The sequence below is a fragment of the Prionailurus viverrinus genome, chromosome B3 (assembly GCF_022837055.1).
Source record: "Prionailurus viverrinus isolate Anna chromosome B3, UM_Priviv_1.0, whole genome shotgun sequence".
Classification (NCBI taxonomy): domain Eukaryota; kingdom Metazoa; phylum Chordata; class Mammalia; order Carnivora; family Felidae; genus Prionailurus; species Prionailurus viverrinus.
In genome coordinates, this window is record NC_062566.1 from 58270694 (window position 1) to 58342782 (window position 72089).

Consider the following 72089-nt stretch of genomic DNA (forward strand, 5'->3'; position numbering starts at 1 on the left):
TTTACACACACACACACACACACACACACACACACACACAGTTAAATTCTAGTAGCGGGATATAGAAAAAAAAATTTACACACACACACAAACACACACACACACACGCGCGCGCAGAGTTGTGATACGTGCTTTGGAGAAAACAAAGCAGGGCAAAGAGGGACAGAAAGTAGCAGCAGTGTGTGTGGGAGGATGTGTGTGTATAGAATGGCCAGGGAAGACCTCTGCGGTAAGGTGGAGATTTGAGAGGACACCTAAAGGGAAGTAAGGGAATAATCCATGTGAAGACACAGGCAGAAGAAATGGTAAGCAAAAAGGCCATAAAGAGATAAACTAGCTGGAGTGTTTAGGGAGAAGCAAGGAGGTGGACAGGCTAGAGAGGAGTGAGTGAGGAAAAGCAGAGTCAGGGAAGAGGTCAGGGAATAGTGGGCTCAAACTGGTAGGGTCTCATGGGCTGTGATACGTGTTCTGTTATAAATGGAGGTGGGTGGGGAAGCATAGAGATCAGTTATGAGACCTTGAGGTAATGCAAGTGAAAGATGATGCAAATACATGTTGCAAGTAATTTTTCCTAGTTTCAGTTTATGGGTTTTTTTTTTTTTTTTTTTTTTTTTGAGGCGAGAGATAGGTAGCCATATTAGATTTAGGTTTTTATCTACTATAGTAATAAATAGGAATCTTCTTGCTTTTATCTTAGCTTTATGCCACAAAGACAAAGGTTATAAAGCCATCTAGTATTTCATATTTACATTTTCTTACATTAACATTTTGATCTATCTAAAATAGTTTTGCAGCTAAGCAGTGAAACAGGCAGGACCACTGCATGTGGCTGTGCAACTTTTTCACTGCACAAGGGCACACGGCTGACAGGGCAAGTGCAGACTGAAATCTGGGAAAGCTACAGTGCACTGGGAGGTACAGAATCCACTAGAGGATTAGAGTTCAAACTCTAATCCATTGTTTCAACACTAGTTATTGAATACCCCACCTTTTCCCATACTGATTTGAAATGCCACCTTTATCCTATTAAATTTGGTGGAATGAAGGACCTCATTAAGGTCAAAGTTGACCATATTAAGAGAAAAAATTTTAGGGCCACCTGGGTGGCTCAGTCAGTTAAGTGTCTGGCTCTTGATTTCAGCTCAGGTTATGATCTCATGAGTTTGTGGGATCGAGCCCCACCTTGGGCTCTGTGCTGATGGCACAGAACCTGCTTGGGATTCTCTCTGTTCCTCTCTCTCTGCCCCTTCCCTGCTCGCGCTCTCTCTCTCTGTCTCTCTCTCAAAATAAATAAACTTAAAAACAATTTTTTAAAATACATCCTCCTCACTAGGGAAGTCTATTTTAGGAGCCAGACTGGAAGCAAATTTTGGCATGTTAGAAAGGGCTGGTACAGGGGTGCCTGGGAGGCTCAGTCATTTGAGCCTCTGACTCTTGATTTTGGTTCAGGTCATGATTTCATGGTTCCTTAGATCAAGCCCTGCGTCCAGCTCAGTGCTGGCAGCAGGGAGCTTGCTGGAGATTTTCCCCGCCTCTCTCTGCCCCTTTCCCACACGTGCATGTTTGTTCTCTCTCTCTCTCTCTCTCTCTCTCTCTCAAAATGAGTATATAAACTAAAAAAAATTGTAATCTCCTTAATGGGATCATCACTACTTAAGTTAATAAAGTCATCTAAAAAAAAAAAGGGCTGGTGCAGTTGGGAGGAAGAACTCCACCTTTTCCAATGCAATGGAAAAGAAGCCTTTCTTTGGAGTCTGCTTAAAAACTTTAAACACATTGACAACAGTCATTTCAAAGAGGCTTGCGTGAACCATCTGGAAGGCTTTCTTATCTACCTTGAGGTAACAGCTCAACTAACAGTCTAAAGTCCTACTGCTATAGGAAACCTTTTTATTTCCAGATTCAGGTTTGGCATCAGTTAGAGCACTTTGACTTGGGTGGAAAGTTTCTTACTCAACTGGCACTGGAAGGTGAGGGCTCTAACAGTGGTAGAAGATGAGTGGATGCACCCTTTGTGAATGGTGAGGCACTATACATTCCATGGTCTCTTTTCAAAAGTAAAAACCCTATCTTCTCAGCTATTTCCCCTACCAGGTCCATTGTTAGGCTACTTCTGCCTTAGTAAGACAAGAAATAGGAATCATTTGAAGCTTCTGCCAAAAGACAGGCTTCCTTCTCCAAAGACGAAAACAAGCATAAAACACAAGGGAAATGGAAATATGCCCACTTGGTGGTTGTATGCTCAGGCAAAGAAAAAACTAAGACATCACAGGTCCTAGGGCGCCTGGGTGGCTCTGTCAGTTAACCGTCCGACTTCAGCTCAGGTCATGATCTCACAGTCCGTTGAGTTCAAGCCCCAAGTCAGGCTCTGCGCTGATAGCTCAGAGCCTGGAGCCTGCTTCAGATTCTTTGTCTCCCTCTCTCCCTGCCCCTGCTCCACTCATGCTCTGTCTCTCTCTTTCTCAAAAATAAATAAACATTTAAAAAAAAAAAAAAAAAAGGGACATCACAGGTCCTAACTGTCTTCTTCCTTCTACAACGAAGGGTTGGGGTTGGAGGGGCTGGGGAAAGGAGGGAGAGCTGGCAAAACAGTTGCAGGTTCTCTAACAATGGAACTTCTTCAGATTCTCCTCTTTCTTCTCAGAGTGGAATTTCAAAGACAAATCTTTATCTATAGACCAGTGGTTTTTCAGGCTTTCTGTTAAAGTTCTTAAAGATTCACTAGATCGTAGCTATGCCTATGTTAAGAAAGAATCTAAATTTACTGTCCAGCTTCAGACTAATGATTTTAATGTGTCAAAGGGGTGGATTGAGAAATGAGGAGAGCAGAGGCGTAGAAGGGTCCAATTACACAGAAGATAAAGACACATAATTTTATACATCATCAGTTGTACAAAAAGCGACCATAAAAATGTTTGAAAAGTTGTATTTTGGTTAAGAGCAAAAATTTCTAAGTTGATTATCTTTCAGATTCAAGTCATATTTCAGTGCTTTAACTATATATGCTTAAATATTTTTAGTTGAGATATACTTAGAATTTTCTGCTTTCCAGCAATCTTAGAGCAGTAACAGTGACAACTAGAGTCAAAACACACACACACACACACACACACACACACACACACACACACACACAGAGAGAAATAATCAGGCACCATCATGGAGGGAGGCACATTTGAGAATTTTGATATTCAGAAATGAAGCAGATCATTTTCATTGCTCCATTCTTCCAATTTTCCTCCCTATGCCCAAGGCCAGGTATAATTCGTGCTTCTGTTTGGGGGTCCAATACTTCATCTAGAGCTACTCTCTCCCCAATTAGTACATGCTTCAAAGTTATCTTTTCATTCTGCCCTTCTATCTCTTCAAATCTTCCAAACAACAAAACTTGCTTCCATTCTTTCATTGAGCCCCAAGTCATTCTGCATGTCACAGAATGATTATTCCATTTCTAAAAGGCTGCTACACCCCGTTCAAAACCTTCTCTCTTCCTTTCTAACAGCCATAATCCTAATCAAGAGACCCAAGAGCTGCAGCACCACTGGATTATATAAAACCCACAAAAGGGTCTTGTGGATAAAAAATGAAAACATTAAAATAGAATCAAAACGAACAATTTTGCTACTTGAAATTTAAGAAATTTGGCCTTACAGAAATAATTTTATCTACTTTTAAACCTAGGCCACTTAGCGGAAGGTGAGGAGCACCCGAAGGAATGGTTGGCTATTCTGTTTTATTATGATTCTATCATAGCAGTTCCATGTCTAGGGTATATACAAATTTCCATGGTAAAACAGCTCCTGTCTGCAAAATCAAGCCATTTATTATCTTAGTTGGCAAAAAGTAGATGAGATGTTAGAAGCACAAATTCAACAAATACTATTTTATTACTTAAAAATACATAGCGACCATTAGGGTACATGTCACAAATTACACAAGAAAAATGTACAGCGAAAAGTAGACAGATGTGTTAAATGACAATAAGGTACCCATTCCTATGGAGCCCATTAAGAATAAAACAGTTCTTTGTTAGTTAGACAAGGCCAAGAATAGTGGCCTTGTAAAAAATGCGAGTTACCTAGAAATATACCTCTACTAAAAAGTAGAAATGTGTTGGTAGTGTACCTAAATGTGTTCTAAATTAAATTATAGCATACCCAGGCCCAGTGTTCCATAATACAACCATTGGTTTTAGGCAGGAATCTGTGAGAGACTTGACTGCCTATCTTGCTGAAAGAGCAAAGCCCCAGGACTGATTAACTTCCCTACCTTCCATAAAGCTTTGTTCAGGTGATTTTGGAATGCGGTGTCAAACACCCCATTCATTGCTGCTGCAAGTTCCCTCAGAACAGACACTGTGGACTCATCACTGGCATTCAGAATCCGCACAAAGAATTTATTCCACAATTCACCATCTTTTAGCCTAAAAATATATAAAACCATTTCCATCAAGATTAGGCACATAAAAGAACTCTGGATTTAAATCAGTGGTACATTTATGCACTAAATAATTTAAGGTAATAGCTACAACTCTAGGATTAGAGTGCATTCAAGTAGTCCTGTCAAAGCACAAGGTGGAACTAAAAAAAAAAAAAAAAAAAAAAAAAGACTACTCTGGTGGAGAAAGCCATAATACAATGCATGTAAAGAGAAAGTCTCTGATCTGAATCTATAAATTTCCTCTGTGCACTAAGATGCAGCACTGTTCTACAATAGAAGAAATATGAATTTTGCTTCTCTTCTCTAACTTTCCTAAAGTCTAGGTAGGTCTTACAGAGACAGCAGTTCTCCCTCTCCTCCAGCCCAGTGTTTTATTATCTTCACAATCTTCTGAGAATACTAAGCTTGACTGAAGTAACTACTGCTTAAGTCTATGATGTTTGTAACTTTTTTAAATCAGAGAAGTTTCTATTATTGTGTAAGGCAGGGTTATTAGGAAACCCCAGCTGATGCTGTTTGTATTAGACCCACCTAGGACCATAACCAACTAGAGATACCTGAATTTATCCTACAGGTCTTACATTATATTTAAAGCCAATTTTTAAAGCACGTTTAAGAGACAAGTAAGACTGGCCAAATTCTGAATTAAATAAGAAAAAAATACATAATTCAATTTGTTGGGAGCAGGGAGAATGGACAAGGGGTGTTAAATTCTCAACATTGTCTTTTTTTTTTTTTTTAAGCCAAAGAACATACCAATAAGTGATAGATTGGGAAGCTTATTCTGGGAAGTTATTAGCTATGATAAGCTAAAGTGGAACATGGGATATTTAATAAGTTTTATGAGTAGGCTTAAGGGAATACTAAGGTTCTAAGACCAAGCAGCTCTTATTAAGGGAGCATTTACTTCTCTTAAGGAGATTCAGTTCTCTGCTTTGGTTCTGACCATTCATTAAATAAATAGCCTAAAATTAGTACATAATTTAGAAATTTAATTCTCTTCAAGAAATGCTTATTAACTTTGATAACAATAGCTACTGAAAAGGAGTATAAGACTAACATCAATTGGTTAGAAAATTATTCTCATGAAATGTTTCCATTAACACTTTTAGATTGAGAGGCTTCCTTATCATAGTCACAGTCTCTATGATACATCTAGGTACAGAATGATGTCCTGAAGTCTGAATAGTTTGATTCTTATTTTTAATTAGTATTCCTTTGTCCTGCACTAGATCCTCCATTGATATTCTAATGGAAACCGGTTGAAATTAATGGAATTATGGCATTTGGAATAAGAAAACTAAGGCTGCCCAAGCAGAGGGCATCCAAGAGCAAGAGAAAATTATGTGGACAGGCAAAGACCCTGAAATCACCAATACTTACTCAGAAATATTTTGGCTAAGTTTCCAGAGGGACCCATCCCAGAAGACCTGTAGGTGTTCCTTGAACAATAGTAAATGTGCTAAATCTGCTATACCAAACAGATCTACCTGAAATCACAAAAAGCACCATCAGCTAAAATAATTCTCTGCTACGATCATGGCAACTTATTTATGTAGAAAGTTGAAAGTTATTATAATGTTTATCTTATGACATACATTTTAGTAGACTGTTCCCTACCCTTACCATAAAGGGAGAAGCTCCCCCAAAGAAGTGATCAACAGAGCTAACTCCAGGATTTAGCCTTAAGAATAAAAGATGAGAACAAAATTGTCCTGAAGAACAAAAATATCTGACTGTCCAATTCAAATTTGTAGACCTACTGAATTTGCATGGCCTCTAGCTGTGATCTAAACGTGGTTCGCATGATAGTTCAAGTTCATGCTACATATTCAATCAGCGAATGCCAAATGTTCAGAGACAAGTCAGAGGAATTTTTGTATACAATGCTAGCATATAAAACACTTTACACTTATAATACTCTTTTTATACACACTATTCCATTTAATCCTCACAACAATTTTGACATACACAGAGCAGACTGTTCTCCTTATTTCACAAAGATTACAGAAAATGTCTAATAAAAGACCACACAACAGATAAGCTATAGAAATGGCCCTGCCAGTTAGGTTACTGAGTTAGTCATGTGTCTGCACGTGTATGTGTACAGTCTTCAATGTTGTGATAGAAAAATGGTACATTTTGCTTGACTTGGTGCTATCTGAAAACTAGGTCATCTATTCCAGGCGAGACAATATCAGTAAACACTAGCTTTCATGGCTTATGTAGATAAGAAAGAGATTAAGAAACCCTTTCCATATTTGCTCAGGCTTCTTTTACACTTACCTGGTAGGGAGAAGAGCAGTTAGCCAGGATCTTTTGTCCTTCCAGGATTTGTACAGTCCGAAAGCCGCTGAGGACAAAAACATCTAGCTGCGCCCTAAGGTCGACACTGTAGGAAAAGTCCACTATCTTCAAAGCTTGATTGTTCTTATTACAATCATAAGGATCGTGGATTCTAAGCCCAGATTTAAGAGAAAGAGATAATAAAAATAGGCCATGAAAGAAGCTGCAGAGCCGGTCTTAAAAAAAAAAAAAAAAAAAAAAAAGGAAAAGAAAAAAAATAGGTACTGCAGGTGACTCTTAGCTATGCCAACAGCTCCCTCCAGTGGTTAGCTATGAAAATGCACCTGTAAGAGCAGCCAATGTGTCCACCTTAAGTGGGGAATGTTGAGATTAGTCCAGTGACAAAAGTACATCTAAACCATAATGTATACCCACCACAGAACATTTATCATACTATGTTTATTACATAACATAAATACTGAAAGTAGAGTGCAATCCTCTGTCTTACTAGACACAGTAATACATACAAGAGCAATGTTTTACACACTGATGAGAATTATGATGGAAGAAATAAGCTTTTATAGATGTCATAGGCCTTCTTGTTCATTATACAGATTAGGTTTTCCAAGTGTTATTCAGATTCCTCCTTCTCAGAATTTAACTGAAACAACAATATAAGGCAGTTTTTTTTTTGTAAAATGCCACCTCTACTGTAAACTATCCTGTTTTTATTAAACGAACACCATATTCTCTCTTACTCTTACCTGTAATTCCAACTGTTATTTACTTTAAAAAAAAAAAAACAAAAAAGAAATAAAAAAAGACAATTTTAAACACTAAGTTCACTATTAATTATGTTTTCCTTGTTAGCTATTCCATGCAATAAAGCTACTCTCCGAATAAACAGAAGAACTATACATGTGACAGAGAAGAATGAATTATTTTCATGTGTTCCTTTTGTCTCTGCTTTTCTCAGTTCCTTCAAATCCCTGATTACTATCAGTGATAGGTGCTATATTCTTAAATATAGGGTTTGACTAATCCCATCACAGAATGATAGATTTTACTTTAAAATTTACATTTGCTCCCAATTTTCCTTGGTTCAAGATACAACATTTTTTGGCCATCATAAAACTATATATTTCTTGCTCTGTGCTCACCCCTTGAACGTGATGTCTAAACTTGGTTTTAATTTGAACACCAAGCCCTTTTCCTTGGCATAGTTTGCATTTGCACTCTGGTTTTACCCACTTCTCTTGACAATTACCTCAGTCTGGCTTGACTTAATTAAGCTTTGGTTTTGAAACCAAGAAGTGCCTCAGTTTTGCTAAAATCTTCACTAGATCTGCACTGGCCCCACTCAAATAAAGACTATACAATCTACTTCACGTTCCTGCAAGTATTCATATTTTATATCTCTTCTAGACAGTAATCATCACAATACTGAGAGGTTAATTCTTTTTTATGAATTAATATGTTTCCTCAATGTATTTTTTTCTTTGAATTCTTTTAAAGTATTCCAAATGATTATTGACTTTTAGATAGCAAATAACTCTCTTAACATACTGTGTTCCTCCGTATGGCATTTATCAAAAGGCAAAAGGAATTGGAAACTAGCCATATATTTTTTTTAAACATTTATTTATGAGAGAGAGACAGAGAAAATGTGCGGATGTACGTGGGGGTGGGGCTAGGGAGGGGCAGAGAGACGGGGGGACGGAGGATTTGAAGTGGGCTCTGCACTGACAGCAGAGAGCCTGATGCAGGGCTGGAACTCACAAATCATGAGATCATGACTCTAGCCAAAGTTGGCCGCTTAATCAACTGAGCCACCCAGGCGCCCCAGAAACTATCCATATTTAAGAGAAAGTTGACAGAATTATAAGGGAATGAAAAGGACCAACCTGTTTCTAAGAATCAGACTCCTTGGACTCAAGTCACCATGGACTATTTCTGCTCTGTGTAGTTTCTCCACTATTGTCAAAAGGTTATAAATAACCAACACTATTATTTCATGGGTAATAAGTTCACTGTGTTGAAGAAGATCCTGGAAACAAAAGGACAGAAAATTCACATACTTCTTAAGTTGGGATGATTGTACTTAAACTTAATACCTTGCTACCTGCTGCTTTGTACTCTTCCTTGTCGTTCTCTACTAGAATTTGGGCTCCTTTGTAGTTGGGTCTTTGTCCCAGTGTTAACAACATTGCTCTCCTGTGAGGTTGTAAGGGTTTGATGAATAATGGACGAACATCAAGGATTAGCCGGGCCCATAATAGGTGCTCTATAAATGGTAGTTTCATTCCAACCATTTTAGAAAATTCATATTACCATCAAAATATGCAACAAAACCTTCTTAAGAACATCCCAAAGAATAGAATGATATATTGTATTTGGGTTCTAAAAATAATCTAGTGGGGGATAGCACAGACAAAACAAGAGTAGCAAAAATAGACCATTCCTTATGTAAGGAGTTTGGAAGTTGCCACTCTGTCCTAACAAGTAAAAAGCTTAACAGACTGAAAAACCAACTCTTCTAGGATCTATAAGCATGGGAGGGGGTGGGGAAGGTCCCTCACACTTCTGTGAGTTTTATGTCTAGGAACTAGATCCGGTTCTCACACTAAATATTGGAGAAAAATTCTCTGTGCTTCTAGAGGGGGAGTGGAAAAGGAACCATTTTGAAACAGGCCAGAGCACTCTGTTCTTAAAAAGCTCTGTCTCAGGAGAAACTAGTTGACCAGAGCCTAAGCTGCTAGAGTATTCTCAGAGCCTACTTGACCTGTGGAAGGGAAACACCCAACTGCAGCCCACTCTAGCCATCCTGTCCCACCTAAGGGAGGAGAAACACTTGTGAAGTACACAGTCCAGAGGCAAAGGCTCACTATAAAAGAACATAAATCATAGAACTATACAATGCTTTCCTTCCCCTCACACCTTATCACCGCATTATTAAAGGCCTATTTATAGCAGTTCTTTTTACCCAGTACATCATGTCTGGCTATCAAGAAAAATTATAGACATACTAAAAGGCAAAAAACACAATTTAAAGAGACAAAGGAAGTATCAAAACCAGATAGAATATTGGAATTATCACACCAGGAATTTAAAATAAGAGTGGTCATGAGCTGATGATGATCATAGTTAGATGACTAGGTCGTTGCACAATGCTATTTTTGTCTATGTTTGAAAATTGACATAATGAAAAGTTAAAAAAATACCAAAGAAGTTCCTGGTCAAGAGAACTTGGGAAAGGAAAATGATCAATGCTTTTAATTTATAATTTTGTTGTTGTTGTTGTTATTCTGAGAGAGAGACAGAGCAGACACAAGCAGGGGTGGGGCAGAGAGAGAGGGGGGCAGAGAGAATCCTAAGCAGGCTTCACAGCCAGAATGAGCCCGACACAGGGCTCCATCTCAGGACTGTGGGCCCATGACCCGAGCTGAAATTAAAGAGTCCAAAGCTTAACCAACTGAGGCACCCAGGCACTCTTTAATTTATAATTTAACTGATCTATTTCTAGAAGATTAACAGGAATCTTGCACTAAATTCATATGCTAAATGGAACACAAATATGCTTATATATTATTCAAACCTGAAGAGTGAAGCAGTTTATATATTGGTGCCAAACAATACAACCATCTTGGTATTGGTAACAGCTGCACAAATGATCATACTCCTCATTCAAACGTTCCTTTAACTTGAGGTTGATATAAAAGTCCCATGGGACAGGTTGAGAGGACACCTGTAAGAAATTTTAAAAATAAGAGCTATCAGAATCTATGGTTATGGTTGGCAGATTGAAAACATTCCCTCCAGCCCTTATGATACTACAACAGAAATAACAATAAAAGAATGTTTTAAAAGTCATAAATCTATAATAAAAAAACACAGCAGCAACAAATTCTGGAAGCTGGAAGGAGAACAGTACGAGGCAATCCACTTAGCAGACCCAAGGAAAGCTGATTCTAGCAGTGGAGAAAGCTGAGAGCAACCAAATTTATGCTACAAGACCATCTCCCCACAGTATAAAACTGATGGCACCCAATTACCTACAGAAGTAAGGGTGGAGGTGAAGCCAATACAGGAGTGGATGAACTCCATTAATGTGGAAGTTAGGAGTAACTTAACGTGGAAGTTAGAAGTACAGGAGTAACTCCTGTAGCCCAGACTCTCCTCCATTCTAGAAGACCAAAAGTTAACCCCTAAAGAGTATAAAACAGAAGGGCTCTGGACTAGAGGACACCAGGCATTGTTAAGAGTTGGGGGGAAGAGGAAAAAGTTTATATATCAAATGTTAAGATGCACCTTTCCACCCCTCCACTCTCCAGACTAATTTTCCCACTTCGTTTTCAGGAAGCTAGCAGCCAGGATTATATGATCAAGGCAGGATATTAGAAGTTTTCTCTGAAGGGTCTGATCAGCTTAAAAGAAAAGACCTCAAGGATTGAGGCATTTATTGAATGGCCATGTGAAACTCTTCTTACAGTGAGGTCCAACAGTGTCAAGGTTCTATATCAAAGAGCTTTAAATTAGCTTTTAGAGTCCCATGCTTATATATGAATAGAAAGTCAAAGTCTTGAAGAAAGCTTCTAATATGAAAGACTGAATTCAAAACAGACAAAAGGAAACAGATGATGCAGGGAGAAAAAAAATTTAAAGCATCATAAATATACTCAGAGAGAAAAGGAATGTTCCACCTTTGAAATGAAGAATGTTACAAAGAAGAAAAACTTGAGAATAAAAAAGAGCTCTTACAAATCAAATGCATGACAAAAGAAATGAAAAATCCAATAAAAGTTCTGAAAATAAAGTTGACAAAACATTCCAGAAAGAAAAAAAAAAAGAGAAAAAGAGAAAAAAGATAAGATTTTTAAAGGATCTCTAAGCGACTCCATGTCCTAATAAAAAGAATTCTAGAATGAGAGAACAGAGAAGACTTAAAAGAAGAAATAATTTATTCTTTGAAGAAAAATTTATCAAAACTGAAGGAGTTTCGGGATTAAAATGGCCATCCAGGGGCGCCTGGGTGGCGCAGTCGGTTAAGCGTCCGACTTCAGCCAGGTCACGATCTCGCAGTCCGTGGGTTCGAGCCCCGCGTCAGGCTCTGGGCTGATGGCTCAGAGCCTGGAGCCTGTTTCTGATTCTGTGTCTTCCTCTCTCTCTGCCCCTCCCCCGTTCATGCTCTGTCTCTCTCTCTGTCCCAAAAATAAATAAAATAAACGTTGAAAAAAAAAATTTTTTTTAATAAATAAATAAAAAATAATAAAAAATAAAATGGCCATCCAGTGTCTAGTGTACGGGAGATAATAGGTTTTTAACAAAACATAATATACTTGTGGAATTTCAGGACACTGGGGACAAACATAAGATCCTACAAGGATTCCCAGAGAGGGAAAAACAGTCTCACACAAAGAATGGCAAAAGACTTTAGAAAGCAAGGCCCCAAGCCAAAAGATAATAAAGCCTATCTTCAAAATTCTAAGGAAAAAAAGTTTTGAACCTAGAATTGTAATATCCAGTCAAACTACCAATCAAGTAAAGATGTGGAGTAAAGAATTTTCTGACATGAAAGATTTCAAAAAAATGTATAGCATATGCATCCTTTCTCAGGAAGCTACTAAAATATGAGGCCTTAAACCAAGAAAGAAAGAAAAATGGGAGCCAGTATTACTGGGCATCCAATGTAAGAAAGAGGTAACATGAATCCCTAGGATAATGGTGAATGGAAATGTCAAGGTAATACTGTGTGAGTGTGAGTGAGTGAGTGAGTGAGTGAGTGTGTGTGTGTGTGTGTGTGTGTGAAGCACAGAATGTAACTTATCCAGATTGGAGCAGGCCAGAAAATTTCGGGATATTTCCTAAAAAAGATAACATTGATAGAATACTTAGTATGTTTACACATATTAAGAGATTTACACAATAGCCTCTCATTTTTGATATCTCATCCTGACATATAATGGTGAGTGATTTCTTGGTGTCTCACTGACTTTTCTATCCGGAAGCTGATAGACTATTCAAAGGATTTGATGGTACCATGGGGCCACAATCACTGCCTCAACCCACATTGTTTTGTTTTTTTTTTTTACAAGATAATTGAAATGACAAAGAACCAGTCCCACCTTTATTATGGTTAACTCTGCAGAGTTTCTTGGTGTCACCCAGAATAATTTATAATCTTCACATATTAGGTATTCTTGTTTAATGCAATAATCCTCATGACCTGTTGAGAAGGTATGATTCCATTTAAAAATCGTGAATGTATATAGCTCCTTAACTTTTACTTCCTGGTTTAAGGGCTAAAGGCACTTTGTATTTGCCAGTAAGCAGCATCGAGAATACTTTTCAAAATCATTTGTTAAAAGTTGAAAGAGGGGAAGACAGAATCTCTATTGTTACTGGGACATGAATTTATCAGTGTGTCAACTCTATAATGCTGTTTCATTTTGCTACAATGCTGTTTGTTTTTTTAAAGGAGTAATTTTTTTTAATTAAGTAAACTCTACCCCCAATGTGGGGCTTGAACTCATTACCTGAGATCAAGAGTCACACGCTCTCCTGACTGAGCAGGCCAGGAGCCCCTATAATGCTGTTTCTTATAATCCAAAAATATTTATTGTGCTCAAACATCAAGCTCAAGTACAAATAATCACTTACTTGTATACTATCATACAAAAAAACCCACTTACCAATGATACTTACCTAATTCAATTTCCTTTCCTATTTCCAACCTGGGCATTGGTCTATCTTCTACAAAAAATTCTGCTGAGGCCCTCAGCTCTGATAGAGACTTTAGTAGTTGTCTGCGATACCGTGGACACCAGGGTGACTGAGTAGGGTTGTCTGGGAGAAAAAAAAGTTGACAAAGGGATCACCCCAAAACCTCAATGTGTATTATAAACAGAGGCGGGGGGGGGGGGAGGACCCAAAACCAAGATTGCACAGTCAACACTGCTAACCTAACAGCACTCATATCAGGTCTTTATGCTGTTCAGGTGGTACTGATTCATTCTAGAAGTTTCATAATCTATGGTAACTTTTCTAGAGAACAAAACATAAAGATCAGTTTGCTGAGATAAATAAGTATTCACTAGACATGAATGCAGATGTATGTTTGTTTACTAGTGGTACATATGAAGCTACCTGCAGTCTCATTAGTAAGCTCCAGTTTCTCAGGAATTTGAAGACATTTGATGGAGGAGGAACTTGTAACTGAGGCAGAAGACCCAGAGTACCCAGAGGAGTGTGTTGCTTCTCGGCTGTCTTCGATAATTGGGCTGAAAGAAACACAAATGAGTCAGTCCTCACAGGGATAATATATATTAACTCATCTTTGTTATTTTATTTAATATTCATTTTAAATCAATGTAATTTTCAAAGTCCATTATTTTCCTGAAACAGATATAGATTCATAATCAGAATCTAGGTGACTTTATCTACCTTGGCTGACAAGCAACACTCAGCATTAGATTTTCTAAATTTATGCTTTATTCACCTAATCCATACTAAATGCCTACTCTACATCTATTCTAAACTACTGGGAAACATTGACTAAGATACCAACTTTCTTCTTGGTTATCCTGTCTGTGGACTTTTTACTCTTCAATAAGAAAAGGTCAAGAAAGAGAAAGTGAAACCCAAATCACCCATGATAATGCTAGCAAATGTGATAAAAAGTTTGTTAGGAAAAAAAATCTGAAAATGCAGTTTTAAAAGCATAAATTGGCAAATTAAAGAATATTCCTAAAACTAAAATTTGTTTACATTTGCCAAGTTTTAAATATAGTCAGCCCACGGCTCTTTATGCCATTCCCTCAATACCATTCTTTATTCACTGCCACCTCTCCATTAAAAGATACTTTAAAAAAGTACATTTCTACTTGCTTATCTGAAATCAGTGTATCCAGCTATTCCACTACTATTTTTTTTAAATTTTTAAATGTTTATTAATTTTTTTGAGACACAGAGCATGAGTGGGGGAGGGGCAGAGAGAGAGGGAGACACACAATCTGAAGCAGGCTCCAGGCTCTGAGCTGTCAGCACAGAGCCTGGCTTGGGGCTTGAACTCGTGAAACAGGAGAGATCATGACCTGAGCCAAAGACGGCTGCTTAACCGACTGAGCCACCCAGGTGTACCATATTCTACCATTATTTAAAACTTGATTTTAAAGGCAAAACAAAATCTCTCCCCAACAGGTACACTTTGCCAAGTTCCCTCAAAGACACCATAATCCTCCCGGGCCTCTCAGTCTCATAACCATCACAATTTACTTCTTCTGACCCTCATATTCAAATCAGTTATTAAATCCCATGGACACTTTCTCATGGGGAGTCCTACTGTTGTGTAAAGCAAGCACTCAGCACAGTACCTGGCAGGTAGTAAGAGTTTGATAAATGATCACTATCACTGACAAACACACACAGAATAAAAGATCACTCAAACAATCTCGTTTGTGCAACCTACTATCACCTGAGCTTCTTGATGCTGAGACTTGGATTATAGATGATGCCACAAGCGGTCTGCTGGTCCTCAGAGATCTTCACATCTAGATCCTCCTCCTGCAGCAGTCTCTCAGGATCAGAAGGGAGATCTTTCAAGGACATTATCTCATGAAAAGGAGTAGACACAAATCGAGCTGCTCTGGCAAAGTCGCAAGTGTCTTCTGGGTTAGGGCATATAGTTACATTCCTAAAACCCGTGATAATAGCATCCTCACTCAAGGGCTCAATTCCTGTAAATTCATCCTGAAATAAAAACCACATAAAGTTTAGCTGAAATATTTCAATCAGCATATGGAGCAATCATTGTTTTTACTTAGCGAGATACACATTAGATAAGTGATTTTCAACATAGGGTACAGAAGTAGCATATCACAATCTCTAGGAAAGACGATTTTAAAAACCACATCATAACATCTGAGGAAAAAGGTTTTGTATCATGAAAACAGCAAACTACACATTACCAAAAAAATACACTGAAGATTCTCCACACAAAACAAAAATATTGGACAATGTTTTTTCCCCAACCAATTTCACCTAAGAACTAGAGGAATAATACTTTTCTCCTGACTTTGGCTTAGAAAATGTTCTGATAATCCACTATCCTCCTACCTTTTAAGTCTTCTATGCCAAATGTTGAATTTTAATTTATTTCCTCAGGATAATTCATGGTCATAGTAGAAAATATGGAAAACAAAGCATAAAGTATAAAAAATGAAAATATTTAAAATATTCCTTTGCCTTTAAAAGTAATACATGTAGTGGCACCTGGATGACTCAGTCAGTTAAGCCTCCGACTCTTGGTTTGGGTTCAGGTCATGATCTTACAGTTCGTGAGGTCAAGCCCTGAGTCAGGCTTTGCGCTGTCACTGCAGAGCCTACTTGGGATTCTCTCTCTCTCTCTCTCTCCCTCTGCCCCTCCCCCACTTGCTCACTCTCAAAATAAATAAACTTTATGAATAAAAGTAATACATGTATATGGTTTAAAAAATCAACTAGTTTAAAAGGATATATAGTGAAAAGGTCACCCTCCCTCACTTGACCCCCACACCTCCACTCCAATTACTACTCCCCAGATGCAACTGTTGTTACCATATACATCTGGTAGGTTACGTGCATAAGCATATTCTATACATTTAAAAAAGGAGTTTTACATAAGAGATTCTCAAATACAGAGAACAAACTGAGGGCTGATGGGGACAGGGGTGTGGGGGGGCAGGGAAAATGGGTGACAGGGATCGAGGAGGGCACTTGTTGGGATGAGCACCGGGTGTTGTATGTAAGTGATGTTTAACGGGACTCTATTCCCAAAGCCAAAAGCACACTGTATACACTGTATGTTAGCTAACTTGACAATAAATTATATAAAACAAACAAACAAACAAACATAAATAAATAAATAAGGGGTTTTAGGGGCACCTGGCTGGCTCAGTTCATGGAGCATGAAACTCCTGGTCTCAGGGTCATGAGTTTGAACCCCACGTTGGGCATGGAGCCTACTTAAATAAATTAAAAAGGGGTTCCATAGCAAGTGAAATTATAGCATATATGTTAGTATGTACTATTCTTTCTCATTATACTTTTAGCCTATTTTCTGTGCTATTAAAAAGTCTTTAAAAACATGAGAGTCACACTGTGGGTCTATCAGAAGTTAACTAACTTTTTTAGGTTATTCCCATTTTTTACTATTATAAAAAAAACTACTTTAAATATCCCTGTACATTTAAATCTTTAGGAATATCTTAGTTTTCTGGGGAATAATTCCTAAAAGTAGAATTATCAGGTCAAAAAGGCTGTAAGTAGTAAGATTCTTTACACATATTGCCAAGCTGCCTTCAGGGACACTGTATCACTTTATATAACATTTACCTGCAGTATATAAGAGTGCCTATTTCATTTAACTATGAATACTAGATATTAATTTTCTAGATCGTTATGAATTTGACATACACTTTGAATTTCTTTTTTTTTTTTTTTTCAACGTTTATTCATTTTTGGGACAGAGAGAGACAGAGCATGAACGGGGGAGGGGCAGAGAGAGAGGGAGACACAGAATCGGAAACAGGCTCCAGGCTCTGAGCCATCAGCCCAGAGCCCGACGCGGGGCTCGAACTCCCGGACCGCGAGATCGTGACCTGGCTGAAGTCGGACGCTTAACCGACTGCGCCACCCAGGCGCCCCGCACACTTTGAATTTCTGACTCAATGTTAGTAACAGAGGTGAGAGGTATATCTAGACGAAACAATAAATGCAGCTAAAATATTTTAAGATCAAAGCAAGATAGAGGTCTATGGTCTAGGAATATATTTTATGCAAATACTACTTATATGCCCTATTAGTTTAGACATTTTAAATAGAAGTGTTTTCTTAGGGGAGAAATTCTGGTAGGCATCTTTTTTTTTGTTTTTTTTTTTAATTTAAATTCAAGTTAGTGAACATACAGTGTAGTCTAGTCTTGTTTTCAGCAGAACCCAATGATTCATCTCTTATATACGACACCCAGTGCTCATCCCCAAAAGCGCCCTCCTTAATGCCCATCTCCCCTTTAGCCCATCCCCCCCACCCACCTCCTGTTGGTAGGCACCTATTAACAAAATTCAAGGAAAAGGCTTAAGACAAAAAAATACTAAAACTGACTCCTTTAATAATTCAGTCCATCCCTGAGCACCTGAACCTAGAACCATGGTCTCCAAATCCAGCCGACCTATTCACTGTGTTGTCTGGTGTGTTTCCAGGACACAGTACGTGATGCATCGATCTCCTACATCATTTTCTTTTCATTGCAGTCAGCGGACTAACAGAACTGTTTGGGAAAGTATTTAAAATAAACAAAAATCCCTGCTTGGGCTTTATCCCCGGAAACTCCAATTCAGTACAGATGGAAAGGGGTCTCACCACCTTTAGCCATAAGCAACTGCCTAGACTTTTCTGGGTTGCTGGACATGTTCTGTATCTTAATCCGGGTAGAGACTGCATGGATGTTCACACATGTAAAAATTCATCTAGCTGTATAATTGATATTTGTGCAGTTTATTGGATATAAAATATACCTCAATAAGTAAGTAAATAAAAAGAAAAACATGTTTAAAAAAGAAAAACATGTTTACCCTGAGGGATTCATTCTTTAGGATATAGAGAACAAATGCTTTAAATCAGAGCTACTGATCACATCTCCCCTTAAAAGTCTTCAGAGAAAACAATCAGTTCTCTTCAACCTCAAGACAAGTTTCCAGATGCTGATTTGAAGAGAGGGATGATTTGCTTCCCTAGAACTTTAATGAAAATGTCAATGACAAAGGTTCTTTGACTTGAATTCTAAGCAGGGTCTTTGTACCCTAAGGATTATCATGTCACTAGTCCATAGTACTTAAAATAAAACATTACTAAAGAAAAATGGTCCACATAACTTCAAATGTCACAAAAAGCATCTTATATAAAAAGAACAAAGATCCTTTGCTATGTTGGTTTAAAAAAATGCTAAAGGCTTTTCTTTTTTTTTTTTTTTTTTTTTTAGAGTTTCCTTGATTACTTTTTCTTTTTTATTTATTTATTTATTTATTTATTTATTTGGATATTGTACTTTTTTTTTTTTTTTTTTTATGAAATTTATTGACAAATTGGTTTCCATACAACACCCAGTGCTCATCCCAAAAGGTGCCCTCCTCAATACCCATCACCCACCCTCCCCTCCCTCCCACCCTCCATCAACCCTCAGTTCTCGGTTTTTAACAGTCTCTTATGCTTTGGCTGTCTCCCACTCTAACCTCTTTTTTTTTTTTTTTTTTCCTTCCCCTCCCCCATGGGTTCCTGGTAAGTTTCTCAGGATCCACATAAGAGTGAAACCATATGGTATCTGTCTTTCTCTGTATGGCTTATTTCACTTAGCATCACACTCTCCAGTTCCACCCACGTTGCTACAAAAGGCCATATTTCATTTTTTCTCATTGCCACGTAATATTCCATTGTGTATATAAACCACAATTTCTTTATCCATTCATCAGTTGATGGACATAAAGGCTTTTCAAAGACAGTGATTTTTCTCCCCACTTGAAAAAAGTGAGATATAATTTACATACCAAAAAATTCATACCCTTTAAAGTATGTATTCCATGGTATTTAATATGTTCACAAGGTTGTGCAACCATCACCACTATCTAACTCCAGAACATTTTCAGCACCCCAAAGAGAAGCCCCGTACCCACTGGCAGTCACTCTCCAGCCCCCTCTTTCTAACTCTCTGGAAATCCCTAACCTATTTTCTGTCTTTATGGATTTGCCCATTCTGGACATTTCATACAAATGGAATCATACAATATGTGGTCTTTGTGTTTGACTTCATTCACTGAGCAAAGTGCTTTCTTCCCTTTTTTTTTTTAAGTTTATTTATTTTGAGAGAGAGAGTGTGTGTGCAGGCACAGATGTGAGCAGGGAAGGGGCAGAGAGGGAAGGAGAGACAGAGAATCCCAAGCAGATTGCACACTGTCAGCCCAACTTGGGGCTTATTCCTATGAACTGTGAGATCATGACCCACAAACCATGAAGTCAAGAGTCAGACACTTAACCAACTGAGCCATCCAGGTGACCCAGCAAAGTGTTTTCAAGGTTCATCTGTATCATAAGATTTATCCGTATGGCATTTCTTTTTATGGTTGAATAGTACTCCATTGTATGGGTGTACATTTTGTTTATGCATTAGTTGATGGACACTGCACTGTTTGTACTTTTTGGCTACTATAAATAATGTTGCTATGAACATTCATGTACAAGTTTTTTTAATGTAAATATGTTTTTAATTCTCTTGGATATATACCTAGGAGAGAATTGCTGGGTCATACATATGGTAACTGTTTAACATTTTAAGGAACTGCCAAGCTGTTTTCCAAAGTGGGTGTACCATTTTATATTCCTACCAGCATTGTATGAGGGTTCTCATTCCTCCACATCCTCACCAACACTTATTATTTTCTGTCTTTGATTAGAGCCTTCATTGCTATAGATCACAGCATGTGATATAGTATCTCACTGTGGTTTTGATTTGCATTCTCCAATGACTAATGATGTTAAGTGTCTGTTCATATGCTTAAATTTTAAGCCAGTGATTTTAATTTTAACCCTAACTTTGTGAGAATTGAATGAAACAATTCACTAGTCTGTTTATATTAACTTAGGAATATTGTTCCTTACACAAACATCTGGAGGCACATCTTCGTTCGAGTTGATGCTTTCTGAAGTTTTGAGAATTGCAAGGGGTCTTCGCTGGGCTAAAACCCGTGGGGGATCTGCAGGAGGACTAGAAAAAGACATTTAACAATTTAATTTACCCCATTTAACAATTAATTTTTCTGCTAAATAGGTAAGAATAACCCCCTAATTCATTCTCATTTATAATAACAGAAGACTTTTAAGTGTCAAACAAAAAGCTTCAAACCTGTTATTTTTTTTTTCTGAAAGAAGAAACTCATCAAAAATGGAGAAAGGTAGACTGGGACCTAAAGAGAAAGAGAATAGATTTATACTCTTAAGAGTAAACACCTATTGTTTAAGACAACTAGGTCAATTAATATTTCGTGCTATTTGGAAGCAGAAAGGTAATCTTTTTTTTTTTTTTAATTTTTTTTTTCAACGTTTTTTTTATTTATTTTTGGGACAGGGAGAGACAGAGCATGAACGGGGGAGGGGCAGAGAGAGAGGGAGACACAGAATCGGAAACAGGCTCCAGGCTCCGAGCCATCTGCCCAGAGCCTGACACGGGGCTCGAACTCACGGACCGCGAGATCGTGACCTGGCTGAAGTCGGACGCTTAACCGACTGCGCCACCCAGGCGCCCCAGGTAATCTTTTATAATGAACAATTTCAAACATATAAAAGTTGAGATCATTTAAAAACAATTATCTAAACATGGCTGATTGTGTTTCAACTTTATTCACTACCACTACCTCCTAAACCCAACCTCACTCTGGATTATTTTATTTTATTAAAAAAAAAAAATTTTAATTTTTGTTCATTTTTGAGAGAGAGAGAGAGAGAGAGAGAGAGAGAGAGAGAGAGAACAAGCATAAGCAGGGGAGGGGCAGAGAGAGAGAGGGAGACAAAGAGAATCTGAAGCAGCTCCAGGCTCCAAGATGTCAGCACAGAGCCCAACGTGGAGCTTGAACCCATGGACCGTGAGATCATGACCTGAGATGAAGCTGGCCGCTCAACCGACTGAGTCACCCAGGTGCCCCTGCTCTGGATTATTTTATTTTATTTATTATTATTATTTTTTTAAACACTAGGGCTAATTTATTTATTTTTTAAAATTTTCTTAATGTTTATTTTTGAGAGAGTATGAGTGTCAGGGTGGGGGGGCAGAGAGCAAGGGAGACAGAGGATCCGAAGTGGGATTTGCGCTGACAGCAGAAAGCCCGATGTGGGGCTTGAACCCACGAACTGAGATCATGACCTGAGCTGAAGTCGGACACTTAACCGACTGAGCCACCAAGGCGCCCCTGCTCTGTATTATTTTAAAGCAAATCCAAGATATCACATCATTTCATCTGTAAATATTTCAATATATATTTCTAAAAGAGAGAGGATCTTTCAAAAGGGAATAATCTCAAAATATACCTATAGGATTAAATATTTCTGAGTGTCATATATCCAGTCAGAAGATTCACATTTTAACAAAATTGTTTAGAAAGTTGGGACTGGGAATGCAAAGTGAGATTTATATACTATGGTTGAAATGCCTGTTTTAAAATTTTTTATTTTATTTTAGAGAGAGAGGGAGAGTACTCATGAGTGGGGAGAGGGGCAAAGGGGGAGAGAGAGAATCCCAAGCAAGCAGGCTCTGCACTGTCAGTGTGGAACCCAAGGCGGGGCTCAAACTCATCAACTTTGAGATCATGACCTGAGCTGAAATCGAGTTGGATGCTTAAGGAACCGAGCCACCCAGGCACCCCTTAAATGCCTCTTAAAACACTTTGATTCTATAGGGTTTGTTGGTTGTTTTAGTAATTTTTTGTTCAACTACAATGTTTGCTCTATAATGCTGGATATTTCGTCAATTACATCCCCTTAAGTTGTTTAACATGTTCCTCCAGGTTTTGTATTTCCTACAAACTGGTGGTTAAAATTAGGGGTTCAATCTGATTCTTTTTTTTTTAAACTACTTATAGGTGGATATTTACCTTTCACAACTTTTAAAGTATTTTTAAGTGAAAAGAGAACAAATGTGAATATAAAATAGCTTTAGTTTTAAACTTTTTTTTCCTTTCTTCCAAAAAACTACTTTCTTGGCTGCTGGATCCTACTGATAGCTCAGTATACACTAGCTAAGGTGGAAGATTATTTGGTAGTTAATATAAATTTAAATTTACATTTAAACATTTCAAAGCATTGAGGAATCTTACAAAAACAAAAAACACTCTCTTAAATGTCTATCCTATCCTAAATCATATGCTTATAACTGAATTCCATGGTTCCCTCTGTTTTCTTACAATTCCCTTTACCATAATTAAGAAAAATATATACTACATATTACATAATGTGTTTGTTATCACCAAGTTTTTCATGAGGTTATCAAATACAACTCACCTTTAGAATGAGGTTGCTCTGGCCAAATGTTTTCTGCAAGTGAAGTCTCCCTGGAAAGAAACTTGTTTTAAAACATGTGCTAAGTACCCACAGAAAGAATTATCTTAAAAGTCCAAGAGAGGTTTTCATCAAATATAATCCTCACTCTACGATAAAGGTAATATTCTGGCACTGTCTATCCAAATTCTTTAAGAAGATAAAATCTTCAGTCATTAAAAATGTTATACAAGTATATTTGACAATGGATATCATAACATTAACAGTGTAAGTCGATTACAAAATGGTAAACTCTCATTTTCATCAAACAAAACAAAAACAGAACACAGAAGGATATACTTATGTTAATAGCAGTAATCTCTTAGTGGTAGAAATGGGTGGTTTTATCTTTTAAAAATTATATTTTATTGTTTAAGAAACATACTATTTTTTTAATGGAAAAAAGTCTGTACTCTGTTTTCCTTCATCAGCATCAGAGCTTGTGTTGTGACAAAGACTTGCAAAAGTTACGTCTTGATAGTATAAAAGACTTCAAGTCACTAGAGTCAAAGATTGGTTCTAAATGGCCTCCTATAAGCATTATCCAATCCGCCAATGCGGTCCTACCTGGTACAAGAGTTTACTGGACAAACAGAATTGGATAGAGCCATTCCTGGTATTTCCTGAGACTCTGATGCAATTTGCAGTTCAGCTGTTTCCTTCGTAGGCATCTTTTCTTCTTGCTATTTGCATTAAACACACAAAATCAATGTGTCTCTCCTACCTACAAAATTCTACCTATTTTCAAGCGTTAGCTCCGAAATTAGGTTTACCATACTCTTCCCCTAGATATCCACTAACCATATACAATATCTATGCTATAAAACTTCTTTCCAATAATTTACGTTCCTAGTATAAACTGGTTCTGTTTTACTCAACTGGGCAGCGCCAAGATTTACTAAATTTCTTTGGGTAACCCCATTCAGGGGAACATGACTAGAACAAAAAGCTAAAGGTCAGAAACTACAAAATAATAGTTTAGAGTGTAACTAAGAAGTCAATAAATTGTCACTTCTAGTGACACAATTTCCATTTGCAGTCTTCATCTGTTATATTACTTTCCTGATGGACTTAATTGCTACTAATAGCTATGAAACTACCAGAAACTGAATGGATTTGGGAGGACTTTTACCTTCTATGCTTTTATATTGTTTAAATTTGTTTCAATAAGCATAGTTTTCTATATTAAAAAAAAAAGAGAAATGACCTGATCACCCGTTCTTTCTTGCTGAGTAGTTTGAATTTCTTTTAGCTTCTTTTCCATCTCTTCAATCTGTTTCTGCATTTCTGCTCTCTTCTCTGCACTGGTCAGTAGCTCAGCTAGAAAGGGTAAGGTTGGCTGATGCATTATTCCTCATAGCAATTTATTGTCAAAAACTGTCTTCGGAGCTCATGGCCTCAACAAACATACTAATATTACAGATAATAATAATATAGATGGAACAAAGTCCTCTAATTGAGGTCTAGGTCTCTGTTCATTCATTTACTTAGTCAATAAAAACCAGAATATTTGTGATGTGCCAAACACAACTCTGAGCATTTATATTTCAGTGGTGCATAATACAAAGTCCTTGGTCATGTGACACTAACATCCAACCTGAGGGGACACACACACACACACACACACACACACACACACACAAATTAACAAGAAAATCAGTGTTAAAAATAAAATGAAATAGGTGATGTGAGAATGTGTGACTGAGTAGGGGGATGGAAGTCAGGAGCTACTTAAGACCGGTAAGCAGGGAAGGGACACCTGGGTGGTTCAGTCAGTTAAGCATCAGACTTTGGCTCAGGTCCTGATCTCGCAGTTCACTAGTTCAAGCTCCATGTAGGGCTCTGTGTGGACAGCTCAGAGCCTAGAGCCTGCTTCGGATTTTGTGTCTCCCCCTCTCTCTGCTCCTCCCCGGCTTGTGCTCTCTCTTTCTCTCTCTCAAAAATAAATAAACATTAGAAAAAAAAAACAAAACAGTAAGCAGGGAAGATCATTTTAATATTATAAAATGCTCATCTGCTATGAGCAAAATGGACTATAGTAAGGCCAGAATGAGCGCAGAAAGTCTAGTTGCAGTAGTCTACCCAAAAGATGGTGGTTTGGGGATGCCTGGGTGGCGCAGTCGGTTAAGCGCCGACTTCAGCCAGGTCACGATCTCGCAGTGCGTGAGTTCGAGCCCCGCGTCAGGCTCTGGGCTGATGGCTCAGAGCCTGGAGCCTGTTTCCGATTCTGTGTCTCCCTCTCTCTCTGCCCCTCCCCCGTTCATGCTCTGTCTCTCTCTGTCCCAAAAATAAATAAACGTTGAAAATAAAAAAAAATTAAAAAAAAAAAAAAAGATGGTGGTTTGGATTAATAATGAGAATGGTAAAAAAATAAAAATAAAAAAATAATGAGAATGGTGATAAAGAAAAGATGTGGGAATATTTTGGTGGTAAAGTTGATAGGCTTACCCATTAGATGTCGGGGAATGGTACGGAAAGAGGGATCAGAGATGACTTCTGGTTTTTTTTGGCCTCAACCATCTGGGTGCATGGTGTTGCCTTTTACTAAAATGGGGATGCCTATGGTATGTGTATACACATACTGTGTGTACACATGCTGGGGTGTAGTTTGTGGCAGAAATCAGTAATTCTGTTCTATGTTGAGATTAAAATGTCTATTAGAATAGCCAATGGATACAAGCAACTAAATAGGAGTCTAGAGTTCAGGTGAAATGTCAGGGATGGAGATATAAATTTGAGAGTCCATGGCTTATAAACAGTATTTAATACATTACTTAGTGATACCTGTAGAAAGAAAGGATAACTGGAATATTCAAAGACTCTATCCTGGGCCTCAAGAAGAGGTCTCTGATGAGAAGAATAGCAGTAAAGGAAACTGAGAGGGAATACACACCAAGGAAAAAGCCAAGAGAAGCATTTCATAAAGAAGAAGTTCATCAACTGTGTCAAATGAAGGCAAAAGGTCAATAAATAAAGATCAAGACTGAGAAATGGCCACTGGACTTAGCAAAAAAAAAAAAAAAAGGTTTCTGGTTATCATGATCAGAGCTGCTTCACTCGAATAGAGGGAATGCTTGAGAAAATAATGGGCAGTTAAGAAGAAATTCTTCTGTGAACTACATTAATACACATACCTTCCCTTCGCTCTTTTAATTTCTTCCGGAAAACTTCAGCACGGATCTCTTCAAAGGAGAACTCCCCTACTCCTGCATAAATCTTCTCCTTACAATACATCATCTTCTCTTTCTTCTCCTGAGACTCTTGCTGATGGCTTTGAACTCTTTGCAGAAGATCTCCTTCTTCCTTTCCAGGTTTTCTTGTGCTTAGAATGTGGTTTATACTGGGTTCAATTTTACATGGTGTCCTAAGGAAGCAAAATAATTATTATTCACCATACAGATCAAATGAATTATTTCTTTTATGTCTTGACAGAACATAGAAACGATGTCAATGGCACTATGTATAATTGATTTCAAAAAATAAAAACAAAGAAGATTGAGGAAAAAGGCTAAAAAATAATTCACAAAGGTCATCAACAATTATGTTCTGAGTACTACAATGTTATGATGAGGCAGGAAATTAACCATAAGGGTAATCAAATAGGTTATATACCTTATAGGTGAAAATAAATGTGAATATCATATCTTAATCAAACCCAATGAATGAGGGATATCTGGGTGGCTCAGTCAGTTGAGCGTCTAACTCTTGATTTCAGTTCAGGTCATGATCTCATGGTTCATGGGGTTGAGCCCTGCATCTGGCTCTGTGCACTGTGAGTGCAGAGTCTGCTTGGGATTCTTTCTCCCCCTCTCTCTCTGCCCCTTTGCTGCTAGCAGGCATGCACTCTCTCTCTCACAAAATAACTTAAAAAAAAAACAAAAAACAAAACTTAAAACAAAATAAACTTAAAAAAAAACCCAAATGAAAGAAAGTTAACCTCTACATTACAGCCCATTTTCTACTGTTTCACACCAAAAACAGTTAGTTAGGAATACAGCATTTAGGGAATTAATAATGTGAAGTTCAAGGTTCTCAGCTGAGGGGGAGAAAATGAGCGTACTAATATAGGTTTGAAAAGAATGAAGCATAAAGTACTTCACACAAAATGGGGCAGACGTTCTCAATTCTGGCTATGGATCAGAATCACTTATATACCTTTTATTTCCTTATATGCCTTTTTACAACTAAAGATATCTGGTCCCTACACCAGATCCACTAAATCAGAACCTTTAATGCTAGGGTCCAGGCATCTACATACTTAAAACGCTTCCTCAACTTGTTCAATCTGATAAAGGACATCTACAAAAACCCCACACAAACATCATACTTAATAATGAAAGACTGAATGCTTCTCCCTTAAGATCAGGAACAAGATAAGAAGGTCCATTCTTGCCACTTCTATTCAAAACTGTACTGGAAGTTCTAGCCAGGGCAATTAGGTAAAAAAAAAAAAAGAAAGAAAGAAAGCAGAGAGAAAGAAAGAGAGAAAGAAAGAAAGAAAGAAAGAAAGAAAGAAAAAAAAGGAAAGAAAGAAGGCATCCAAATGGGATAAGAAGTAAAATGGTCTCTACTTACAGATAACATGATCTTACATATAGAAAATCCTAAGAATCTATCATAAAAATTATTAAAGCTAATAATGAGTTCACCAAAGAAGCAGGATATAAAATTAATATATAAAAATCAATTGTATTTTATACAATGAACAATCTGAAAGTGAAATTAAGAGAACATTTGTATTTACAATAGCACCAAAAGAATGAAATATTTCAGAATAATTTTTAAAAAAGAAATGTGACTAGACACCAAAGAAAATACACAGATGGCAAGCAAGCACATAAAAGATGCTCAATCATATATTATCAGGGAATTACAAATTAAAACAATAATGAGATACCACAACATATCTATTAGAATGGTTAAAATCTAAAATACTGACAACACCGAATGCTGACAAGGATGTGGAGGATTAGGAACTATCATACCATTGCTGGTATGAATGAATGCAAAATGGTACAGCCACTTTGGAAGATAGTTTGGCACTTTCTTACAAAGATAAACTTAGTCTTAAAATCGAATCCAGCTATATGAGTTGAAAATTTATGTCTATATAAAACTCTGCACTAAGGTATTTATAGTAACTTTATTCATAATTGCCAAAATTGGAAGCAAGCAAGATGTCCTCCCATAAATGGATAAATATCCATACAATGGAATATCATTCAGCACTAAAAATAAATGAGCTATTATGCCACAAAAAGACATGAAGAAACCTTAAATTCATATTACTGAGAAAAGCCAGTCTGGAAAGCTTACATACTGTTTTTTTTTTTCCAACTATAAGACTTCTGGGAAAAGGCAGAACTATAAAGACAATTTATTTTTTTAATTTTTTTAAATTTAATTTAATTTAATTTTTTTATAACTTAAAAAAAAAAAATTTTTTTTTAACGTTTATTTATTTTTGAGACAGAGAGAGACAGAGCATGAACAGGGGAGGGGCAGAGAGAGAGGGAGACACAGAATCTGAAACAGGCTCCAGGCTCTGAGCTGTCAGCACAGAGCCCGACGTGGGGCTCGAACTCACGGACCGTGAGATCATGACCTGAGCCGAAGTCAGACGCTTAACCGACCAAGCCACCCAGGCGCCCCTAATTTTATTTTTTTAACGTTTATTTATTTTTGAGACAGAGAGAGACAGAGCATGAACGGGGGAGGGGCAGAGAGAGAGGGAGACACAGAATCAGAAGCAGGCTCCAGGCTCTGAGCCATCAGCCCAGAGCCTGACGAGGGTTTAGAACTCACGGACCTCGAGATCGTGACCTGAGTTGAAGTCGGACGCTTAACCGACTGAGCCACCCAGGCGCCCCTATAAAGACTATTTAAAGATCAGTGATTGCCAGGGAGTTGAGGGAGGGATAAATGAACTACTGGAATGCAGGGAAGTTTTAGGGCAGTGAAACTACTTATGTGACACTGTAATGATGGACACATGAAAAACTCATAGAACTGTAGAACACACTGGAGTACTAATAAACTATAAACTTTAGTTAATAATATATCAATATTGGTGCGTCAATTACAACAAATGAATCACACTGATGCAAGATGTTAATAGGCAGAATTGTGTGCAGGGTTGAGGAGGAAGTACATGGGAATGCTGTACAATTTTTCTATAAATCTAAGCTTAAAAAATAACATCTACTCATTTTTTTAAAAAGTGTAAAACTTCGGGGCACCTGGGTGGTTCAGTCAGTTGAGAGTCCAATTTCAGCTCAGGTCATGATCTCGCAGTTTGTGAGTTCAAGCCCCACAATTGGGCTTGCTGCTGTCAGCACAGAGCCCACTTTGGATCCTCTGTCCCCTCTCTCTGCCCCTCTCCCATGTGTGCTGTCTCAAAAATAAATAAACATTTAAAAAATTTAAAAAAATAATTTAAAAAAGGGTAAAATTTTATTCTGAAAACTATGAAACACTGTTGAAAGAAATGAAAGAAGATATAAATAAGAGATATACCATGTCCATGGATCTGAAGATTTAATATTATTAAGATGGCAATATTCATTAAATTGATCTACAGATTCAGAACACAATCTATATCACAATCCCAGCTGGCTATTTTGCAGAAATTACCAAGATGATCCTAAAATTCAAATGGAATTGCAAAGGGACCAGAATGGTCAAAACAATCTTTAAAAATAAATAAATAAATAAGGGGGAGCCTGGGTGGCTCGCTCAGTCGGTTAAGTGCTGGACTTCGGGTCAGGTCATGATCTCACAGTTCGTGGGTTTTGAGCCCCACGTCGGGCTCTGGGATGCCAGCTCAGAGCCTGGAGACTGTTTTGGATTCTGTATCTCCCTCTCTCTCTGTCCCTCCCCCGCTTGCTCTCTTCTCTCTCTCTCTCTCTCTCTCTCTCTCTCTCTCTCTCTCTCTCAAAAATAAATAAATAAACATTAAAAAAAAAAAGAAGAAAGAAAACAAAATGTGTCTGGTTACTTTCATCTCCACAAAGAAGGAAATCCCCTTGGGAACCAAGATAGGTGTCCCTGCTCACTGTTAATAATTTCCACCTCAAAATGTCTGGAAATCAAACTCACATAACTGGCTGTTGTGCAGTTTCTTCAACATATGGAGTAAAACTGGGAAGCAGAGAAGGTACTGCTGTCACAGAAGCCGTACTGCCACGAGTCTGGCGATGCAGAAGAAAATGAAAATTACCATAGTGTTCCATTCTAACACAATATATGCAGACCATGCCTAATTATTCAAGAGGAATTAAAAGAGATGCTGAAACTACTTCTCTACTCAAAATGTGAAGTCTGTGTTATGTGTGCAAATACACTGGATCCAAAAGTCCTTACCCTGTATTCCAAAGGCCTGCCTGTGTTCCATGGGCCTGCTTGCAGCTCGTTCTCCTTGGCCCTGGACACAGGGCGTGCTATCCACGGCTGAGCTGTAGGCTTAGACAACTCTGCTCTAGAGGCTTCATCAGCATTTTCATCAAAAATAGTAACTCTGGAATTACTTTGCATCTGTTGAGGAACTGGATTTTGGAGTCCTCTGTTCTGGTTTGGAGCTAGGAGAAAAACATTAAAACTTTAAGTAAAATCTTTAATTATCAATCTAGATGCCAGATAAAGCATACCCAATCATTCCTCAAATCAAGGAGATTACTTCTACTACCATAGAAACAAAGAGATTTTTTTAAATAATAATATTTTAAAACCTTAAATGAATCGAATTACTAACTTTTGAATCCATTCTGTTTGTTACTTATTCTGTCCCTCCTTTCCCTCACTTCCAATCTTTTATTTATAGATATTTTAAAAAATTCTACCTCTTCCTTCAGTCACCATTCTAACATTGTCTAGTTTTCTCAGAGATTAACCTAACCTAAATTGTCATTTTTCAATTTAAAATTTTTCTCTCAATGCAAATAAGCTGCAATGTGCTGAATCTAGAGAAGACAAATTAGCCCATTTATTAGTGGTGCTCTCTGTTATGGGTTTCTTTATTACAACCAAGCTTCAGTATGATCTGGATGAAATATTCTTTAGGTCTATATACTCCCTATACACTAATTCTAGGATACATTTTGAATAATGGTAAGTTAATACCAGGAAAGGAGCTAGAGATTTTTCAAAATTCTGGTCTATAGGTCTAACTGCTATAAATGTAGTAAAAGCTTATTGCTCTCTATACTTTCTGCCCAATTTTGCTGTAAATCTAAAACTTCCCTAAACGTAGTGAATTAAAAAAAAAAAAAAAAAAAAAAAAAAAAAAAAAAAAAAGCCCATGGTTAATCATCTTTACGTGCACAAAGCAGAGTCTAATTTCTGGCCCCCAAAAAGCTTGAAGACCATATTAACACATTCTCTGAGGCTTTGGTTTTATGTAAGTTTAATTTGACAATACTAGCTATATTATTGAATATCTTCTTTCAACTAACAACTCAAGTTCAGAAACTCTTGATGCTTCCTATATATTAGGTTTTTCTTAATTAAGACACAAAATTGCTGACATGTTTTGGTTTTACTGCATACTGTAATCTCAGCTCTCTGAAGACTTCCTTCTTTTTGCTACCTAGTATTCAGAAAACTAGGACAGTATCCACATATATATTTATACGTTATCTCTTTACATAATTAGCCCACCACCCGAGACTAAGAGCTTCCCATAATAACACTTAACAAACTTACCCTTGAGAGCACCTCCTACACGGCTGATTGGAGCTCTAGCTGTCTTTTTCCCTTTGCTTTTTAGTTCAGCCAGTGTGCTTCGTTGTGGTACAGAAGATCCAAATACTTCCTCTTCCTCTTCTTTCTCAAGTGCCAACACAGTTTGCCGAGACACTCGAGCTTGAAATTGTCTAAAGTAAGAGAATGGACAATTAACTCTTGGGGACATGAACACTACTCACAGAATCAAACATCTAACTTGTTAAAACAAGGGAGAAGAAATATAGAGGAATAGCCCACAGAAAATGTTTATTATGTCAGAAATAAAGAAAGCTACCTTGAAATCAGAGAGAAGGTTTGGAATAAAATGGTTTAGCCTCCCCTTTAAATGTCCAAGTTTGACCAATTAGCATACTCTGAAGCGCACCATTAGGTTGATCTGAGGATCAGAGCAGGGTGACTAGGAGTAAAGAATTTATTAAAATCAGAGTTCCCCATCAACATTTTATTACAAAGCTTACACTTACAAATTATTGCAAGTGTAAATGAACACCCATATACTCCTCACTCACCTAGATTCACCAACTGTTAACATCTTGCCACATCTATTTTGTCACTGTCTATGTCTCTTTCTCTCTCTATGCACACTCTCCCCTCTATACCATTTTTTCCTAAACCATATCAAATGAAGATGTATCCCACATGACATTTTACTTTAGCAAAGCTGGCAGAAGTTTGAAGATTAAACTTCCTGTCCTGCTGCCAAAGCCTTAAGTATTATCAAAAGAGTTTAAAAAGAAAAAATAAAAAAACAAAAAATATAGAATAAACTGAGAGTACTGGCCAAAATGGAGTAAGGCCATGGTAGCCTCTCTCTCACTGGGTAGAATTTAAAACGCTAAACAAACTACAAAAAAAGCAACTGAGGCTTCTGCAAAGTAAACAAAAGCAAGTGGACTGTAGAGAGGAGTCAAACTTGAAGAAACAACCCACACAGGGTTGTTTCCTGTTTTTTTTTTTTTCTTCTTCTTTTTTCTCTTGTGGTTTAAAATTGTTGCCATGATGGTGTGGGAAGCTAAAACCTCATCTTTCTGGCCAGAATACTTGGAAAAGGGGACTCTGCGGGCCAATGAATGTGGGAGAGATATTAGAGAGGATGAACTCAAGAAGGGGATCTCCTAATTCTCTACATGAATTGGCACAAGCCCTGGACTCAGTTCTGAGCTATGTATGCACAGGGCAGGCCCCAAGCAGCACAGAAAAGGCTTTGAGGACTGAACTATGATATAAACCATGACCCAAGTCCTAGACTAACCCCTGAGCAGCCTACACATGGGATAGACCCAAAGGTCTTGAAAACTGAACAATGGAACCACTATCTACATAAGAAAGAACTTAGGATATCTGAAGGTTGGTTGCCTTCTAAGACAAAAGTATCAACGTTCTCCAGAGAATATCAATCAACAGAACTCAGAGTCTAATAACATAGTATCAGGATCAATGTCCAGGATATAATCCAAAATTACCTGACAGACCAAGAACCAGTAAAATGTGATCAATTCTCAAAGGAAAAGGCAAGCAACACATATCAATATCAAGATAACCTAGGTGCTGGGAATTTTCACATAGAGATTTAAAAGCAGTTATTATAACAATTCTCCATGAGATAAAGGTAAAAATATTTGAAAGGAATAAAAAAAACAGAAGTTCTCAGCAGAGACACAGAAACTATAAAAAAGAATCAAATGGAGAATTTAGACCTGAAAAACACATTATGTGAAATAAAAAAATTACTGGATGGACTCAATATCAGACTGGAGATGGCTGAGGAAAGAGTAAATGAACCTGAAGACAAATCAATAAAAACTAGCCACTCTGAAGAACAGAAAGAAAAAAGGTTAAAAAATTAAAAACTAAAACAACAAAAAAGACAGCTTTAGGGACCTATGGAACAATATCAAAAGGTCTAATATATGTGTGATTGAAGTCCCAGAAAAAGAGATATAGTAAGTACAGAAAAAACATTTTTAAAGAAGGGCTAAAAGTTTTTAAAATTTTGTAAAAGGCATACATTTATAAATTCAAAAAGCTCAGTAAACCCCAAATGGATTAAATGCAAGGGTAATCACACCTAGACACACCATAATCAAATTTCTGAATAATAATGTTAAAAGCAAAAATCTTAAATGCACCCAGAGAAAATCAACACAACACATATAGAGAAGGAACCAATCAAATGACCACAGATTTCTCATCAGAAATCATGCAGTCCAGAAGACAGTGCAACAACATCTTTAAAATACCAAAAGAAAAGAACTGTTGACCCAGAATTCTACATCCATTGAAAATATCCTTTAGGAATTAAAATGAAATGAAGACATTCTTAGATGAAGAAAAACTAAGGGAATTTATTGGCCATAGGCTCACTCTAAATGAATGGCCAAACATCTTTGGGCTAAAGAGAAATTATACTAGAGGAGAACTTGGGGCTTCAGGAACGAAGAAAGAGAAATGATACATACAAAAGACCATTTTCCTCCTAAGTTCTTTAAAATATGTAAGGCTGTTGAAAGCAAAAATTATAACATTGTCTAGTGGGGTTTTCAGTGTATTTAGATGTAATAATACATATGACAAGCATATCAAAAAAGTAGGGAAGATAAAGGGACCTATATGGTTATAAAGCTTCTATATTTTACTTGAAGTGGTAATATATTACCTCTGAGCAGACTATTAGAGGTTACGCATGTTTATAATATACCCTGGAGCCACCACTAAAAAATAGTAACAGACAAAAAAGCCAATAAAATAAATTAAAATGAAATATTAAAAAATATTCAGACAATCCAAAAGAAGGCAGGAAATGGGCAATAGAGGAAGGAATAAAAGAGAACAAATTGGAAACAAATAATAAAATAATAGATCTAAATCCAACAAAATTAATAATTAAAGTAAATGTTCTAAACACACCATTTAAAAACAGACACTGTGACAGCTGAGAAACAAGACTCAACTATTTGCTGTGTATAAGAAACCCACTTTAAATAAAAAGACATAGGTAAGATAAAAATTAAAGAAAATCCATACAAAAGCCTGTATCATGAATGTTTGCAGGAGTATTTCACAAAAGCCAAAAAATGGAAACTATCTAAATGCTCATTAATGAATGAATGGATAAACAAAGTCTGGTCTATCCACAGAATGACATATTACTGAGCAATAAAAAGGAATAAAATATTAATATAGAATACAACTATGTTCATCAATGATGAATATACTGGGATGAACCTTCAAAAGATTAGGCTAAGTGAAAGAAGCCAGTCACAAAAGACTACATAATGCAGGATTCCATTTATGTGCAATGCCTAGAATAGGCAAACCTAGAGACAGAAAGCAGGTAAGTGGTTGCCTGGAAGTGGGTGAGAGGGAATAGGGAGTGACTGCAAATGAGTATGGGGTTCATGTTGGGGTGTTAAAAATGTTCTAAAATTAGATTGTGGTGATGGTCACACAACTCTAAAACTGTTAAAAAAAAAAAAAAAAAGAAAAGAAAGAGAAATGATATATAAACAAAAGAAAGCCAGAGTAGCTATATTAATATCAGACCAAGAAGACTTCAAAGTGTATATAACCAAGGATAAAGATACTGTAGTTATTATATCATGATAAAGGGATCAATTCTAAATATGTATCCTAGGGCGCCTGGGTGGCGCAGTTGGTTAAGCGTCTGACTTCAGCCAGGTCATGATCTCACGGTCTGTGAGTTCGAGCCCCGCGTTGGGCTCTGGGCTGATGGCTCAGAGCCTGGAGCCTGTTTCCGATTCTGTGTCTCCCTCTCTCTCTGCCCCTCCCCCATTCATGCTCTGTCTCTCTCTGTCCCAAAAATAAATAAAAAACGTTGAAAAAAAAATAAAAAAAAAAAAAATATGTATCCTTCAGAACTTCAAAATATATAAAGCAAAAAAATGGGACTTAAAGAAGAGACAAATTCACAATAAAAGGGAATTCAAAATTCTTCTCCGAGTAACTGATAGAATAAGTAGAAAATCAGCAAGGAAACAGAAGACCACAACAGACCTAAATAACATTTAAAAAACATTACATTGCCAAACAGCACAAAACACATATTTTTCAAGTGTCCATGGAATATTCACCAATGACAGACCATATTCTGGGCCATACGACAAAACTTAATAAATTTAAAAAAAACTGAAAACATACAAATTACGTTCTCTAACCATAATGGAATTAAACTAGAAATCAGTAACAGAGAGACATCTGAAAAATCTCTGAATATTTCTTAATTAAATTTATATACTTTTAAATAACCCACAGGTCAAAGGGACAACATAAGGGAAATCAGAAATTTTTGAGCTGAGTGAAAATAAAAATATAGTATTGTATCAAAATTTGTGGGGGATAGCTAAAGCAGTGCTTGAAAAGAAATTTTTTATATTAGAAAAGAAAGATCTAGATCAGTTGATCTAACTTGTCACCTTATACTAGAAAAAGAGCAAGTTAAACTCAAAGAAAGCACAAAGAAGGAAATAATAAAGAGGAGAAATTAATAAAAATAAGAAGAGAAAGCTAATTGAGAAAAAGCAATAAAACCAAAGCTGGTTCTCTAAAAAGATCAATAAAATCGATAAACTTCTAGCCAGACTAGGAGAAAAAGGAGAAGACACAATTACCAATATCAGGAATGAAAGAGGGGAGGTCACTACATAACCTACAGGCATTAAAAGGAAAATAAAGGAATACTATAAACAACGCTATGCTCATAAACTCATAGATGAAATGAATCAATTCCTCAAACACAAATACTACCATGGGGTGCCTGGGTGGCTCAGTCGGTTAAGCATGCCACTTCGTCTCAGGTCACAATCCATTTGAGAGTTTGAGCCCCCCACATCAGGCTCTGCACTGCTCTCTGCCCCTCCCCCCCCAAAACCACTTTCAAAGCTTACTCAAAGAAATCAAAGATCTAAATAAAAGGAGAACTATACCAAATTCATGCTCAATGCTAATCAAAATCCCAGAAAGCGGATTCTAAAATTTGTACAGAAAGTCAAAGGAACTCTAGTTATTTATTTATTTAAAAAAAAAATTTTTTTTTTTTTCAACGTTTATTTATTTTTGGGACAGAGAGAGACAGAGCATGAACAGGGGAGGGGCAGAGAGAGAGGGAGACACAGAATCGGAAACAGGCTCCAGGCTCTGAGCCATCAGCCCAGAGCCTGACGCGGGGCTCGAACTCACAGACCGCGAGATCGTGACCTGGCTGAAGTCGGACGCTTAACCGACTGCGCCACCCAGGCGCCCCTAAAAAAAATTTTTTTTAATGTTTATTTATTTTTGAGAGAGAGAGAGAGACAGAGCATAAGCAGGGGAGGGGCAGAGAGAGAGGGAGACACAGAATCCAAAGCAGGCTCCAGGCCCTGAGCTTTCAGCACAGAGCCCGACACAGGGCTCGAATTCACAAACCATGAGATCATGACCTGAGCCAAAGTCCTATGCTCAACAGACTGAGCCACCCAGGCGCCCCTAGGAACTCTAGTTAAAAAGAAGCTAAAAGAAGAATAAAGTTGGAGGTCTCCTGTTATTTGATTTCTAGACTTACAAATAAAGCTACAGTAATCTAGATACTGTGATATACACTAATGAATACATAGATCAAAAGAACAAAATAGAGAAATGGAAATAACTGCACAAGTATAATTTTTTAATGTCAAATATAAGTTTTTTAAATGTTTACTTATTTGAGAGAGAGCGCGCACATGCATGCACACTGGAGCACAAGCACAAGCAGGGAAGGGGCAGAGGGAAAGAGAGAATCGCAAGCAGGCTCTGCACTGCCAGCGCAGAGCGCTATGTAGGGCTCCATCCCACAAACAGTGAAATCATGACCCTAGCCAAAGTGGAACATTTAACCGGCTGAGCCACCCAGGCACCCCTCAAATATGATTACGACACAGGTGCAAAGTCAATTCAATGGAGAAAGTCTTTTCAACAAGGGGCACAAGAACAAATGGAGGCTCATATGCAAAAAAAGAATCTTGATCAATACCTTATACAAAAATTAACTCAAAATGGATCAGAGATCTATATGTAAAAAGTAAAACTATAAGAATTTCAAGATGAAAATAAACTATGGGACTACATCAAAATAAAAAGCTTTTGCACAGCAAAGGAAACCATCAAAAAACAAAAAGGCAACCTATTGAATGGGAGAAGATATTTGCAAATGACATCTCCAATAAAGGGTTAATATCCAAAATATATACAAAAATTTATAGAACTCAATACCAAAAAAACAAACATTCTGATTTTAAAATGGGCATAGGACCTGAACATTTTTCCAAAGATATATAGATGGCCAACAGACACATGGAAAGACGGTCAACATCACTCAGCATCAGAAAAAATGCAAATCAGGGGTGCCTGGGTGGCTCAGTTGGTTAAGCGTCTGACTTCGGCTGAGGGCATGATCTCACGGTTCGTGAGTTCGAGCCACGAGCCTGCTCTGTGCTGACAGCTCAGAGCCTGAAGCCTGCTTCAGACTCTGTCTATGTCTCTGTCTCTCTCTCTGCCCTTCCTCCGCTCATGCTCTCTCAAAAATAAATAGACAAAAAAAAAAAAAAAAGAAAAATGCAAATCAAAACCACAATGAGATATCACCTGACACTTGTCAGAATGGCCAAATTCAAAAAGACAAGAAATAAAAGTGTTGATGACAATGTGGAGAAAAAGGAACCCTTCCACACTGTTGGTGGGAATGTAAATAAGTATAGCCACTGTGGAAAACAGTATGGAGGTTCCTCAAAAAATTAACCACAAAAATGCCATACAGTCCCAATAATTTCACTTCTGGGTGTTTATTTACCCAAAGGAAATGAAAATATTAATTCGAAAGGATATATGCACACCTATGTTTATTGCAGCATTATTTACAATAGCCAAGATATAGAAGGCAACCTAAATGTCTATTGATAGACAAATAGATAAGGAAGGTATATATATATATATATATATATATATATATGTATATATATATAGATAAGGTAAGATATATATATATATCTTATATATATATGTATATATGTATATATAGATAGATAAGGTAAGATATATATATACCTTCCTTATCTATTTGTCTATCAATAGACATTTAGGTTGCCTTCTATATCTTGGCTATTGTAAATAATGCTGCAATATATATACATACACATATATATATATACACACACACACATATATATATATACATATATATACACATATATATGCATAATGGATTGCACAGCCATAAAAAAGCATGATGGTGCCACTGATACAACATGGATGGACCTACAGCCTATTATGCTAAGTGATCTAAGTCAGACTGAGAAAGAGAAATACCGTAGGATTCCACTCATGTGGAATCTAAAAGAAAAAAAAAAGAACAATCAAACAAATAGCAGAATCAGACCTATAAATACAGAGAACAAACTGATGGCTGCCAGAGGAGGGAGTTGGGGGAAAGGGGGAAATGGGTGAGAGGGAGACACAGGCTTCCAGTTATGTAATGAATAAGTCATGGGAATAAAAGGTACAGCATAAGAAATACAGTCAATACTATTATAATGGCTTTGTATGGAGAGCTACAGTAACTATACTTGCAGTGAGCACAGCATAAGGTATAAATTTGTCCTATGTTATACACCTGAAACTAATGTAACATTATGTATCAACTATATTCAAATAAAAAAAAATTTTTTTAAACTTCAAGATGAAAACTTAGGAGAAAATCTTTGCAACTTTTTGCTAAACAGAGCTCTCAGACATACCAAGAGCATGATCCATACAAAAAAATAATTTCTTTTCTTTTCTTTTCTTTTAAATAATTGATTTTAGAATTCTCCGAAATTAAAAACTTTTGTTCTATAAAACACCGTTAAGAAAAAACATAGTCAACAGTTAATCTGGGAGAAAAGATTTACAAGTCACATATCTAACAAAAGACTGGTATTCAGACTATACATATAAAATCCATCTTTAAAGTAGAACCAATTTAATAACTGAAATGCATTATGCTAAATGAAAGCAGACACACTCAAAACGCCACACATACTATATGATGCAATGTATATGACATCATGGAAAAGGCAAAACTACTGGGCCGGAAAACAGATCAGTGGTTACCAGGGATTGGGAGTGAGCCTAAGTGTTGAACTACAAAGGGAGAGCATAAAGAAATTCTACGGAGCAATGGAACTATTGGATATTTTGGTCAGTAATGGTTACATGTCCCTATTCAATTGTGAAAACTATACACCAAACAAATTGTACTATATGTTAAATAAAAAATATTTAAATAGATCTTTTAAAAAATTAAATAGTAACTAAGTAAACTTGCCATGGGGAGCATTTTATTCAGATGCAAAAACAACTATTTATATTTATTAGTTTTAAAGAGTAAAGACAAGCTCCAGAGAAGTTTACCGGTGCTGTGACTGCAGTCGTTCCAGTGGCTCAGCCTTCTGTTGAATCCCTTCCTGAAATATCTTATCTGCTTTCTTAAAGTTTTCTCTAGCTTCATATTCTTCAGCCCATGAGATATAGAACTGAGCAAGTGAAACACCAATCCCTTGGTTGTGTAAGTAACTGTACATATCCAGAGGCTCATTGCATAAATGCCCCTGTAACAAATTAAAAGCATTAACAGTTAACCAATTTCTATTCATTTACTGTCTATTATCTGCTAAAAAAAATCACTGGCATTACTATATGTAGTTTCTGCATTGAAAAAATATGTATTTGTTATAATATAACGTTATAAGGGCTATACTGGGAAGACCTAAAAAGTAGACAGAAAAGATTAATTTGTAAGAAAAAAGGATGAGAAGACTTCAAGAAGGTATGACATTTGAGTGTGGCCCTCAAGGAGGAATAGACTTATATCTGGTAGAAAATGGCAATGGAAAGGCATTCCAGACAGAGAAAATAGTATAAGCAAAGACAGAGAAGACTAAAAGTTTGTGGGGATCAGACAAGACAGGAGTTTGGGGAAAAAAAGGTGTGACAGGTCTTAAATGTCAAGCTAATCGATTTTAAATTTACCTGATACCCAACGCATGTGTGTTCCGGTGGGAGAACTATAAGCAAAGGAATGATATGGTCAAATCTGCATTTTACAAGCGATCTTTTAAGACCAGCTATAATGTAGACAATTCTAGTAGTAAGAAGGTGGGGGAACATGTCAATAAAAATCCTGTACCATTAACAGTTTGGCATATTTTCTTCAGTCTTTTTTTCCCTTAAGGAAAAAAAAGGAACATATATCATTTTAAATAGCATAAAAGGATTTTTATCATTTATAAAGTTTTAATCATAAGGAAATTTTCATTCCACTTAGCAGTTCAGGGTTCATTTTTCCATGCTTCTGCTTACCTTTTATCACTTTCAGATGGATGAATAATGTTCTATCTAGTAATCTTCCATCATTTAACCATTCGCCTATTTTTTGGATATACAGCTTCTACTTTACCCAGGTAGAAAATAATTCTATGACAAATATCTTTTTTTAAAATATTTTCTTTTAAGTCTATTTGAGAGACAGAGAGAGTGAGAGAGAGAGAGAAAAAGAGAGAGAGAGAGAGAGAGAGAGAGAGAGCGAGAGCATATGCAATTGGGAGAGGGGCAGAGAGAGAGAGGGAGAGAGAGAATCCCAAGCAGGCTCTGCACTGCCAGCACAGAGCCTGATGTGGGGCCTGAACCAACAAACCATGAGCCCATGACCTGAGCTGAAATTAAGAGTCAGAGGCTTAACTGACTGAGCCCCCACACCCCCCGGGTACCCCTGTAACAAATATCTTCATGCACACCACCTTTCATGTTTTATATTATTCCCTTAAGATAAATTTCTAGAAGTAGAACTATGTTAAAAAGTAACAAATTGCTTTCTAAAAGGGTTATACAAATTTAAAATGCTAGTAATTATTCCCAAAGACTAATTTCACAAAAAATACCTATTTTAAGTTTCTAATTTCATATAAAAATGGCATTTCAGTGTTCTAATTAGGAGTTCTTATACTACTAAGGAGGCTAACATTTTCTCCTGTTTATTTACTAAATATAGTTTCTCTCATCTCTCCTGATTGTCTGGCCTAGGTTAAGTCCTCATTCTATGTATTCCCTTCTACACAACTCGATAGTTCTCTCTTTCTCTTTTGTGACAATTAAATGCTTAACATCTGTCTTTCCCAATAAAGTAGGCTCCACAAAGGCACAAAACATTGCTATCCACTCTATCTCCAGTTCCTAACCAGGGTCTGGTAGAAAAAGGTTGAATAAATGAAATGCTCCACTTATATCTTTGACAAAAACAATTAATATTTTATAGTTTAGTTTTGTAGTAAGTCAGTAAATGGAGTTCTCTGCTTATCCCAATTAGTGATGTTTTCCCATATGTGATGGTGATTCAAGCAAAGTTATAATTCTGAATATGTTATCAGTATCAGATCTGGTCCTTGATATCTGTTACTACATAAATAAAGGTTAACATTGACTGCACTTGTTAATGGCTTTCTGAATAGCTCTGGTTCAGCATAAAACAGCCAATAAAGATCAGGTTATTCCAGAGTGCTATATGAGATCACTTAAGAAATAACATAAATAAAAGGACCACATGGTTAGATTAATATATCCAAAAGTTAAATAAATCTTTTTGGTAACCCCTAACAAGCCAACTAAAACAATTTTATACTTTTAACTCAAAATCCTGGATATTTTCTAAGAACAAATTTTTCCTTAGCTAGATTGTAGTCATTCCTTATAAAAATAACTCTTGGAGTGGAGAAAGTTTTCTGCAAAGCAAAAGAAAGGAGTAGAGTGAAGAACCCAACTGTTACTCCTCTTGACCATAAGGGAAAAAATAAAAACAGCAAAATAGGTTAATATGCTTGCTAACTATCTACTATGTTCCAATTATTGCTGATCATTTGAATATGAGGGGTGTCTAGACCAGTACTTCTCAGACTAGACTGCCTGTGGTAAAGGGGCCAGTTTCGGTGTGTGTGTGTTTAAAGTTTCCATTGCATTGTTGACTGGTATTTTTAAAAATTGCAATAGAAATAGAAGTCACTAGAAAAATGATGATGTGTTTGGATGTTGTGGTAATGTCAAATTTGTTAACCAAACCTCTAAATGCTTATTCGGAACTTTTATCTTGAACACTCCACGGACCATTCTTTCAGTAGCATTGGTCTAGACTATGCTGTTTATGTTATGACAATGTCATTACTCTTTAGTACCAGCACCAGGTTAGCATTTATGAACAGAAAAATTATTCCAATTGTTACTTTTAATCGTTCCAAGTAAATATAATCATAGAATCCTAGGATTAAGAGTTACTTTAGAGGTTTATCTAGTCCAAACCTTTAATAAAACACACATAAGAACATTATATAAGTTAAGAGTATTATATAGGATAGAATGAAAAACAAAATCCATCAGCATGCTACCAGGGACCATAGTCCCCATGCTAACAAATCTGTTTAGCATTCTTTGGATATCATCCTTTGTCATAAATTCCTATCACTGATATTTCTAAGATAATTTCTCCAACTTGTCAATAATGACGCCAAAATATGTCAAATGTCCTATGGAAACCAAGATAGAGTATGCCTTCAGGATTTACCTAATTTCCTTTATTAGTAATATTTGAAGGTTTTTTTTAAATTTCTTTTTAGTGTTTATTTTTGAGAGGAAGAGAGAGAGCGCAAGTGGGGAGTGGCAGAGAGGGAGAGAGGAAGACACAGAATCTGAAACAGGCTCCAGGCTCTGAGCTGTCAATGCAGGGCTTGAACTTGGGAACAGCAGGTCATGACCTGAGCTGAAGTCGGATGCTTAACCAGCTGAGACACCCAGGTGCCACTGAACATTTTTTTTTTTTAATGTTTATTTATTTTTGAGAGAGAGAGAGAGATAGAGCACGAGTGGAGGATGCTTAACCTACTGAGCCACCTAGGAGTCCCTATTTGAAGTTTAAGATAAGCTCTCAAGAGATATGTTTTAGCCAGAAATTTTATCAATTTTAAATGTCAGTGTTTTATATTATAATGCTTGTTGTAAATATTCTCTTATTTTGAATTATTTAGTGTTACAGAATTATCTATTTTTATAGATTTTTATTATTATTATTTTTTGTAGAGAGAATGCACAAGTGGGAGAGGGGAACAGAAAGAGAGAAAGAAAGAGAGAGAGAGAGAGAGAGAGACAGAGAGAGAGAGAGAATCTTAAGCAGACTTCATGCTCAGCATGAAGCCTGACGTGAGGCTTGTTCCCATGACCCTAGGATCATGACCTGAGCTGAAATCAAGAGTCAGATGCTCAACTGACTGAGCCACGCCTATTTTTTATTTTTATTTATTTAAGTTTATTTATTTATTTTGAGAGAGTCCATGTACAAGAAGAGGAGGGGCAGAGAGACAGGGAGAGAGAATCCCAAGCAGGCCCCATGCTATCAATGCAGAGCCCCATGTGGGGCTCGAACCCACAAACCACAAGATCATGACCTGAGCCAAAATCAAGAGTCAGATGCTCAACTGACTGAGCCACCCAGGTGGCCCCCTATTTTTTTATCTTTATTTATTTATTTATTTATTTATTTATTTATTTATTTATATTAATTTTTTCCCTATTTTTAATTTTTAATAATTTATTTTTATAAGTATCTAATTATCCATTATCTAGTTATCTATTATCTAACATTCTAGTCTAAATATTTATCACTTATTCTAATCTCGTTTAGGATAAAATCAATGAAGTAAATACCTAGGAAACCCACATCATTATTTTATTTGAAGATGTTTTCATAAAAAAATTTTCTAGATAAAAGAACTACATGTCAAATGAGACAGTACAAAGTGGTCAGGCAGATATTTTTGGATGTAGCAATATACTACATAAAAAACATTTACCTTTTTATGGTAATGATTCTCAAAAAGGAGACACAGGAATACCAGAATCACCTACAAAAACTTGTTCCCAATCATGCTACTGCCATGTGTTGGCTCCCACACATCCTCCGCCCCAGCACAGTTGCATGGCCCTATGATCACTTTTAAAGGGGTAAAAAACCCTTACATTAAAATCTATCTTTAAATAGAGCCAAGTTAACAAACATTGAGTATTTTACTAAATGTTTAGTATCTATTAAATGGCTCAAGTGTTGCCATTTTCTGGTGTGTACCAGACAGCTCTAGAAAAAAATCTCTTGGTTTAATATTTTATTTTTTAAAATTTCTTATAATATTTATTCATTTTTGAGAGACAGAGAGAGACAGAGTGTGAATGGGGGCGGGGCAGAGAGAGAGAGGGAGGCACAGAATCTGAAGCAGGCTCCAGGCTCTGAGCTGTCAGCACAGAGCCTGACGCGGGTCTCGAACCCACAAACTGCGGGATCATGACCTGAGCTGAAGTCGGCTGCTTAACTGACTAAGCCACCCAGGAGCCCCTCTTGGTTTAATATTTTAAACTCAGATGGCACTTGAGGAACGACTTACCAATTTGAGCCAGAGACTAAGAAATCGAGGATCATTATAGTATCGTTTTTCTCCTTGTAGTGCTTCAACAGCTCTTTCTAATAATGTTGACATATTACTCTCTTTCCCCCCCTGAGGATAGTTCTGCTCTGTCCAGTTAATATACCTGAATGGAAAGGAAAAAAATAATTTTAAAGTTTAATGTGTACTTTCGTTCTTGCACCAAGACCCATTCTTGACTTTCTTAGGCAGAAATATCTAATATATTGGAAGTATGTTTATTTAGAGGTCCTCAATGTCATGTCCTAAATCTATATCCCTCAAGCTTTACCACATATTGCTAACATATAGCTCTGGGAAATAAAGAGGATGGGGAGAAAAAGGGTGTAGCTCTCAGCTGCCTGCCACAAAGTTGAAATTTCTTCAGTCCTGAACACCTCAAGAAGAAACACTATGATTATTCTGTCTTTCCATGTCCCCAAGACACCACTTTGTACTCTGACATACTTCTGTATACCCTAATTTGAGAAGTATGGTCATAAGGACTCATTTGTTAAGTTTCTATTGCCCTTGTTAAATAAAAAAGACCCACCTATCCCAAACATCCAGAGGATCATTTCCAGTGTAAAATCGAATTTCAGATTCAAATGCCCTGAAATTTAAACAGAAAATGTTAGCACAAGCAATAGCGAGAACAGCCAAATAAATATGTCACACCTCCATTTTTATTAATTTTTTTAAGTGTTTAATATCAATTCAAATAACTGCACTGGAGTTTGAGGCTTTGTTAAATAGAAAGAAAAATAGAAATCATCAAGATTCTGCCAGATAACAAAACAGGAGGGACAAAACATGTAGAAATTAGATAAACAAATTCTAAGACAACATATCAAAAACCAGAATTACACAGCAGTAAAGCTCTGGAACAAGACTCCCCAGGTTCAAATGCAGCTCCACTCATCACTAGCCGAGTGACAATAAACAAGCTGTTTAAATTCTATTTTCAGTCTCTTCATCTGTAAAATGGGGATAATAATACAGAAACCCCCCCCTTTCTGTGTAGGGGGATACTTTCCAAGATACCCAATGGATGCCTGAAATCCAGGATACTTTCAAAACCTACATATATTTTGTTTCATTCCTGTACACACATACCTATGAATAAGTTCAATTTATAAATTAGGCATCGTAAGGGATTAACAACAACAATAACAAAATAGAACAATTACAACAATATACTATAATAAGAGTTATGTGAATGTGGTTTCTCTCTCAAAATATCTTATTGTTACTATGCTCATCTTTCATCTTCTTCCTGTGAGGATGTGAGATGATAAAATGCCAACATCATGAGATGAAGTGAGGGTAATGGTGTAGGCACCGTAATGTAGCATTAGACTACTACTGACTTCTGATAATATGTCAGGAGGGCCATCGGATTCTGGACTGCAGTTGAGAGTGAGTAAGTGAAACTGAGGAAAAGTGCAACCACAGAAAAGGCAGGACTACTGTAGCAACTATCTATCTTATTAGGTTGATTACTCTTAGTATAAAGTGCTTAGACAGAATAAGTACTCAATAAATGAGAGCTATTATTTTATATGTATATAGTAGTATTGAACTAAACATACACACACATACAAACATAGAAGTAAGAACTTTAAAGTAAAATTCCATGGGTAACATCAGTCAGAGAAGAATAATACCAATATGTACTTTGGGGAGTGCTTCAAAGAAAGCGTAAAATTTTACTTTGTAAGGAGCTGGGAAAGGCAGGGCTAAGATTAAGTTAAGACTGACCAGTTAGAACAGAGGGAGGTACTAGGTAATAAACCATGCTTTAGATAAATGTTTCATCAATAATAGCTGTATAAAGGGTTATGTCAGAATTACAAAATAGTTCATGACACAAAGGAATTTATACTCCAATAAGAAAGACAAAGTATAGGGGCGCCTGCGTGGCTCAGTTGGTTGAGCATCCGACTCTGGCTCAGGTCATGATCTCACGGTTCGTGGGTCCACTTTGGGCTTTGCACTAACGGCGTGGAGCCTGCTTCGGATTCTCTGTCTCCCTCTCTCTCTCTGCCCCTCCCCTACTCGCTCTCTCTGTCTCTCAAAAATAAACAAACATTAAAAATAAAAGACAAAGTATACAAATGAAAAATTAACCCACAATACAAAGTGGTATAGTATATTACAGTTGCCAAGAATGGAAAGTAAAGCCTTTGAGAAGCAAAAGGGGGTATCACAGAAGCAGCATCAGAAGGTGGGACTCTGAAGGAACCATAAAATTTCAAAGAAAAGTGGAGTTTTCCAAGAAATCAGCATTGAATAAAGTTGTAAAAGTAGGAGAGTTTATCAAGAGGAAATTGAGCTATAAGACAGTATTGTGAATAAGTGGAGATATCTGGAGAAGTAAGAAGGGCATGCTTTAAATGTAAATTTAAAGACTTTGGGTGCCTGGCTGGCTCAGTTGAAAGAGCATGCAACACTTTATCTCAACGTTGTGAGTTCAAGCCCCTTGTTAGGCATACAGATTACCTTAAAAAAAAAAAAAAATTAAAAATAAAGACTTTGGGTTCCATCTGCTCAAGCTACTACTGACTCTTTAATTGGAGAATATCTTGGGGTGCCTGGGTGGCTCAGTCAGTTAAGCATCCGACCTTAGTTCAGGTCATGATCTTGTGGTTTGTGGGTTCAAGCCCCATGTCCATCTCTGTGATGACAGCTCGGAGCCTGGAGCCTCCTTCGGATTCTGTGTCTCCCTCTCTCCCTGCCTCTCCCACACTCTCACTCTCTCTTTCTCAAAAATAAAAATAAACATTAAAAAAAAATAATTGGAGAATATCTTAAATATGATAAGTAAAGACTTCAAAAAGATCAATTAGGTAACATTTCAGGAATAAAAGAATTTATATAAGGAACTACAATTATGAAGCTAATATGGTGATTTAAGTATGACATGATGACGGGATTACCTGCCGAAATGGTGAAAAAATAAAATCTAAGACACTACTGATAAATATCAGCAACCCTCCAAATTTCTCTATAGATGCAATGCAATCCAACCAAAATCTTACAAGGCTCTGTTCTTAAAACTGACAAGATTTTAAAATTTGTTTGGAAAAGCAAAGGACCTAAAATAGCCAAAACAAATTTAACAAAGAACAACAAAAATTGGAGAACTCACTCTACCCTAAGTCAAGATTTACTATATAAAGCTAATCAAGACAATATGTAATCGGTGAAAGGATAAGCAATTAGATCAATGGAAGAGAATACAGTCCAGAAATATCCACACACATACAGTCAAATGATTTCTTTTTCACAAGGGCCCCAAACCAGTTCAGTGGAGAAAAAGAAAAAAAAATCTCTTCAACAAATGGAGGCAGAACAACTAGAAATCCATATTGGGGGGTGGGGGGTGGGCAGAAAGAACTTTTCCAGCCTTACAGTGTACACAAGGATAAATTTAAGATGAATCATAGACTGAAACATAAAAGGTGAAACAATAAAGCTACTAGAAGAAAACACAGGAGAGTATCTTTGGAACTTTGGATCTTTGCAAAGATCTAAAGACACAAAAAAGCACTAACCATAAAAGAAAAACTAATTCATTAAGCTTAATCAAAATGAAAAATGCTCATCAAAAAACACCACTGAGAAAATAGGCAACCATGAACTGGAAGAAAATGTTTGCAACACATTATTTCATAAAAGTCTTGTACACAGACTAGGTAAAGGTCTCCTGCAATTCAATTTTAAAACTGGGCAGAATGTCTGAACAAATACACCACAAAAGAGATTTAAAAGGCCAATAACTGGGGTGCCTGGGTGGCTCAGTTGGTTGAGCGTCAGACTCTTAATTTCGATTCGAGTCAGGATCCCAGTGTTGTGGGATCGAGCCCCTGTGTCAGGCTCCATGCTCAGTGTAGAGCTTAAGCATCTCTCTCTCTTTCCCTCTGCCCCTCTCCCCCAGTCATGCATGCACTCTCTAGAAAGAAAGAAAAAAAGAGTAAAATCTATGATCTATTAATAAAAAAAAAAAAGGCCAGTAACCATGAGAAAAAGTGCTCACCATCATTAATCACCAGGGAAATCACAAGTAAAACCATAATATTATTACATACCCACCAAAATGGCTAAAATGAAAGATTGGCACCACCAAATACTGAAGTAGATTTGGAGAAGGCAAACTCTCATACATAGCTGACAGAAGTGTAAAATGTTATAAACTCTTTGGAAAACTGCCAGTTTCTTAAAAAGTTATACATTCATTTTATTTTTTAAGCTTATTTTTGAGAGTGAGAGTGCAGGCATATGGGGGAGGGACAGAGAGAGAGACTCCCAAGCAGGCTCAATGCTGTCAGCGCAGAGCCTGATGTGGGGCTCAAACCCCTGAACCTCCAGATCATGACCTGAGCCGAAGTCCAATGCTTAACCAGCTGAGAAACCCAGGTGCCCCAAAAAGTTAAACATATTTATATGACCCATAAGTTTCAGTTCTGTTCTTTTTTTTTTTTAATGTTTATTTTTGAGAGAGCTGCATGCAGGGAAGGGGCAGGGGGGCAGGGGGAAGAGGGACAGAGGATCCGAAGCAGGCTCTGTGCTGACAGTAGCAAGCCTGATGAGGGGCTTGAACTCACAAACTGCGAGATCATGACCTGAGCCAAAGTCGGACTCGTAAACGACTGAGCCACCCAAGCACCCCCCAACAGTTCTAAGAGAAATGAAAATCTATGTCCACAAAAATCCTTGTACAAGAATGTCCCCAGTAGCTTTATTCATGAAGCACAAAACTGTAAAGAATCGAATGTCCATCAATTAATAAATGGATAAACAAATGAAACACTACTCAGTAATAAAAAGGAACAATCTGATACATGCAACATGGAAAAGCCTAATAAAACATGCTGAGTGAAAGAAATGTATGACCTCATTTACATAAGCTTCTAGAATAAGCATCAAATGATGCTTATTCTATCATCTATGATGACAGAAATCTGATCATTGGTTTCTTCATGGGGGAGAGAAAGAACACTGATTGGGAATGGGCATGAGAGAACTTTCAGAGATAATAATGTTCTGTGGGTTGAAGTGCATGTCAAAACTGATTAAATGGTACACTTAAAAATCTGAGCATTCACAGCATGTAAATTATACTTTAAGAAAAAAAAAATCCCACACCTGAGAAACTGACTAAATATAATTTGGATGAGAGGGCAATGAGTAAGATCATTCAAGTGAGTTTTGGTACCATTAACCAAAATGGAGTAGAAGAAGGAAGATCATTTATAAGAGAAGTGATTCAGTATTTAATACATTAGTGATTATATGTTACGAGTAGATAAAAAGACATTTAGAAGGCAAATAAGAGATGTAAATAGCTGTTAAACAATCCCGGAAAATGTGAATATGTAAGGACACACAGGGCAATGAACAAAAGACTTAGGTAAAATGCAATAGGAAGCCAATAAGAAAAAAGGAAGGTTCGAGAAGTGGAAACACTAGTACAATATCACAGAAACCAGGAAGAAGAGTTAACAATACAACACCATAATCTTTTGATACTTTTAAAGATCCAATGAGATGAACGAGGACATTCATTACATTATAACCCCAAATTTATGATAACTTGACTATGATGGCGAAATTTTTTTGTCAGAGATTCAAGGTAGGAAAGGATATTTTAGTTCACTTTTTTGAAAAAAGCTTATCTAGGAAAGTAAGTTCTATAGGTCCATTTGAATAATGCAGTACAGTTGACCCTTGAACCACATGGGTTTGAACTATGTGGGTTTATTTATATGGAGATGTTTTCCAAGTAAATAGTATATAGTTCTATAAATATATTTTCTCTTCTTTCTGATTTTCTTAACAACATATTCTTTTCTGTAGTTTATTGTAGTATAGTATATAATACATATACAAAATATGTGTTAACTGTTTATGTTATGTATCAGTAAAGCTTCCAGTCAACAGTAGGCTTTTTTTTTTTTTTTTAAGTTTACTTATTTATTTTGGGGGTGGGGAGGGGGAAGGGCAGAGAGTGAGAGAGAGAGAGAATCCCAAGCAGGCTCTGCACTGATAGTGAAGAGCCTGATGTGGGGCTCAATTCCACCAACAGTGAGATCATGACCTGAGCCAAAATCAAGAGTCAGATGCTTAACTGACTGAACCACCTAGATGCCCCAACAGTAGGCTTTTAATAAATTTGGGGGAGTTGAAAGTTACGAATGGATTTTCTACCGCTTGGGGAGTCGGTGCCCCTAACCCCTGTGCTGTCCAACTGTAGTATTTTTTGGCTTTTCTTTTTTCAGAGTTTATTAAATCATCAATGAGACACTTTCTAGTATAAATTTAATTTCTTTCAGGTTTATATTTTTCTTGGGAGGTCACTATTTCTTTTTTGGCACATTCTCAAAAATACTTTCCTAGAAAGTTAAAAATTGAGTATACATACAAGATAGCAGATCCCCTCTCTGAGTACTCAAAATCCAAGGAAGCGATTTCTCTAACTGGTTATTATTAAAGAGTTAATTCTTTTTTTTTTTTTAATTTTTTTTTTTCAACGTTTATTTATTTTGGGGACAGAGAGAGACAGAGCATGAACAGGGGAGGGGCAGAGAGAGAGGGAGACACAGAATTGGAAACAGGCTCCAGGCTCTGAGCCATGAGCCCAGAGCCCGACGCGGGGCTCGAACTCACGGACCGCAAGATCGTGACCTGGCTGAAGTCAGAGGCTTAACCGACTGCGCCACCCAGGCGCCCCAAGAGTTAATTCTATTTAGGGATCCAGAATGACATGATACTTTTGGTAAATACTGTAATATGATACTTGCTTTACTTTGCTTCTCATTGTCCCCTGTATAAGATGTATCATTTTATTTTATTTTAAAAAAAATCTTTTTTAATATATTTTTTGAGAGAGACAGAGACAGCAAGCAGGGGAGAGGCAGAGAGAGAGAGGGAGATAGAGAATCCCAAGCAGGCTCCACACTATCAGCATGAAGCCCAATGCGGGACTCAAACTCACGAACTGTGAGATCATGACCTGAGCCGAAACCAAGAGTTGACACTTAATCGACTGAGCCACCCAGGTGCCTCAAGATGTATTTTTTTTTTTAAGTTAATTTATTTATTTTGAGAGAGAGAGAGAACAGGGGAGAGACAGAGACAGGGAGGGAGACAGAGAATCCCAAGCAGGCTCCACACTGTCAGCACAGAGCCCAAAGTGAGTGGGGCACAATCTCATGAACCTCGAGATCATGACCTTAGCTAAAACCAAGAGTCAGAAGCTTAATCAACTGAGCCACCCAGACGCCCCAAGATGTACTTCTATTGATACAAAAGTTTGGCTGCTCCATAACATAATGAAATGAAATCCTATACTCTTGTTTGTAATCACACTCAGGGAGATCTTTAGATAGCTGTTGTGTGATGAAAAAGCAGGTGGAAAACAGATTCTCACACTATCAACTTTGAAAAGTACTCCTTATGCCAATCTGCATGGATCCACACCTACATTACTAACCACAGTTAGGGATGAATGATGACAGGTTCACCCCAAACCGTTCTACACACCGTTTCTGTTGCTGAAGAGTAGTGTTACAGGCAGATTCTTGCTGCGCCAATGCTCCCTGAAGCGTAGACATGATCCGCCCCTGCCTTAAGGGTTGGACATTTTCTTTACTCAGCTCCCACTCATCTCCCTCCAAAGACATGGCTTCACTGTGAAGAGAGAAACAAAAGCAATACTAATAACGCATTATTGTATCACTAGATTATTATAAATACTTTCAGATAAGTGATTATTCATGATCTTTGAGCTGAATATGGTGGGCTGGCACATTAGTAGTGTTCTTATACTCCTAAGCTTCTGAGCCTTTGTATGACCTGGTTTCCAAGTTTATGGCTGTAATATTGCCTAACGGAAAAGAGAATGTGACTAGGATACTGTGGACAGTTCTAAGAGTAAAGTTTAAGCCAGGAAGAAAAGAAGGGGAAAAAATTATAAATTTGGCAAGGTAGATAAAAAGCAGTTTTATGCTTACCACTAAAGCATCATCCCATTTAAAGTCAGCAAATAGTTTGTTGGACTAACACCCCATGTTTCAACTGATGGCTTAAAACTGAAACTGGAATGAATATGTATTTCCCAGAGAGGGGACAAAGATACAATTTAGTGATCACAACTGGTCCCCACCACTCCAATTCTGTTAAGCCTGTTGATGGGGAAATTCCCGCAAGTTTTTTGAAGGCAATCACCATAGGGGGTATGTGCTCTGAACTTCAGAGGTCTGCAATTGTCAGAGAGAAGCCCACTTCTGGCTCTGGGACATCATCTCTGAGTTTAAAACTGAGAAACAGGAACTAATCCTCAAAATAAAGTGAAAGTTATGTGTGACCTCAATCTAGATGAGAACTAAAGAAAGTAAACTGTGAGTGATTAATAATTTAGGTTGTAACTACTCACAACTTTTTAACTACATTGTGTGACTCCTATAAATGTAAGGGCTGTGCCATTTTGTTGATTTGTTGTTGTTTTGTTTGTTTATTTATTTTGAGACAGAGAGAAAGAGTGCAAGCAGGGGAGGGAGAAGGGGACAGAGGATCTGAAGCAGGCTCTGTGCTGAAAGCAGAAAGCTGGATGTGGGGCTCAAACTCACGAACCTGAGATTGTGACCTGAGCTGAGGTTGGACCCTTAATTGACTGAGCCATCCAAGCACCCCAGCACGTCATTTAGTTTTCTATCCCCATGGTCTAATATAGGATCTGACGCTAGTAAGCACTGAATAAATGTTTGCCGAGTTCATCTGAAATTCTTCTCTTGATCGTGAAATAGCAATTAAACTATCTCAACTAATGTCCCAAACTGAGCTGGGACTGCTCCCATCCCTTCCTGCTCTTGTCTCTTCCCAGACCTGCTCCTCCCACAGTCTTCCTTCATTTCAAATAAATGGCACTTTCAATTTTCCAGTTACACAAGCCAAAAATCTCAGTGCCACCCTTAACACCCCTCTCACTACCACCCTACCTCCAGTCAGTGAGCAAATCCTGTTGGCTCTACCTTCAAAACAGATCCAGGAAGCAACCTCTCATCTCCACTGTCTCTAGTCTGGCTCAAGTTACCATCTTCTCTTGCCTGGATTATTTCAATAACCTCTTAACTGGTCTCCCTGCTTTCATCCTTTTCTGCCTTAAGTCTTTTCAACACTGTAGCCCACAATCCTATTTAAATCCATATCAGATCATGACTTTCCTCTGCTCAAAACCTTCCAGGGACTTTCAAACCTGAGTAAAAGCCAAGTCCTTAGAATGCCTGCATCGTCACCTTCACCTTGTACTCTCCTGGCTCACTTGGCTCCAGCTACACTTGCCAAGTGCTGCTCCCTCCCCCAACCCTCACCCTCCAAATCTCTGTACTTCCCCCCAGATACACGCATGACTAGCTCTTGAGTTCCCTTCAAGTCTTGACGCAAATGAGACTTTCTTAGTGAGACTCCTGTTCAAAACTATCTAAAATTGCACCAACCCCCCTACTCCCCACCATTTTAGTTCTTCTAGGACTGACCATCTATCTTTTAGTTTATTGATCTTGGTTATTGTCTGTTGCTCCCACCTCAAAACTTAAATTTCACAAGGGCAGGGGTTTTTGTGTTTTTTGTTTATTTGCCATACTAGCGCTTAGTAGGTGGTCAATAAGTATTTGTTGCATGAGTTAAAGAACCCTCCATATGGCATTTATCTAACTATTGTGGACCCCATAACGAAAACGCATACAGAATTCCAACCTGGAAGAACTGATATGTATTTAAATAAGGAAAAGCAGCAAGCATGCAAAGAAGGGCTTTTAGATTTCTGACCATGCCATTGCCAAGGAAGCACCTACCACTTGTTGGGCACTTATTTAGAGGCAGTTAATTTCACAGATACTTTGAATTCGCCAGCATTTTCCATATTAAGACAAGTCCAAGGTCAAAGAGCTAGCAAACGTCTGAGCTGAGAGACACAGACCACACTACAAATTCCAAGTTCCTTGTACCACTGGGGTCGCACAGCCACCTTAGCTTTGAAGCTGGGTGCAGCGGGGTTCTCACGTGCCCTCACCCCACTGAGGTTTTACCGGGGCTTCACATCCACCCCTTGCGACTCCAGCAGGAAGGAGGCTCCAGTCGGGCCCGCTCTTCTCCCGACCGTGTTCCCCTTGACTGCTCTTGATCCGGGCCTCTGACACCGACTAGGCACCCTCGGGTCTCGCAGGCCCAGCTCCCGGCAGCCCTTCTCGCGTACCTACCTCAGAGCACCCCCTTCCTTCTTCATCGCCGCCATCCTGCATTCCGGGTTCAGGCCCTCGTCCTGCCGCAAGCCTTTCCTCAGGGCCGCAGAACGCCTGGGCTTCCTTCTGCAACCTGCGCTTAGAAATAATGAAGAGACAAGAAGGACAAAAGCGTGCACTTGACTCCTTCGCAAAGCAGCCACCTCAAACCCTCCAAGTTTCAAATTTAACGGTCCCGCGCGGACGACGTGAATACGCCCCTCCGTTCCTTCGTACTCGCGTCTTTCTCCCAAGGAATTCTGGAGCTTGTAGTTTAGCCCGGGTTTAGTCCACGCAGTCGCCATGCACAATGGGAGTTGTAGTTTCCGGGGAGTCTGTGGCTGCTCAGTCCGCGCAGGTAGAGGCGGTATGAATTGTCTGCGAGCGCTCTAAAGCCAGTTTCTGAACCGAGCGAGGGACACTTTAAGCACCAGAATTTCTTTGATGTTTTGAGCAGAGAGATATCTTTGAGTGCTTGCACTGGGCTGGACTCTTCTTAGGTGGCTGGCCAGGCTGTGATCACCCTTGCTATCCGACTCAAGTTGCTCATATGTCCACAGCTTAGGGTGCTCTGACCCAGCTGTTTCGTGCCTAACCTTTGAATTCAGAAAAGCTGAACTCCAGTTCTGTAAAAATTGTACCAAGTGTGCAGCCTTAGGCAAAGTCACATACTTTCTCTGACCTTCAAATTTCCTCATCTGTAATGTGATGCATTGCCTTTATTGCAGAGGCCGCACACAGAAAATACAGCTATGCCTTGGCTGGCAAGGTTTGGCCTCTTTTCCTCTTCAAGACACCAGCCTACACTGGCATTGGACTCTTAGGCCCAGTTCCAGTTTCCTGAGGAAGAAAATATGGTGGGCTCAGTTGTGGCCAGGGGAGCGACCTTTTGAACAAACCCAGTACAGAGGAGTCCTCTTCTTGTGAACTTAGGGGTGGTGAGAGGTGGCCCTTCCTAGAGTAGGGAACTGGGAGTAGGTGTTCACTAGTCCTTGCCTCTGGGTTCTCAGGTTTCTCCAACATTTTTTTTTAAGATTTTATTTTATTTTATTTTATTTTTTTTCAACGTTTATTTATTTTTGGGACAGAGAGAGACAGAGCATGAACAGGGGAGGGGCAGAGAGAGAGGGAGACACAGAATCGGAAACAGGCTCCAGGCTCTGAGCCATCAGCCCAGAGCCCGACGCGGGGCTCGAACTCACGGACCGCGAGATCGTGACCTGGCTGAAGTCGGACGCTTAACCAACTGCGCCACCCAGGCGCCCCAAGATTTTATTTTTAAGTAATCTCTACACCTAACATGGGGTTTGAACTTAGAACCCTGACATCAAGAGTCACAGCCTTTACCCACTGAGCCAGCCTGTCGCCTCTCCACCTTTTTTTCACACTATGTAAGTTCTTTCTTCTGCATCATCAGGACTCTTGATTGCATTGGAATGGAAATCTGACTCAAACTGACTTACTCAGAAAAAGAAGTTTATTGGCTCATATATAAAAGACTTCAGATGACACTTAATCCAGGACTCATGTCCTGTGGCATCATCAGGCCTGGGACCTTCTCCATTTCTCACCTCTAATCTTATTTATATTAGTTTATTGTCATTCTCCATTGAGTAACAGCTACAGGACTTTGTCCTTCCAGGTTCAAGTTCAGACTTAGAAGTTGCTCTCTTTAGCCACTTCCCTGCAGTCACTGGAACTAGTAGATTCAGGATTCTGATTGTTCAGGCCCAAATCATGTGTTTCATCTTGGGAGATGAGAGGCGAAGGGGTGGTTCCCCACAGCAAATTTTGGTTTCTCTTTATTTCTAAGTCCTCTAAATCCAAGAAGACTTTCTGGATTATGGGAGAGGTGATATATGGGATTCCCTCTCTGTGTCATTTTATCTCTCATCTCACACCAGTACTAACCTAGTCTCTCATTTCCTTTCCCCAGGGTGTCCTGTTCACATCTACAACTCCTTATTTTCTGTTGCTTCCTATAAACCATCTTGGAAGTGTAGCATTTGTTCTTTTGATCTCAGTCTTGCTTGTAGCCCCACAAGCTGTGGTACAACATGGAACACATTCAAGCTAAACTCTGTTTGTTTCACCAGACAAGAAGGGAGGTAGATTTTTTTTAAAAAGTTATGACAGGGGCGCCTGGGTGGCTCTGTCGGTTAAGCGTCCGATTCTTGGTTTCAACTCAGGTCATGATCTCATGGTTTGTGGGTTCTATTATGGCCAGAATTCGTGATCCTCAAATACCGCCAGGGAGCCGAGTCCGATGTAAAAGCAAAAGAGCCTTTATTCGAGCTAGCTCCAGCTCAATCCCCTACCTGCACCGACCCAGTGGTGAGATACGGGGGAGAGAGAGCGAGTTTCAAAAGGACAAAGGTTTTATTGGGGCCTAGGGGCAGTTGGTGAGGTAATGGCTGTGGCCTCAGCCGATTGGCTGGGGAAGGGTCCGAGTCCTGTTAGGCAGGTGAGCGGGAGGTTACTCAAGGGGAGGAGGCATGGTCAGGGTGAAGGACACAGAACAAGATGGAGTTGGCCGGCGTAGGCCCGCCCTTTCAGGTTCGAGCCCCAAATTGGGCTCTGTGCTGACAGCTTGGAGCGTGGAGCCTGCTTCAGATCCTGCGTCTCCCTCTCTCTTTGCCCTTCCCCCACTTGCACTCTGCCCCTGTCTCTGTCTCTCTCTCTTCTCTCTCTCAAAAATGAACATTAAAAAAAATAATAAATAAAATGAGATCTATCAGTCTGGCTCACAATCTACCATGAAAAAAATAATAAAAAGGTTGACAGAGGTACTGTATGGATTTATTGGGAACATGAGTTTTTGTTGGACTGGACTGTGGCTGAGTGGTGATTTGGGTCTCAATAGCACCCACCAATCAGGAAGGAAGTCAGGATTAAGGTCATATACATTTCTGGTCCAAAGAGGGTAAGACAGAGGCTCACATATTTCAGTGTGCTGAGCATGAGTGGGATATAAACAATCTGAACAATGAACCAGACACAGCTCTTGTCTTCTGGCAACTTCAGGTTAGCTGGAGGGACAAATAAACAGGCAATTTCAGTACATTGCTGCCATAACCAGAGGTAAATAAACACAGGGGGGCATGGAGACACATACGAAGACCTTCCAGCCCCGGGGCCAAGGGAAAGGAGGAAGTCAAGGCAAATTTTGTAGAGAAGATGGTAAACGTGATAGGCAAGATTTGACACAAACTATTGAGAATAACAACACAAGCTGTGTAGCAGCTGAAGTTTTTCTTCAGTATGTGTCCACTTCCTCTCCATTCTCCTGCTCTTTCCACTGACTTCCTGTACCCAGGTCTCACTTCTTTAGACCTCCATGCTGGCCCATCAAAAACTGCTTATCCTGTGTCCTGTTCTCTCTCACCTAGCCAGGACATTGAAAACTTACGAACCGGGGCACCTGGGTGACTCAGTTGGTTAAGTCTTCGACTCTTGATTTCGGCTCAGGTCATGATCTCACTGTCCTGAGATCCAGTCCTGTGCAGGGCTCTAGACTGGGCCTGGAGCCTGCTTAAGATTCTCTCCCTCCCTCTCCCGCAGCCCCTCCTGAGCATGTGCCCTGTGCATGTGCACACATTCTCTCTCAAAAAAAAAAAAAAAAGAAAGAAAGAAAGAAAAAAAAAACCACTAAGTCACACTAAGATGTTAATAATAGTTCAGGCTTGAATGCAGTATTTTGCACCTCATATTCTTTTTTTAAATTTTTTTAATGTTTTATTTATTTTTGAGAGAGAGAGACAGAGTACTAGTGGGGGAGGGAGAGGCAGAGAGAGGAGACACAGAATCCAAAGCAGGCTCCAGGTTCTGAGCTGTCAGCACAGAGCCCGACACAGGGCTCAAACTCATGAACCATGAGATCATGACCTGAGCTGAAGTCAGACACTTAACTGGCTGAGCCACCAGGCGTCCCTTTCACATCCTGTTCTAAGATGCTAGTAGATTTTATAGGGGAATAAAGGTTGGGTTTTCAAATAAACTTCTGAAATGCTTATTTAAATGGGTATCTTCACTGAACGCCTCCCTAGAGCCCTTAATAGGCCAAAGTGCACTATGAATCTCTAAGGGAAAGGGTGTTTTCGTTTTCAATTGCTGCTGTAACAAAATACCATAAACTTGGTAGCTTAAAACAACACAAATTTATCATCTTACAGTTTGGTTGGTCAGAAGTTTGACTCAGGCCTCACTGGGTTAAACAAGGTGTTGGCAGGACTGTGTTTCTGGAAGCCCTATGGGAGAATTTGTTTCCTCTTTTCCAGTTTTTAGAGGCATTCACTTGTATTCCTTCACTTCCTTCACTTGTGGGCCCCTTCCTACAGCTTCAAAGCCAGCAACACAACATCTGTCTGATCTGGCTTCTGTCACCACATCTCTAACCACAGTCAGGAAACTCTCATTGCTTTTAAGGGCTCATGTAATTACATTGAACCCATCCAGATGATCCGGGATAACCTGTCTATCTCAAGGTTCTGAATGTTAATCACATCTGCCAAGTCCCTTTTGCCACAGGTTCCATGGATTAGGACACGGACGTCTTTGGGTGTGATGATTCCGCCTATCACAGGGGTTGTAAAATATGTTGGTGTCTCTGAACACATTCGACCATGAAGAAACCCTTCCACACATCTTTCAGAACAGATTTTGGGCTCTTTGTATTTTCACAGTCAGTCTCAGGAGAAGAAAATTCATAAAGGAATAAATCTTAATGGTGGAATTTCAGGCCCAGTGGTGACTGATAACAGTTGGGGACTAGCAAGCCACTCATTTTAATACATTTGCTTTATATGCAAAGCCATACATATCAGCATCAGTGGCTTTTAGAGGATTTAGCTGTTAGAAAATTTATGATCTCTTGCTGGGTCTTGTGGAGATGTGTGTGTTCTTGATTATCAAAGGCTGATTTTCCCCAACTTTGCCTTCATGGATTATATGAAAGCCTACTTTAGCAGGCTAAACACTGCAAAGATGAAAACCTCTGGGTCTCCAGGGAACCCTTGGATGGACTGATTGTTTACTGTGCAACCACAAGAGGAAGGAGGGACTATCTGGGGGTGGGAGGAAGGTCAAGAGACACTGACTGGGGGGTGTGTAGCTTCGGGGCCTAAAGGAGACCACATCTGGGAAAGCAGTATCACCATGCTGGCTTTCACCCCAGCAACAGATCAGCCAATCAGGGCAGCAGCTGCATCTTGGATTTACCAGTGATGAGGTGCCTTGAGGTAAAAGAACCAATGAGAAGGAGGCATAATAATCCAAACCGTCTTGTGTTTGCAGGAGGAAGGGAGGTGAAGGGTGAAAAGATGCCAGAGCCTAGGGCTGGGGACTACTGGCTGCTACCCAGTTGCATCTCACAGTAGCTGTTGCTAACAGGGTATTAGAGAACTCTCCAAGGAGCTGGGTTTCTCTCTCTTCAGTGCCACAGAAACCCTCTTCTGGATTAGGTTTCTGCTTTTCTGCAGAACTACCTTACTCTTCACGGGTCTTCTCAAGCCACTGGAAATTGACCCAGAAATTCCACACTGATATACGCAAAAAATATATGCGCTGAATGAGGCAATCAATACCAGTTATCAATTTTTCTGCATCTGGCAGAAAAAAAAAAAGGTTGGAATGGACCACAAGCTGAGAACAGAAGCGATCATATGGCAGGGCTGTTACAAAACAAGGTAAGATATGGAGCTAAATAAACTATAAGGTAATAAGAAGTACAAATTTGGGCTCTTTCACCCTGGCATTATCCCGACCAGAGTTTTGTGCTCCAGGAAGGTCTTAGAAAATCTAGAGAGTGCCCAAATATTCATCATTGTGCTCAGTTTACACATTAGGTGATCTAAACTCAAGGAAGTAAAGTGATAATGAGCATCATCCATGAGAGTAGATCTGAATTTCACCAGCTTCTCACTTCAAGTCCACGGCTCTGGGTGCCACAAACCTCAGCTCTACATTAAGCAATTTAACTAATTCTAATGTTTAATAAACTTCAGCTTCAGGGTGGCACATTCTGGGGGAGGAGCAAATTCAGGGTCACCCAGCATCATATGGGAGCCTCCACTCACTCCAATGTGTTAGGTATTTCCCCAAAACTGTTGGATGGGGCCCCTGGCAGGCATTTGTTTGTCCTCAAATAAGAGGAATGGTGGAAGCAGGAGGGTTTCCCCATGGGCTCAGAGGGAACTGGAATGGGGAGGACCACTTGCTATTTACCCTGAATAGTGACCCTTGCTTGACCTGGCCCCAGGGACTCTTGGCCTTATAGAGAGAGGGCCTGTAGGCAGCGGATTCTGTGTGATGCTAACCTCCAGCAACACTGCCTTCATTCCCGGGTGCTGAGGACACAGCCAAGCTCCAGCCTCTCAAAGACTGGCAGTTCTGAGGGCCCTGGGGCCGGAGGGTGGGGGGCAGGGAGTACTCCCGGTCTAGACATCAGCACCCTCCCAGCAGTCTCCAGCACCTTCCAGCACCCTGTCCAGTGGCCTCAGAAGTAGAGCCATCAACCAGGGAACTGAAGCAGGAAAGGAAGAGCATGGCCGAAGACTGGTTGGTGAACACAAGGGCTCTGGAAAATCCCCAGACCACCTAGGGGAGGCTTTGAAAGGGGGGCTGACTCAGGATCACATATGTAATTGTACAAATTACGCCCTGCCCAAGAGTGCCAGTCCGGAGGCACAAATGGGGACACTTTTTCCTGCTTTGCTCACTCAGAGGAGGCACTTCTGAAAGTTCTTCTGCCCGCAGGGGCCTCTTCTTTGTAATTCACAGAAAGCACTGTGTGTGCTCCCTGTGGCCCTGGGCCTAGAGATTTTATGCAAGAACCGGTAGAGTCCTTGGTAGAGTCTTTGGCACTTGCGTTCTCGTGACTCCACAGCAGGGAGGACTGTCTCTCCTTATTTGGCAGTGATCCCCTGATAGGTGAACAACAGTTGGGTTGGTTCTCGGCAGAGATGCGCAATGTGGGAAAGCTGCCAGGAGGATCGAGTGGCTGGGGGTGGGTATGTGGGTGCTCTCGTCATTTCTTTGCCAGGCGGGCTTCCTTGCTCTGTCTCCCAGATGTTGCCTCCTGGGGCCTGGTGCAGCCTGTAGAAAGTTTGCTTCTGTCGTTCTGAGGGGCCCAGCCATGGGAGGCATTCCTGCAGATCTGGCCTCTGCGGTGTACTTCCAAGGAAAGGCGGGAGGACAGGGGCCCCCAGGCTGGGAGAGAATGGGATATTTGGAAACAACTTAGTTTGGCTGAATGTGGGAGCCAACAGAGAGATGTTTGGATCATGCTGTGGAGAGGCTGACCATGGCTAGAGGCGAGATGATTCAGAGAAGAATACTAAGTGAGGTGACAAGCTATTGGGCCTCTGTTCCCACCTCTACCCTCCTCCCTGCCAGCTTTTCTTTTTTGACCTTGTCTGGAAGGGTGGGTCCTCCCCAGGATTGGCCCACACTCTTCCTTTCTTAAAATGATTCTGAGACTGAAGGCCAGTGGGAAACCTGAATTTGGGACCCTTCTAGAGCAACATTAGAGGAATTCTTCACATTTCAGAATCCGAGGCTCACCCCTGGGCTTGAACTTGCCAGTGATGAGAACCCCAGTCTCTTGAGCCAGGACAGAACCACACAAGCTTCCCTTCTCCACAGCGGTCTTCAAGACACATGAAGTTTCGATGCCTTGCTTCCACCACAGGCTCCCAAACTGGAGCAGGGAGAAGAGAATCCAGAGGACAGGCAAAGTTAGAAAAAACATCATCCCCTAAGAGCCAAAGACAGAAGTGGATCAATCTGATCCTGTTTCTGATTTTCCATCCAGGCCCTCCTGTGAGGACTTAGGAAAGGTGGTGGGCATTCTGAGAGCACGGGCTGGGGCATTTGCCAGATGGGGTCCCTGTGTTTTCACCAGGGGAGCTTTGGTATTTGAGAGGTTGGCGTCTGTCCCCGGGAAGATGTCTGCCGGGAACAGACAGATAGTGGACAGCACTCACCATGCGGCTGTCACCAGGAAGACCCTGCCGCACAGGCGGGTCTGGGAGGTATATTCCTCCCAACTATGGGCTGCAGTTTCCTCCTCAACTGCAAACAAAGAGATTAGATCTGCAGGCTGCTCACAGCAGCCACGGGCTGTGCCGGCCACAGCTCCGCGGAGTCCCTCCTGGGATTATAAGAACCAGGAGGCAGGACGTGTTAGTTCTTGCTTCTCATCAGCTTCTCAGGACCTGGCCCAAGGCTGGGACTCCATAAACACTGGTTAACTGCCTGGCAGAAACGAACCAAAGAGAATGGCTATAGCGCATGACCTTGTTAGACCAGGCACTCTAGGATGTCCTACATTCATTCGACAAACAGTTACTATTTCGTGTCAGGTGCCGTGCCAGGGGCCAGGGATACAAATACGAAAAAGAGCACAAGTCCTGTGCCCAACAAAAAGAGTCTGTAACATGGCAGTTTTTGAGTTATAATTCAGTGTGTGCCTGGAGTCAGGGGAGCTGAAAAGAGATTTCAGCCCCTCCTCCGCCCGAGCCTGGGCGCTGAAAGCAGAGGTCAGAACGTGCTTCCAAGAGGGGTCTTGGAAAATGACTAGGAGTTATTAGAAGGAAAAGAAAGGCTTTCCAGGCAGAAGGAACGGGATGTCCAGCGCAGGTTGGCAAGAGGGTGAATGTTCTGGGTATCTGTGGGGCGGTGGGGAGTCAGAATGGTAGGCGCTCGGAGGAGGTGTGGGGATCTGGCTGGGGAGGCCCCTGACTGGCTGTGCCTGGCAAACAGCAAGGTGGGAGGGCAAGCCCAGCTCCTTCTGCTCCCAGGGTAAGGCAGTGTCCGGCTGCAGCCTGGAAGCTGGGTCTTAAGTTTCCCAGCTAGGCATGGAGCCTCCTATCACCCCGGCTCTGGGAAAGCCTGAAGATTCTTCTCCCACAAGACCCAGGTGAGAAGGGGGCAGGGCAGGGCAGGGCACAGAATGGGTACCTCTCCGACCTGGGTGCATTCCCTTCGGCATCTCAGACTCACTCAGGGGCCAAGCCATTTTCACTCATTCGCTTGATCCCGAAGAGGCCATCCAGGACCAGGGGAAACTGCCACAGCTGGCCTAACTGGTTGGGCTGTAGGCTGTGGCTCCTGTCTCTCCCGGAGGGTTCCTGGGTCTCCCTTCTCCCCTCTTTGATGTGCCCAGCTCTGACATGTTCCCGTTGGCCGTGGTGGCCAGCGCTCATCACTTGACACCATAGCCCTCCCACCTTGAGGATGTGATGGAGAGCCCTGTGCTGTTTTCACTTCTGCATCGTTCTGTGCCTCCCGGACACCTCCGCAGAAGTAGCCCTACCGTCGGACAAAGTGCTCCTCTCCAGAGGTTTGCACGCCCAAGGTGGTTCTGCTCCCCAGAGAGTGTCTGGAGGATGAAGGTATTTCTGATTGTCTTGGGGACTGGGGGTCCCTGTGGGCATTCAATGGGGATGAGGCAGGGATGCCCTGCAAATCCCCAATCGTGGATTGTCCCACCCAAAACGACAGTAACTTCCGCCACTGAGAAACACAGCATCGGGGTCCACTTTATTCAGAGAAGCAGAGTCTGTGTAACCTCTGAAGCAGATCTTCTCAAACTTCACGAAGCACCTGGGGAGCTTGTTAAAATGCAGACCCCGATTCAGCAGGACTGGGGTGGGGCCAGAGATGCTGCACGTCTAAGGGGCTCCCAGGTGTTCAGGCTGCTGCTTCCTCAGGACCACACTTTGTGTTGCGAGGCTCATAGCACAAACGCGCATGTATCTTTCTTTTAGGGCTTTTGATCCACTGAATGTGTTGAATCAGATATTGCCAAGTATTTGCTTAGGTTGATGGTTTTCAACCAGGAGTGATTTTGTCTCCTCTCCCAGGAGACGTTTTTGGCTGTCACAACTAGGGGCGCAGGGGCAGAGGTGCTCCTGGCATCCAGTGGGTAGAGGTACACTGCTAAACATCCCACGACAGACAGGACAGCCCCTCACAACAAAAAATGATGCAGCCCAAAATGTCAGTAGTGCCGAGGTTGAGAAACCCGGGCTTAGATAAAATTTTTGAACGATGTGAAATCTATTTGTGCGCGATGTGACTTCATGGCGAGCTGGTGACTCCACCCATAATGCTGCTAACACATATCACTGACTGAGGCTCAGGCCTCTCTGAGCATGAGCACATGCAGCCAGTTAGAAATCAGAAGCGGGGTACCTGGGACGCTCAGTGGGTTAAGCATCCAGCTTCAGCTCAGGTCATGGTCTCATGGACTCTGATGATTCCTGAGTTTGAGCCCCATGTCAAGCTCTGTGCTGACAGGGCAGAGCCTGCTTGGGATTCCCTCTCTCTCTCTCTCTCTCTCTCTCTCTCTCTCTCCCTCTCTCTCTGCCCCTCCTCTACTCACACTCTCTCTCTCAAATAAACAAATAAACTTAAAAAAAAAATCAGAACTGGGTGTGCTCCCAAGGCCCTGGTAGTAGTTGTGATACTTCATAAGCCTTGGCAATCAAATTTTAAAAAAATCAGTGGTGGCAGGGGGGTGGGGGGGTGGCAGAGAAACCGATACGATGAAGGAGGAGCTCATAGGTAGATGTGGGTATGTCCATGTTTTAGTTCTGGTCCTGGGCGTTCATGGGTGCTCCTTATATTATTTTGAAATAAAGAATTAACTAAACACAAATAACCACAAAGGTGAGCCAGGCCTGGATCAAAGAAGACAAAGGGCTATAGACCAAGGGTCGTGACTAATCCAATGTACTTGGAGTTTAAAAAAAAAAAAAAAGTGAATTACTTAAGGTGAGTGACTAATAATAAAGTAACACCATTATACTCAAGGCAAAAATATCTGTGAGGGGGAGAGAACATGACAGGTTATGCAAAAAGACAAAAGTAGGCACCCTGGGAAGAATGCCACTTGCCTCAGATCTGACTCTTTGCGCACGCATAGCGGAGGGGAGATCTGGAAGTCAAGGAAGACAGTTTCTTACCTCTTCTGTTCAGCTTCAGCCCTGCAAGGACCCTGAGGACTGTCCCAGGGGGTGTCACAGTGGAAGGCCAATGGCTCCAGGCAGCATCCTGCCTTCCTGCTGCCCAATGGGGCCGCCCATCAGGCTGCTAGCCAGGGTACCCGCCCCATCCCTGCCCACTCTCCCTCTGTGATCCACAGCCTGGCTCCTCGTGTTCAGTTATGCTGCTAGACAGACAGGGGCAATTGATGTTTTCTCTGGCGACTTTCTGTGTCCCCACAATTCCCCATTGTTCTTATGTCCCATATGTTCCAGTCATCCAGGCTCCTTGTCCTCTCCGTATTTCTTGCAGCATTTCAACTAGTCCCAGAATACCTGGACAGTACAACTTGTTTCAGACTCTTTCTTTCCTATCCAGATCAACACTTACCTCTCCTATGCCCCCGCTCTCTCCAGACGCTTTTCTCTGAGAGTAGCCAATTGTAAACACCACAGAATTTTCCTCAGTAATGCCAATGGTCTTTTTTATTATCCTAACCCTCCCCAACATGGTGAATGTGTATTTTAACAGGAGATATCTGGATACCTAATGTGTCAGTCTAAAGAAATGAGTACTGGGACGCCTGAGTGGCTCAGTGGGTTAAGCAACCTAGTCTTGATTTCGGCTCAGGTTATGATCTCATGGTTTGAGCCCCATGACCGGCTCTGTGCTGGCAATGCAGAGCCTGCTTGGGATTCTCTCTCTCTCTCTGCCCCTTCTGCCCTACCCCCCACCCCCCCCACCCCCCCACATGCTCATGCACTCTCTCTGTAAATAAACATGAATAAATTTTTTAAAAAACAACAACAAAGAAATAAGTCTGGAGGTGTTCCTCCATCTATGGTGGGAAGTAAAAATCCTCAAATGTCTGAAGGAGAAGAGGTCTTGGAGATCTTCCAGGGCCGCTCTCTCAGTTGATAGGCAAGGAACCAAGGTGCAGAGAGGCTATTTGCCCAAGGTCACACAGTGAACCGCAGGCAAGACTGAGAGAGCACAACCCAACTCCGGAGCCTCTACTTAGTCACTTAGTCACTCAGCCAGCAAATCTTTATTGAGTGTTTGCCATCACATGACAGGCATTAACTGGGCAGCGGGGTCACAAATAAGATGAGATTCTTGTCCGGAGCCACCTGCCTCCCCGTCCCCCCTGCCCCGTTGAGTGGGTGAAGACAGCCTACTGGGAAAGAAAACTGCAATACAGCGGGGGTCAGTGATTGGGTGGAAGTCCCCTGTGCAGCTTTACCCCACAGAGGAAGGAGGAGCTCTGAGGCGGCCGTGGAGGACTTTGCTGAGCAGTTGTCTGATTGGGTCCTCCAGGGTTTCTCCCCATGACCTTCACCAAAAGGGGAGACGGGGCATCAGACTGTTTTAGGGACAGGATTTTAACTACTTTCCACCCCCATCCTCACCTTTTCAATTTTTTTTAACGTTTTATTTATTTTTTGAGAGACAGAGCATGAGCGGGGGAGGGGCAGAGAGAGAGACACACACAGAATCTGAAGCAGGCTCCAGGCTCTGAGCTGTCGGCACAGAGCGGGGACACAGGGCTTGAACTCACAAACCGTGAGATCATGACCCAAGCTGAAGTTGGATGCTTAACCCACAGCCATGCAGGTGCCCTGTCACATTTTTTTTTTTAATGTTTATTTGTTTTCTAGAGAGAGGGAGAGAGAGCAGGGAGGGGCAGAAAGAGGGAGACAGAGGATCCGAAGCAGAGCCCGATGTGGGGCTCAAATTCACAAAATGTAAGATCATGACATGAACCAAAGTCGGACGCTTAACCAACTGAGCCACCCAGGTGCTGCCCAATCCTCACCTTTAACTGCAGACCAGCTTGTGTCAGTTACCTGTTCACCATCACCTTGGGCCCAGGAGCCCCCCACAGCCGAGTTAACTTCACTGCAGCCATCAGTAGTCATTGGCCAACCTAACACCAATTCCCCCTGCTCTCCTTTGCTAGTAAGATGATTTCCTGCGATGATGATGGGCTCTGCTCCAAGCAGCAGCTCATGATTTTCCCAACCCAGTCATGACAGTTCTTTTCCCCAGTCTCTCAGCTTCCCTCGCATCCGAGAATGGCCATATGATCTAGTTGTGACCCATATAGAAGTATGGAGAGGATGGAGATAGTGGAGACACAGTTGGCATGGCCCTATTGCCCACCTTCCTAACTTGGAGTATGGGATGTCTGGATCTGGGCAGCCTCTTATAACCATGAAGTGAAATTAGGAAGATAAGAGCCAATATGCTTAAAAAAAAAAAAAGCAGAATAGAAAACCAGGAAGAGCCTGGCTTTATGACAGCATCATACACAGTTTGTCCTGGGAGGGAGAACAGTTCCAAGGAAAAGCAGCCATCATGGGGAAGCTGATGAATATGCCATTCCAAAATTCCACCGTATTATCACATTTCACGATCACCAACCAGCTCCCAACAATTCTAACCTTACTATGGTTGCCAGGAAGCTGAAGGTGAGTGAAGAGCTGATCTTTGAGTTTCACCAGTTATTTGTTCTCAAGAATGGGAATCACAAATGGATTTGCTCTAATGATACTTTTAGAGTGGCTTCATATACTTTGATTGAATACTTTGTACATTGACTCTTCACCCTGTTAACAGCTTGGTTTGACTTAAGAAAAATGTAAAGATGGGCACCTGGGTGGCTCAGTCAGTTGGGCGTCCAACTCGGCTTTGGCTCAGGTCATGATCTAGGGGTTGTGTCGAGCCCCACATCCAACTCTTCACTGAACATGGAGCCTGCTTAGGATCCTCTCTCTCTCTCTCTCTCTCCCTCTCTCCCTCTGACCCTCTCCACTACTCATTCTCTCTCTCTCAAAATAAATAAAATTTAAAAAGAAAAATTTAAAGAGCACAGTGTTTTGTTTTATTTTTGTTTGGGAGAGTTTAAATAAAGGAAAATGTATGGTTTCTTTAAAAAAAAAAAAAAGCTATCTCACCAATCTGGAACTGCTACCCCCAGACTTTTCATTATGTGGGAAAAAAATACCCTATATTGTTTAAGTCACTGTTTGTCAGGCTTTCTGTTACTTGAAGCAAAATTCATTCCTAGTGGAGATATTATTTGTTAATCAGCTGAGCTCCTAGCAGGAAACTAGTGTCATACTATAAGTGAGACTGAATGGAGGGATAATTTACAATGGCAGAGACAGGGTTAAAGGGGACCAATAAAGAATGAAGTAATTGAGGACTAGCAGTAGTGGGAAGCTGTTACCCCTACTTCCGATGGGATAATGGTTGGAGTGGTTCCTGGAACCCATCGAGAATTATAGCAATGAGAAAGCCTGACAGGAGATGTGGTTGAAGATAGAAGATCACAGCCACTGACAGGCATGACACCACTGAAGAACAAATACCCCAGCGTCTCTCTCTTCCCATCTTTTGACCCCCTGACTAGAGCCTCCCCAAAGCCAAACCACCTGAAAGCTGGAAGGCAAGAGATCTAGTTGATACAGTCCATCTAGGGCACTAATGGAAAAAGAGTAGAGAGTCAATTAAAAAATTTAAAAAAAGAAAGGAAGAAAGAAAAAGAAAGAAAAGAAAGAAAGAAAGAAAGAAAGGAAGAAAGGAAGAAAGGAAGGAAGAAAGGGCGTCTGAGTGGCTCAGTCGGTTAAGCATCTCACTTCCTCTCAGGTCATGATTTCTCGTTTTGAAAGTCCAAGCCCCACGTCGGGGTCTATGCTGAGGGCTCAGAGCCTGGAGCCTGCTTCAGATTCTGTGTCTCCCTCTCTGTGTCTCTCTCAAAAATAAATAAACATTAAAAACTTAAAACAAAAAAAAAGAGAGAGAGAGAGAGAGAGAGAGTGAATGAGTTGGGGCAAATGGGTAATACATAGCACGCCATCCAACGCAGATTTTGAGGGTTTTTTTTTTTTTTTTAAGATTTTATTTTGAAGTAATCTCTACACCCAATGTGGGGCTCAAACTCACAACCCACAAATTCACAACTCATGCTCTACTGATGGAGCCAGCCAGGCGCCCCTCCAATGCAGGTTTTTAATTCTCTTCCTCACTGTGGGATAAATCCATTGAAAACAAAGAGCTTGCTTTGTTACATGCCAGCCGTCGCCCTGGCAGAGCCTTATTCTCCCGACCACCCACACTGATAATGGGAGGTACATTAAGTCACCAGGTATCCCTTACTTGACTTGGCTGCCAGGAAGTTAGATGTGAAATGTTGCATGCAGTCACAGTAATTTCCTTCAATGCACCTTTTCTGCAAAAGCTGTCACCCCATTTTTATTACATGCCTCTTATTTCTTTATCCTTGCCTGCATGCTTCTATCATTTATTTGTCATTTACTGTGAGTTGTCTCAAATTATTTTTGGAAATAAGTGGAGTGTGAACAAGAAGTCGTCACATACTTAGATCAGTCAGGATTAGGTTTGGTTGTGGGTGAGGGATATTTAAAATAAGCATGGCTTGAAGGAGATAGAGGCTATTGCTCTCTTAAGTGACTGCCTGGGGGTAAGCAGGCCTTAGCCGGCTTGGTGGCCCTGCTCCACAAGGCTTGCGGGAGCACAGGCCTCCGAGTGCTTGGCTGCCAGCTGCAACTCAGCCCCCTGGAACCCTCCTGTTAATTATTTGCCAGGAGCTAAATGAAGGGCCCTTCAGCTGAGCGGAGGCACCAGGCCCAGGCCTCAGCTCCCTAGCTGACTCTAACCGCTTTAGCTCATGCTCCCTCACACCTGCCATAGGGAGGTCCCTCCCTGAGGCCCAGGAACCCTCTGGACACCTGGGCTCCAGGAACATTTGGGGCTTGGGTGGAGTTTGCCTCCTATCTTGGGGAGCAGCATGTCATAGTGGAGAAAGAGAGGAGAGAGTTGAGTCGGGGCCTCAATCAGTTGCTGTGGAAGGAGGCAAATATGGCTTCTTTAGAGGCAAAGGCCCAGACTGGGCCCCATAGGAAGACAAGTCTGGCATATAATTCCTTGGAATGTGACCTCCTCAGAGGCCTGTAGATGAATTGTGTTGGAGCCAGTCCCCAAGTATAAGAAGTCAACCTGCAATGATACTAAGTAGTCAATGAATAGTGTGATTATAGTTTTAATTATCATTAATTAATTGCCTTGCCTTGGTGTAGTGTCCTAGCTTCCTGGTTTCTCCACCATACAGCCCTTGCTGTCTCGCTGGCCTACTTAGGAGAAGAAAGTCTAATATCATGGTGCAGCTATGTAGGAAGTGTGTGCCTGGTCCCAAGCCCTCCTCCTCTAGGCAAAGGGCTTTGAGTCTGTTTTAGGACAGGCCTGGCTGGGCTTGGTGCTGTCTTTTATCTTGGATCAGCCCCAGAGTGCTTTCTGGACCTTTCTGGAGCTGCCTGGAGGCCAGGATGAGCCTCCCAGGCACCCCACAGAGTCCTGAGCCCAAACCTCTCCTCCTTCCAGTGCTAGGTACTGAAGGTGTGTCCAGAAGGCTCAGGATAGAGCAGGGACAGAGAAGGAAGGCCCCATGGGGCCAGGGCAGGGTCTTGGGATCCCCACCCCTCAGCCTTTGCCATCAGAGAAGGAGCTATACCAGGTGACCACAAAAATTACTGTCTAAAACAGCAACAGTGATGGGTAGTGAAAAGGGGCACTTTTAGTAATTTTGCTTGCATAGTAAATATATGTGATATGCTGGGATTGTCCTAGGCAAATCTGGATGCAGGCCTTTCTAACTGTGGGGGTGGTACCAATTGGACCTCCCCTCCCACTGGCCCTGCGTCCTGCTGTGTTAACAGTCAAGGTT

The 72089-nt window shown here is 39.9% G+C and overlaps 1 protein-coding gene across 1 annotated transcript; it reads right to left on the reverse strand.

Moving 5' to 3' along the window:
* Window positions 1–3868: 3868 nt before the first annotated feature.
* Window positions 3869–55567, reverse strand: BUB1B (BUB1 mitotic checkpoint serine/threonine kinase B). The gene is made up of 23 exons (XM_047864027.1): window positions 55337–55567; window positions 52623–52769; window positions 45631–45690; window positions 45060–45204; window positions 39997–40193; window positions 31537–31706; window positions 30199–30413; window positions 29935–30026; window positions 25971–26200; window positions 24044–24156; window positions 23404–23519; window positions 22801–22850; window positions 20654–20714; window positions 20410–20515; window positions 15197–15471; window positions 13870–14003; window positions 13429–13569; window positions 12849–12949; window positions 10322–10471; window positions 8631–8773; window positions 6727–6898; window positions 5824–5930; window positions 3869–4423 (listed from the first exon to the last, which is right to left on the reverse strand). Exons 1-23 carry the CDS (start codon window positions 55369–55371, stop codon window positions 4192–4194), a joined length of 3192 nt encoding a protein of 1063 aa, XP_047719983.1. The 5' UTR covers window positions 55372–55567; the 3' UTR covers window positions 3869–4191.
* Window positions 55568–72089: the final 16522 nt, after the last annotated feature.

Coding starts and splice junctions, on each gene's coding strand:
- BUB1B (XM_047864027.1), bottom strand. CDS start 55,371: ATGGCGGCGATGAAGAAGGAAGGGGGTGCTCTGAG. Junction 20,715..22,800: donor AGAGCAACCTCATTCTAAAG/GTGAGTTGTATT, acceptor CTTTCTCTTTAG/GTCCCAGTCTACCTTTCTCC. Junction 6,899..8,630: donor AGTCTGATTCTTAGAAACAG/GTTGGTCCTTTT, acceptor ATCTGGGCTTAG/AATCCACGATCCTTATGATT.